The sequence below is a fragment of the Nuphar pumila genome, chromosome 2 (genome assembly GCF_984573655.1).
Source record: "Nuphar pumila chromosome 2, dmNupPumi1.hap1.1, whole genome shotgun sequence".
Lineage (NCBI taxonomy): Eukaryota > Viridiplantae > Streptophyta > Magnoliopsida > Nymphaeales > Nymphaeaceae > Nuphar > Nuphar pumila.
Window position 1 is genome coordinate 60450549 of NC_143250.1, and position 72089 is coordinate 60522637.

Sequence of the window (72089 nt, forward strand, 5' to 3'; positions counted from 1 at the left end):
AACTCTAATTTTTTATGATTTTCAAAAACTAAACTACTACAATTATGTCAAACACTAAAATAGGCATTAAAATGTAAAATAAAACTATTTTTCATGCATTTTCTATTTTTAAATCATTTTCGCACATTTACTCGAAACTAACATAAAATTGGGTTTTTAAATCATTTTCTCATGAAATCATGCATATTTTTATATGAAAAATCCATAAAATATATGCATGATCAAATACCCCCATGCTTATGTTTTGCTAGTCCTCGAGCAAACTAGAAAAATGCACGAAATCAAACTATCACCTAACTCACTTTCGTAGGAATCACGGTTGCATTTAGCTCATGCAACAAGCCCTTTCAACCCCTGGGTTACCCCAGTGGACGAGTAAGGTCTCGTGAGGGTTTGCAGTGATGCTACCCACAAACATCTCTGTCATGTATGCAAAATATTACACATCCTCATAAGCAGTAGGTAATCAAAGACTTTATTTTCACAAATATTTCCTGTTATTTCAAAATCACAATATAATTAGAATCTTTTATATACCACCACAGAAAAAGAATTTCTTTCACTTTTCTAAATATCACAATTATTTATGTTTTATTCTTAGAAAATCCAATAAAAACATATTATTATTTACTTATCCTCACTCATATGTTTTCTGCACAGGTTTTCTTAATCACACTTCTAAGCATTGAACTTTTCTTTCTTTTTAAGCTCTTTTCTCTTTCTTTTTTTTTCCTTTCACTCTTTTTCTTTTTGCGCATTCATTCCTCTCTTATAGCTTGCGTGTGGTCTGCTTTTATGCCTTGTGCAATGTCAATATCTTCTATACTTTTTCAATACATACCAAAAGATATCAACTAAGACATAAAAGTGACTTCCTTCATTCACCCTTATAACATGAGAGTCAAACATTTCAACTTGTATCTGTTCTCAGTTACTTAGGATCACGAAATTTTCCACTCTCCTTTTCGAAAATGGAATTAAAAGTTTCAACTTACATCGAAGTTCCATCTACTAAGGATTGTGGAATTATCCAAACAACCTAACGCAAGCTATATTTATTTATTTTTTTCTTTTGAGCTCATTTTTACGCTTTTGTTCATTTGTTTAGTTTTTCAAAAATAGCATTGTGCATATTCATATTTATGATTCAAAATAAATTTTAACATGTATCTATCATCATTTCTTTGAAATCCGCATAAACAACCATAATTTTTAGATCTATGTCAGAAAAATTTTTCGTGGGGGCTTAAAAATCCTCTAAAAACATCAGATTTGAAATAACATTCATATAAGTTCAAACTCTTTCTTTAAAAATCTACTTTTCATGAGAGATGTGTAAACATGTGCAAGAACGTAAACAGAAATATCAAGGTGTGCAAACTACACCCTCTCCCATGCTTGAATGACACTGTCCCAGTGACACTCCCCCATGCTTATATGAAACTAAGTGAATGCACATGAGAGTAAATAAATGAGGGAAAAGAGTAGAATAACCTGACATGAATTAAAAATACACGTTCTATGAATGTAATAAATGCAATGTATACATGACAAAACATGAAACTCATACAAAAAGATAGAAAACAAAAAATAAAACCAAATGAAATCTACAAATCCTAACAACAAATATAAAACTGTACAGAATATGGGTTGCCTCCCATAAAGCGCTAAGTTTCACGTCCCCAGCCAGACGGATCCCTGGAAAAACCTTCATCGTCCATGAGATCAATGTACATGAAGTCAGACTCAACCGGGCTCTATATAGAAAAGAGTGTCATCTGTGACACTACGCACTGTGTTTCCATCCCGCCTACCTCCAAATGTAGTATCATGACTCTCTTGACATGAAGAACTGAGATTAGTCTCATGTGAGAGTCTGGTCAGGAAATGAGAGTCTAGGACCGACCGAGTATCAATGAATGCTACTTCAGACAAGTGGTGAATATGATCTGGCTTGACTTGGTGAAGCACCTTCTGCATCTGTACCTCTTGCTTACTGAAAACATTCGGTGATCCTAAAGGCCGAGAAAATGGGGCTTTATGTGATAAAAATGTATACTGTGACTAAGGCCCCTTCTGTTGAGGTATCATGGAGATCGACTCGTCAGCAGAAATGATATGAGGTTCATGAGTCGATTCCTGAGTGGAGTGACACGCCTTCCCATACTGAAGGGATGTAACAGATTTGACTGGCTCATGATGTGAAGTAGGTTGCAAGTCAAATAACATGGAATCCTCTCCCTTGGATGTGACAACAGACTGACTAGATGGGTTCCCCTCGCTTTGCCTACTGAAGGTCTCAACCAATTGTCCCATTTGAGTCTCTAGCATCGCTATTGACTGCGTATGGGAGCTCAAAACTTGTAATATCCTATCTTGGAAGGATTGACTAAATGAAGGCTCATGAGGATGGGGTTGAGTATAAGCATGTTGGGCTGGGGGATGAACCTGTGGAAAAATGGGGTGCGAGTAACCTTGTGAAGGGTTACTGGGTCTATACTGTGTCTGGGAGGGCTGATGGGATGAAAAAATAGACTGGTTTCGCCAACCTGGGTTATATGAAGATGTAAATGAATCAAGTATGGGTTTAGCGAAACCTTGGGCAACATTCACCTGCTCCTGAACAAATTCAGGATATAATGGCGCTGCCGGACAATCTGAAACACATTGTGCAGGGCTAGCACATAGCTCGCACACTCTTTCTACTTGAATTCTCGAAGAATTGGCTAGGAATTGATCTAACTTCCTAGTCAACTGGTCAACCTTGGTACGCAATTCTAATTCAGACCCAACTTCGGAAATCCCAACCTTCCTTGGACCAGTAGACAAAGATGTAGTCCTATCGAGCCGTGAAGACAAGTTATGATGCATCGTGTTTTCACTCAAGGTCTCGAATAGAGACCACGCCTCGTCCTCACTTTTGAGCATAAAAGTGCCCCCACAAGACGAATCAACCATTTGACGGTGCTTTTCAGTAAGCCCATCATACAAATACTGCACCAACTGCCAACGAGGCACCTGGTGATGGGGACACTTGCGAAGAAGATCTTTCAATCTCTCCCAAGACTCGTGAAACTGTTCTCCCTCAATTTGAGAAAAACTGGTTATAGCTTTACGAAACTGGTTCGTCTTACCAATTGGGAAATATTTTTTTAAAAATTCTCTTTGCATTCCTTCCAAAGTAGTAATACGAACCGTCTCAAGAGATTTTAGCCAGTGCTTGGCTTTATCTTTGAGAGAGAACGGAAACAAAGTCAGCCTCATAGCGTCGTCTCCAAAGTTATTGATTCGCACAGTCGAGCAAATCTCAAGGAATTCGTCGAGATGACGATATGGGTCCTCATTGCTAAGGCCATAAAACGAAGGTAACATTTGAATCACACTAGCCTTAATCTCAAAATGGCTCGCTCCTACATCAGGTCTCGTGATGCAGGAGGTGGGAGTATACGTATTTGGCATGAAGTACTCCCTCAAAGGACGGATCAATTGATGATCGTCAGCCATTGCGTACACCTTGGAGTAGACCGGTGTAGCACACGTCCTAACTTTGGGTTTTCTACCTAACTAACTCACTAAGCGGCCAAACCACGCAAACCACAAAGCGAGTGAACTAAAAACAACAAAAACTAAACAAACACCACGCAGTTACACATAACCAAGATTATGCATAAGAAATATGAAATCTATGTGTACGGTACCAATCGTATACAGTCACCTCTAAGGGAATTCTAATAGGTGGGCTGTGCAGAAAAGTAAGCTCGTCTCTAAGATATGCACATACGTGGTTCTAAACCTAAATACACACAAACACTAGGCAATAAAGTGAATACTAATATTACGCCGTTCCCCGGCAACGGCGCCAAAAATTTGATGTCTTCTTTTAAATCGTTGTAATTTTGAAAAGATTTTTATATGAAAAACATGTGAAAACCAGACATCAAATAATAAAAACCGGTTCTCACTAGTGGATGAGACCTGGTCGAACTCAGGGAACGGGAATATATCGTATTCAAACACACAAATCTAAACTAATCTTTATGGCTGAATTATTTGAATTGTAAAATGTTCAGAAAAGGTAAAAACAACTAACTATTACAACAAATGAATACCCTTCGCAGAGGGCGTAAAGTGCAATATTTACAAACCCAATTAAATTCCTAATTCTAAAAATAAAAGCAAAAATCTCTACTCGTGTGCTTCCTCGTGTCACGTAATCTCTTCAGCTCCACTTCTGTGCTATCCTGCACAATTCAAAGAACACGAGCAGCAAAAGAGAGAACTGTAGAAACTAAAATTATACTAAACTAGCTAAATGCTAATTAAAAAATCTAAATAACAATGCTAATTATTTCAAATGAACTAAGTACCTAAGAATGAAACAGTAATTAAATCTAATATCAAAATACTCAAGTCATCTAATTATAAAGATGCTAATTAAATCTAACTACTAAGTAACTAAACCATTTAATTATAATGCAAATCACCACTAACTAACTGCTAAGCTAATATCTAACAGCTTACTAAACTAACAGCATTACATCAAGTTCATTGTTACGCAAGTTCAGTGGGTAATGCACCAATTTCAAACAGAACATTCAGCAACCTTGAAATCCTATAGAGCTTCAGCAAATTAATCTCTTGTATGATGCAAATTAACACTCAATTGATCAGCAAATTTTAATCATCCAATATGATCCATCAAACAATTAATACAATTCTTTGTATTAAAAGATTCACAGAAAATAGCAGCAAAAATCAAATATAGCCTTCAACCGGTTATCAGGAACCACTCCCCTTACTTGAAATCAATGAAAATAAACTGCTTTGATCTCATTGCTTTTATCAGAAACTTTATGTTAGTGATAAAAAAAATTCAGTGGCTATCAATATTTACACCAGATTCAGCCATCGGGTTGAATATATTTTTTTTAAAATCAATACTGGAATTTCAAAGAACAACAGATATCCACTGAAACTTTCAAACATCTGTTGGAATAACCAGAACTCAGAAATCTAAACACTCAACAGAAAAAAACTCAAACATTCGATCGATCTTCAAATTATCCCTTGATAAAATTTCAACACTTAGTCACTGAAAACAATAAAATCAAAGTTATTCACGAGTTCAATCCTTGATCGGAAATATTAAACCGTGAACTGTATTTCACGGTGGTTCAAGAATGAAATGCTTATTTCCATCTTTGCGTGCAGTGAATGAGGAGATTCTCATCGGCTGGACTTTATCCAGCTATCTGATGGATGCCAGGAACCTATTTTGAATTATTTTGAACACCTTAATAGCTGGAGTCTTAGTTCAAAAAGATACAGAGCATCGCCGGAAAATTCATACCGGCAGAAATTCAGTCATTGAACGTCAGACAATCAATCGTATGATTGATTACAAAAACTTCCATCTCAATTCAATTGGATCAAAACCTTATAGGATTGAAATCGATCTACATCTCTGCTAGATGCTAAAAATCATTTTTCGATCTGCACAAATACTTGTCGGAAATCTAAACGGCATCAATGATAAACGAGATTCGATTGAGTTAAATTTTCCGATCAATTAAAATCAGAGACTAATTATTAATGCTCAATCGATCAGCAATTAAAAACAATCACTCATTCTAAGTTTAAACAAATTAAAAAAAACATGAATCCATGGGCTCTAATCACTCCAGACATCATGTGATAAAAAAAAACTTCACCGGTATATATTTGATACATTACATTCAACTATTCAACTTTCAGCAATCGATCAGATGATCGATTATATAATTTTTTTTTATCAGATAATCTTGATTATGCTGGATTATCTAAAATGATCTTCTGATTTCAAAATAGAAAATTTCTGCTAATGTTGATGCTTTTGCAAGAAGAACCACAGTGATGATGTTGCTAATTTGCAATTGCTGTAAACTAATTAAGCTACTGTACTATAACTAAGCAAACTACAAGAATTAAAATGTGATGCATAGATCTAAAATGGAAAATTAACAAATCCTTACCTATTTGAGATCAAAGGAAAGAATGATATGCAAAGAAGAAGAAGAAGAAGATAAGAAGAAGAACTCACCGTAACTGGAGGGATTAGAAGAGAGGTGGAATCCTCTCTCTTGCTTCAGCCGTTTGTTGGAATTCTCCACCGGAAAGAGGATGAGAAAAAGAGGAGAAAATAGGGAGAAGGAGAAGAAGAGGTAAGAAGAGGTGGAGAAGAAGGGGAAGAAGAGAGGGCTTGGGCAAAAGAGAGAAGACAAGCCTCTCTTCCCCCTACGTATGGTATTTATAATTTTGAACTTTTCTCCATAAGTCCCTCTTCTTTGTAAAATTACATTTCAAAAACCTCTCTTCAAAAAGTTATTTACAAAACAACTCAAAATGACTATGTTTTAGAAAATACAAAACTAAGTCTATTTTAACTCTAATTTTTTATGATTTTCAAAAACTAAACTACTACAATTATGTCAAACACTAAAATAGGCATTAAAATGTAAAATAAAACTATTTTTCATGCATTTTCTATTTTTAAATAATTTTCGCACATTTACTCGAAACTAACATAAAATTGGGTTTTTAAATCATTTTTTCATGAAATCATGCATATTTTTATATGAAAAATCCATAAAATATATGCATGATCAGTTCTTATTGCGATTTTTCTTGCTCTTCTTTCTGCCAGAACTACTGCTGTTGTCTGAGAAATCTGTGGAATAAGCAACATGAGCCTTTTTCTTCTGCTCAGGGTTTCCTCGGATGAAAGGGTAACCCTCATATAGGCCATTATCCAAGCCGGTCTCGAGCCATTCGGCTCTCTCAATCAGTTTGATGAATGATTTGGCGGGCGAAGTGGAAATGAGGTTCCTCAGAGGCTAGGCAAAGTTATTCAGAATAATCTGCAGGGCGTGCTCCTCTGGGATGGGAACCTTCATTCTGTTACAGGTGCTTCTCCACCTGTGGATGAATTCGCTGGCTTTCTCATTCTCCATCTGTTTTAAATTGTATAGATGATTGAGGGTTGGTGAGGCTTCGACATTAAACATGAAGCGCTCAATAAACAAGTTCACGACCTTATCAAATTCTCTTAGTTCGATAGGATTAATGTGGTCTGCATACCACCTGGCCGCTACCCCTTCTAAGCTGCGAGGAAAGCAAATGAATAACGCCCGATTGTCTTTCCTGAAACGGCCGCATTCGGCATAAAAGGTGGCCAAATGAGCCTTAGGGTTGCTAGTTCCGTCAAACTTAAGGAATTTGCGAGGGAGATTTTCCAAATTGTCATCCCCGTCCAGACCATGATAAAAATCTTCGCCAGAATAGGTCTGTTTGCCCTTGCTTTTGGCCTGGATATCCTTGATGGCCCGATTCATTTCTTTCATCTGCTCTTGCATTGGGTCATTAGCCGGAACGGGCTTGTTTATCGATTCGGGCTCTGCAGCGGTCTTTACAAACTGCGGTGGAGGATTCTGATAAACAAACTGCTCTTCCTCTTCTGATTCTTCAACTGATTCCGTTTCTTCAAAGGTGGTGTCAGGCTGTACTTTCTTTCTAATAATTCTGACTGGTTTCTTCACAGCCTTCTTCTTTGGCTTGCTTTTTGGAGCAACTTCTTTCTGACTGGCCTCCGCCTGTTCTGACATTATTTTGGTCATCATTCTTTTGAACAGATTATACATGGCAGGATATATATCATCTGCTTGATTCTGATTCTGTCCCCTAACCGATTTGGGAGAATCCATCCCTTCGGCCTCACTGTCGCTGTGTTGAGGAACTGTTTCTTTTCCTGCCCTTGTTACAACCATTTTGCCAATGCCAGTGATTTCCTGTGAAGGTGAAAGGAATGGTTAGAGCACGGGAGATCTTTTTGTAAACACGACTTTTGAGACAAAGACGTGAATGAAGGGACTTTGATAGACAATTAAACAGATTATCCCATCACCAGGGATCGGGTCATCACACAGCTTGCGATAATTGTGTTACCATTCTGTGATAACGAGAAAAAATGCGCCTTATTACCTAGGCGAGGTCGTCCATCATGATAAGGGATACTTACAGAAGAAACAGAAAGAAATGTCTCATCATTAGGGATGAGATTGTCACGGGAATCGTGACCATTCACAACATAAAAGAATCATTTTGCAAAAAAAAAAGAGTTTTTTCGACAGAACAAAAGTCGCATTTTATTGATGAAGAATTCAAATACAAAGAGAAGGTGGGCACACAATTTTCCACCATTCCCGATATTCGGAAGATACATTGGGTCCAGGAAATATAGACAAAGGAATGAAGGAATCCCAAGTGTATTTGGCGACGTGGTATGCTCCAGACCACTGATCTGACCGTAGATCGAACTCTGGCATGTTGCCGGTTGGGAAGCGAACGTTGGCTCGAACCTGCCGCTGCGAGAACTGTTTGAGGCATCTCTCTAGCTGATAGTCGACACAGAAGAATGGACCAAGCAATCTGTAGCACTTGTTAAGAGCATAAATGTAGCGAGGAACCGACTCTCGCCTGTCGAAGTAATCCCAAAGGATCTCCTCCTGGTGCAGATTCTCAATCGAAGCTCGATATTGAATGACGGACTTCGGCTTCTTGCTGTTGAACCTGAAAGAGCTGGCTTTTGACGGCACATGTCGCAGGAACCAAGACTGCAAGGCATAAGTGCATCCTTCCACCAAAATGGTTTCTCCGAAGGCGAAATGAGCTAAACCTCTGTAGAGAAAGGCTAGAGCTGCCATAGATACTGAAAGCTGATGGGTCTGCTTGCTTTTCCATCTTCAAAAAAGTTGGGCGACTCTGACATCGATGAAATTCTGACCATCCTGAAAGAATGCCAGCCCCACTGTGCATAGGACCATGGCATGCTGAATTCTTTCTTTCGCTGCTCGAGATAAGGTATCAACTTCTTCGTAGGCCCCATACTTGTGATAGAGTTCGAACAGATCGATGAACTGACTTCTGTTGATCTCTGTGAGAGGCCAGGATCTGCTCCCTGTAGCTCTGGCCAATGCTTCTCGAACATCTATCCCTTTGACATTGATCAAGAATTGCTGCTCGACCGGGTCATCTGGCTGACCAGCTGGTTCTGGCAATCCCATGATGTCACTGAACTCATCCATTAGCAAAGTCATCTCTCCCCATGGAAACCAAAACGTGCAGGTATGCGGATTCCACCGCTCTGCCATAGCTTGAATCAGACTGCCGTTGATGGTTCGCTTGCCAACTGCCGATGCCATCTCCAATCCACAATCATCCAAGTGGTCTGGGAACATACGCGAGAAGGCGGTGAACCAAGAATAGTACCACCGAGGGAAGAAGGTACGAGACTGGATGACCCGATGATCTGGGGTTCCATCCCTTATTTGATAAAAGACATGATCCCAAGGAAAAATAGCATCGAGAGATTCGGATGCCATCGGACTGATACTGAGGCAAAAGAGGAAGAGAATTAGGATGCAGGACTTATGGCTTATGGATAGAATTTTGATGAGAGAAAAGGGATAGACATAGTTTCCTGGAAATTTTGTAAAAAGATCAAGGGATTTTGAAGAAAGAATTTCCAAGGTTTTTAAAGAAAGATTGACATAAAAGAGAAAAGAACGTAGGTAAAGGAGGAATATACACCCGGGGTTTTTGAAAATAGAGGAAGTTTTGAACAGTACACCCAGGGTTTTGAAAGAGGTTCGATATATAAGAGAACACAAGGAAAACATCGCATAATCATATCTGCACCAACAAGGATGCGCACACAGCACTCCCTAAAGGCGGACTCTAAATGCAATATTTGAAATGGCTTGTAGGACCTTAATCCTAACTCTAAGATTTAGATCATCTGATTCCAATCAAGGTATGCCGATATACTCAAGCCGAAGCTCAAAGTACGTGGCATATAAGACATTTCTCCGGTTCTAAGGTAATGGCTTCCCAACATCCTTGAGCACCTACCGATATACCTCGGACTATGGCCCTTAGGTACGTGGTAGGGGGGCGCGAACCCAAATAAGTGGTCTAGTTGTGAGGCTCTCTCCCGAACTATGGTTCAGTGAGATAGCCCAACAACGTGAAGACCGGGACAATATAGGTAGGGATGTTTTAAAAATATGATCAACATGCAATAAAATCAGAAGGCTCTAATGCAAGTCCTAAAGAGATAGATTTAAAATAAAAAGAAGCATACACTTGCATACATTGTTTTGCATTCAATCCCTAAAATTGAGGAGAGTTGTATTTCAACCTAAATCTAATGTGAACATGGATATAATCTCCTCAATATGGTCCTACCAAACCATACTTAGATCCTATATGCAAATAATGTCAGCTTAGGACAGAGTCTAGGCTCCTAAGGTTTGCATGGAAATGTAGCTGACATATGTTAGAATAAAGACTTAGATTATATGAAAGCAAAGTAAAGGCATAGATCCAACCAGACGAAGACGGGTCCCATCACGGTCGCCAAACCTGTGATCATCGCATAATTTTTCCTCTCTCTTGTGGTTTCTCTCTCTTCTTTCTCTTTTCCTTTTCTAACCTCTATTTTCCTCCTTTTTGAAGGGAGGAAAAATAAAATAAAGAAAAGAAAGAGAGAAGAGAAAAGAAAGAAAGAGACAGTGAAGAATTATTTTGCGCGGTCTCACTTGACCTAAATTTGAAAATATTTAGCAAATAACTCACCTCCGTTTTGAAAATTTGCGGGAAAATGGAGAGACGGGATTCGCTCGTCGGTACGAGGTTCGACCGTTCCTGGCGCCTTTACCAGGGGTAATCGAACCAAGGATCGAATCTATGCCTTTTGTCTTGCCTAAATATAATCTAAGGATTTATTCTAACTCTAAATGCACAAAGAATCAGGCTTGTGCAATGCAAGGATGTATGTTCTTTTTTAAAGATGTTTTGGAAATTTCCAAGTATTCTGAGATGAACTTGATAAGGAAGTGAAGAAATGATTGAATCTAACTTTAGAACTTGAGATAGATCAGAGGAGTTCTAAGTTTTTGAAGTAAATAAGGATTGGAAGAATAAATGAGAAAGAATGACTTGAAGCTTTGAAATGAAAGGAAATGAAGTTTCAAAGTCAAAAATGGACTTTGAATTTGAATTTGAATTTAGGAAAGGAAATGAATACCTGAGATGGAATTGAATTTGGATTTTTAAGTTTGGAATGGATCTGAGATAATCAAATGGTATTTAAGAATAGAAATGGATTTAGGGAGTTTTGGATGAGATCCGAAAATGGAGTTGGATTTGAAATATAGAATTGGGAATGGAATTGGATCTAGAGATGGATTTAAAATCTGAAATCTGAGATCCGATAAAAATTGGGTTCTGGATCCTAAGATGGATTTGGATCTGAAGTCTGAGATCCAATGTAGAGTTGGATTCTGGATCCTAACATGGATTTGGATCTGAAGTTTGAGATCCGAAGTAAAATTGGAGTCTAGATCCTAAAGGAGAATTGGATCTGAAGTTTGAGATCCAAAAGTGGAATTGGACTCTGGATCCTAAAGAGGATTTGGATCTGAAGTCTGAGATCCAATATGAGTGTTGAATCCTGGATCCTAAAGAGGAATTGGAGTTAAATTCAGAAGATGAATCAAGAACTTCCAAGTTTAATTTGAACTTGGAAAATGAATTTTAGAAATTGAATTTTTGAATACACAAATGAATTTCAAAGTCAAATTAGACCTTGAATTTGAAATTTAGAAGATGAGTAAAGAATCTCAAAGTTAAATTGAACTTGGAGATTGGATTGGAGTTTTGAATGAATTTTGGAATGTCAAAGTCAAATTTGATTTTTGAAATCTTATTTTGAATCTGAATATGAAATCTCAAAGTTAAATTGAATTTTGAGATTGAAAATAGAATTTTGAAAAATGAAAGGATGAATCGAATTTGATAAGGATTGAGGATAGATTGAGATATTTATATTTACTTGGAGTTTTTGAAAAAGGAATTTAAAAACATGATGCAATTCTATCCTAAATGATGAATGAATTTAAAGAATTTGAAATTGGATTTTGAAAAGCTATCCCATTCTTTAAATGAATTAAAACAAGATTGAAGATATAAAACATCCTTGACTATGGTCATTGAATGTATTATATAATAATCTATATTTAAACTCAGGTGAAGAATGAGACACATTTGGTGCTTTTATAGAATTTAAAATGAAATTAACTCTCAATATACCCTGACTATGGTCATTGGTATATATTTTGAATTAATTTTAGGTTAAATTCTGATAAAAGAAGGAAATATTTAAGGAAAATATGATGAATTTTGAAAACGGATCCAGTGTGGATCCAGTATTATTTTGTAAAAGATAAAAATACTAAGTTTTGTCCACACCCTGACTATGGCCATTGATGTGGATCATCAACTTAGTATCAATTACCTCTTACGAAATGGTGCACGTGCCATTCGTGTTTTACCATTTGTGAGTTTTTAGGAAAACGAAGGAAAATAATGGAACAAATGTTACTCACATGCTTATCCATTCTAATCTAAGACTGGAAATGTAAAATTTTCATTAATATCTAGCTTATTACAATGTTAGAGTTGAAAAACATTGAAAATTTTCTAACTTCAAGCTTCCCTCATATTCCGGTAAGATAGAATTTGCAAAAAAGGATATTAAAAGTGTGAGTATAAATGACTATCAAAAAGAAATTTTACACATGACGCTTTACTCATATTTGAATGAGAAAGGCATTTGTCCTACCCTGCACTTGTTAGCAAATGTGCATACACATGTATACAATGCCGTAATTTAAATGATCATCTTCATATAATGAATGAAGGCAAGGGCCAGGATGGTCCAAGGAGGACCATCGTGAAATGTAGTAGTCATAGCAACTCATGATGGAGGATCCGAGTGGCTTATTGGGAAACCCAAAAAAAATGTTGATTATAACTATAGTAGTTCTTGCTGAACTACCATAGTGAAGAAAGGCCATGATGATTCTGTGTGAACCATTAGGAAGTAGAAAATGAATTACAGCTATAGTAGTTCTCAATGAACTACTATAGCAAAGAAGGGCCACAATGGTTCTGTGTGAACCATTGTGAAGAGGAAAAAAAAAGAATTACAGCTATAGTAGTTCTTAATGAACTACTATAGCAAAGAAGGGCCACAATGGTTCTGTGTGAACCATTGTGAAGAAGAAAAAGAATTGCAGCTATAGTAGTTCTTAATGAACTACTATAGCAAAAAAGGGCCACAATGGTTCTGTGTGAACCATTGTGAAGAGGAAAAAAAGAATTACAGCTATAGTAGTTCTTAATGAACTACTATAGCAAAGAAGGGCCACAATGGTTTTGTGTGAACCATTGTGAAGAAGAAAAAGAATTGCAGTTATAGTAGTTCTTAATGAACTACTATAGCAAAGAAGGGCCACAATGGTTCTATGTGAACCATTGTGAAGAGGAAAAAAGAATTACAGCTATAGTAGTTCTTAATGAACTACTATAGCAAAGAAGGGCCACAATGGTTCTGTGTGAACCATTGTGAAGAAGAAAAAGAATTGCAGCTATAGTAGTTCTTAATGAACTACTATAGCAAAGAAGGGCCACAATGGTTCTGTGTGAACCATTGTGAAGAGGAAAAAAAGAATTATGCAGCAGGTTCTGAGCATAAAAAAAAATTGGAAACACATATATACTGAAAAGGATATGTATTGAAAAACTGGGCATTCACATAAGCCCCCACCGATTTCCCAGGTTTAGTTTCTTGATTTTCTTTTTTTAGCTAGTAGAGAGTATGCACTGGGTATGATCGGATCACAAGACTAAAATAGTTATTTGCCAATTATTCTTCCTGTAATACTGGCACTAGACACTTATCTCTGAGCATTTAACTGTTAAACTAGTCCACCGTCAGTATTTTCAAACCATGATAGCACATGCTGTTTATAACAAACATCATTAATGCGACTCACCATAAGACTAACTTTGCCATGTTTGAATTATTAATATCACAAATAGTCATAGTATCACATTCAATTAATGATTGCACTCCCAGGATTTATTCTACACCATGAACTGATTAGATGATAGCTCAAGCCGATAAACAGGAAAAAAAGAAAAAGGTCACCAGAATTTGGATTTTGCATGCATATCCATCTCATTTAACTGACACCTTTATACTCAGGACTTCAATGAACTAGAAAATACATGACCTCTACAGATTATAAGCCGTCCAGTTAATCACCACTATTCATTAATGACAAAGATAGTACTTTATACCTTTCGATTGTATAGATTCTATTGGCAATGAACCTGTTCTTAGGTGCCAATGTACTAAATGATCCACGCCTGCAGCTTTTTGAAATAATTTAAAATGTTGTGGAAGACCTGCAGAAAAGGTAAGGATATAAATAACCTAGCCAACTTAGCAGCACCAAGGCATCAGATACCCGCAATATGCAGTCCATATTGTATATTGGACGTTGATAATAAGATGCTATCTTTCAATGGTAATGGCCGACTGTAGGGTATATACAATGGGAAGCAATATGCAGGAATTATAATGCACTCAAAAAGTTATATGCAGACGATATAGTTAAATGATTTCTGTGTCAACAGTGATGGTTTTGGAAATATAACTATCAAACATGAGAAAGAAAAGAGAAAAAAGAAAAAAAAATGATGGTTTATATAAAGAAAAAATGATTATGGCCATCTTGAGTGGGACACTAGATGATCAAAGATTTCAGAATGTGCACAGTACAGATGACTCGTAACAACATAATATATGGATGCTATTTTAGACAAAAGAAAAAAAATCAAACAATGAGCACCTATTGCTGGTAATTTTATGCTACAAGAAGAACATCATACCTTTGATCAGAGTTTCGGAATTAGAGTAAATTGCAGGAAATATAGGCAGTAGGGAAGCCGAGTACTTGCATCAGGGCCTCATTGCCTTGATCTTCTATGGAGTAAAATGGGTCAACCAGACTGGATCGAACTTGATTTTACTCAATCTATTTTATACCTTGCTAAATAAAAATTTCTCCCGACCACACGAGCTTTTAGATAGGCCTAGTACACTTCAAAACTGAAATGGCTAACCGACTCAGGTGACCATTTGATTCCCCACCAGCGTGGACTTCCCACATTTCCTCACCACTAAACTGCTTAGGAACACTTTATTATGGCAATGTGGTTGGTGCCACACACTACAACAGAGCAGTAGATTAGCGACGACCACCTTCCGTCGCTAATCCGTCGCTAACCATGTTAGCGACGGATTAGCGACAACGCGGCGACAGTATGCTTACGTCGCGAATATTTCGACGCTAACTGGCGACGGAATAATTCCATCGCCAAGTCCGTCGCTAATTGCGACGGAATAACGAGCGTTATATTCTGTCGCCAATCCGCCGGTACTAAACGGCGACCACGGCGTGGCGACGGATTTAATTCCGTCGCTAAGCCGTCGCTAGATTAATATGAATAGCGACGGAATCATCCGTCGCTAATCCGTCGCAAAAACGAAAAAAAATCAAAAAAAATTTATTTAAAAATTAATTACGGAGAACTGTACAATTTATATTTCCTGTACAATTTATATTTCCTGTAAATAAAAAACAAACCACACAAAAAAATTCATATAACAAGTATCTATAATAATTAATCGTTCCACCTTAAAACTAAGAAGTTTAATTATTTACAATTCAACAATTACAATTAGGAAAAATAAAAAAAATAGAACTTCTTCAACACAGTTCTCTAATCATCGCCAAGATTTTGTGCGTCTTCTTGTTCATTGTCTTTATCTGTCCCTTCAGCTCCACTACCCTGATTATCGCTAGCAGCCTACACAAGAAAAGAACAGTCAGTATTGATAAACAAAATATAATGAAATAAATTACACACTATATGTGATTCTATCATGTGCTCATGTGTGATCTAAGGCAATAAAAAAACTCTATATGTGATTCTATCATGCTCATATGTGTGCTAAGGCAGTCAAAAAATTGAATATGTGATTATAGCATGTTCATATGTGTTCTAAGGCATATAAAAAAACTCTATATGTGATTCTACCATGCTCAGATGTGCTTTAAGGCAGGCAAAAAACTATATATGTGATTCGATCATGCTCGTATGTGTGCTAAGGCAGTAAAAAAATTGAATATGTGAATATAGCATGCTCATATGTGCTCTAAGGCAGGCAAAGCCAAAAATTTTATATGTGATTCTATCATAAATGATATATAACATGTTCATATGTGTTCTAAGGCAGTTAAAAAACTCTATATGTTATTATAGCATGTTCATATGTGTGCTAAGGCAGTCAAAAAACAGAATATGTGATTATAATATGCTCATATGTGTTCTTAGGCAGTAAAAAAACTGAATATGTGATTATAGCATGCTTATGTGTTCTAATGCAATCAAAAAAACTTTATATGTGCTCTAAGACAGACAAAAAGTTAAATATATATATATGTAATTCTATCATGCTCATATGTGTGCTAAGGCAGTAAAAAAATTGAATATGTGATTATAGCATGTTCATATGTGTTCTAAGGCATCTAGAAAAACTCTATATGTGATTCTACCATGCTCAGATGTGCTTTAAGATAGTCAAAAAAACTATATATGTGATTATACCTGAGAGGGACCTGGAATCGAAGATCCCCTATCCTGAACAGCGGCCTTGATCTCATTTCGGAGAAAGGGGGCGACGGTGTATTGGAAGTAGTTATTCAGTGATTCATTAATGATCTCGCGTACATCATCACCGAAAAGAATAGTCGGCTGCTTGGAGCTTATGTCGGCGCAAGAAGTTGGTGAGCCGTAACTGGAAGAACCAATAACTGGTGAAGTGTTCATATTACTCCCAAACCCGAACACGCGACCTTTTTTGGGTTCACCTGCTGAGTAGCGTCTTCACCATATCGCTCTACCATTTGTTGCTCATATGCCTTTTACAAAATAATGTTTAAAGTATTCATTAATAATTAATGATAACATTATGATGACTTGCATATATATTGCAATGATTATTAATAGAATTAATACATACCGTTGTCGTTCTCGCCTTCTCTGATACGAAGACTCCCGTGGTCTTCCGTTTATGTGTTTCTACAAACACATCCTTATATGGTACACTGCCTCCTTTTTCTGCTTCCTGCGAAGTTAAATGACAAAAGATTTAGTACACAAATTTGCAACTATACTTATAAAATTAATATTATATATTGATGAGTTACCATTTTCTTTAGGTGGCTCCCAAATGTCTTAGATCCACCTGTGTGTAGATGGGCTTCGGGCATCTTCGATCGATTTTGTGAAGCCTTCGCAGAGCGATTTTTAAATGCATCTCCCGCCCACATATCGCACATTTCATCCCAGTAATCTCTCCTGATAGTAATAGGACCATGGCCCTTCCACAGTAATGGATCATCTACTACGCCAGATGCTTTTTTTGCTGCAGTCTTCATAGTGTGCAGCATGTCTGCAAATCGATTGGCAGCCACCTTCTGCCACACCTTCCTTGCATCATTTTCTTCCACCGTAGTTGCAAAGCGATTCGAAGCCTACAAATATTTTCAGAAAGTTAGTAGACATTGCTTAAATAAATTAAATATGAAACACATTAACTATGAGGAACAACTGTATACCATGAATGAGGACCACAATCTGTCTAATACCTCCTTTGGGTACTCTTTCCATTGAGCAACTGGTCCTGGTAGATGTTGAAGAAGTGAATTCCTAATCTCCCGTACTACTTCTTGTGGCTCAAACCTCGTGCTGCACATGAATTGTTACACAGTAAATATCAATATAAAATATTTAAAAGATATGCAATAATTGAAAACAAAATACTTACGGTCGATTATCGATATACACTATTCGAATGAGTCTTCTTGTGCCAGCCTGTGAAGACCCTGTTTCCTGTGTTGGCTGTTGACTTGTGCGATCAACTGGTGTAGGTGGGTCGTGTACAGGCGCAACATCATCTGTAAAAAAATACACACCAAGTTCTCAGAATGTGCATTTGAACTAATCAAGCATCTAATTAGTTATATGATATACCTATCATAGGAGTCCGTGAAGATGAAGGTTGAGCCTGGCTACTACTGGATGAGCGACCACTATAACCTCCACGAACCATATTCTAACAAATAACATATGTCATACAATACATTCAAATAATTCACATCAAGTATTACAATGCATTCAAGTCATTCACATCAAGCATTGCAATGCATTCAAATAATTCAAATCATTGACATCAAGTATTGCACTAATTCAAATCATTCGTTAATTGCATAAATTATAATACATTCAGATAAATTACAATGCATTCGAATCATTCGTATCAAGTATTACAATACATTGAAATAAAATTTTTAATCATTCACACCAAGTATTGCAATACAACTCACATCAAGTATTACAATGCATTTAAATAGAGGTTTGTAGTATAAGATTTTTTTCACTAGCTTGAGAATTCTTCCTCGTCACTAGTTTGACTTTCTTCTTCTTCTTCTTCTTCTTCTTCTTCTTCTTCTTCTTCTTCTTCTTCTTCATTGTTTGCCCATCCACTTGGTACATCATTTGGATCACATTCCTCTATGAATGTTTCATCAGCCAATGGAGATATGACATGCATATCATGCGCAACATCGTGACCATAAGCGAAGTCACAGACATCATCTGATTGATAGTAATCACTGTCTTCAGCTAACTCATCTTCTTGTAACTGATCATACTCGGGGTATAGTTTGGATTTCACCTTGCAAACTGCCCACCATTCATTTCTATCTGACTTTTTTATACTCGGATATGAAGTATAATAAACTTGTTGAGCTTGCGAGGCTAATATGAATGGTTCATATGTTCCAAACCTGGATTTAAAAGCCAACCTCCATGCAGTACGGACAAGCCAACCTCCCATGTGTGCTCCAACCAGATAACATACCATATGCAGGGAAGTCACTGATTGTCCATAGAACAGCGGCCTTCATGTTGAAATTTTGTTTTTTGTGGGCATCATACGTGGTAACACCGTCATCCCACAGTACTTTTAATTCATCAATCAATGGCCTTAGATATACATCAAGATTTTGGCCAGGTGAGGTCGGACCAGGGATCAACAGAGACAAGAAAAGATTTGGACGTTTCATACACAAGCTTGGTGGAAGGTTGTATGGAGTTACAAATACTGGCCAGCATGAGTATGGAGTTGATCTACCCCCAAATGGATTAAATCCATCTGTACATAGACCGAGTCTAACATTTCGCACTTCCATTGCGAAGTTCTGATGAGTACGATCAAAGTGCTTCCAAGCTTCAGCGTCAACAGGATGCGTGATCTTGTTTTCATCGTGTCGAACTTTATTTGCATGCCATCTCATGTGTTTAGCTGTCTTTGAAGACATATACAATCGCTGCAATCTAGGAGTGATAGGAAAGTAGCGGAGCGACTTGTATGAAACTTTCTTTGATCTCGTGCTACCATTGCCTCTTGTCTTTGGCTTGAACCGAGGATGCCCACATGACGGGCATGATATGTCGTTTTCCTGCTAGTTGAAATACAACATGCAGTGATTTGGACAAGCATCAATCTTTTTGTAACCCATACCTAGAGCGTTGACCATAACTTTCGCACGATAGAAATTTTGTGGCAATTTCTCATCTTTAGGCAACATACTCTTCACAATCATGCACAAACGGTCAAAACATGATTGACTCAAATTATACTCGGACTTCAAATTCATTAGTTGAAGAACTGCAGACAAGATAGTGTGACTCTCACAACCGTTCCAAAGTGGCTCATCAGCATCTTTAAGTAAATCATAAAATCTACTAGCTGCATCGTTTGGTGATTCTTCATCTATGACAGTTCTTACATCACTAGAACTCATAGCAGAACCCAGTTCTGTTCCTGCAGCATCAAATATCAAATTCGTATATGGATTATCGTGCACCACATTCACCCGTGCATCAAAATCGTTTCTAAATTCTTCTCCATGAAACGCCCAGTTCTGATAATCACTCACAAAACCCTTCCTGTATAGGTGATGTCTAACGCCATGAGGTTCTACAAATCGATTATTCTTACAAATCTTGCAGGGACACCAAATCCGACCTGTGGGATCTACCGTACTGACACTCGCCGTTGCAAATTCAATAAAACTATCGACACCATCCATATATTCATGCGATAACTCATTGTCCACTATCCTACGGTACATCCATTCACGGTTTGCAGTCATTCTGTCGTATGATGTTACGAATAGTATCCTAACGAATTAAGAAAAAAACAATCAGAATGCGACGATGAAGAAAATATCAAATTTATCATGCAATATACTATGTCAAACAATAACAAGAATTTTGATGCATGCATTGATAACTTAATATTTTCATGTGCAAACTATTAATGACATGATACAATCATTTGAAGCATGCTTTTATTATAAAATTTCACATGGAAGTCAAAATCAAATTGAAAGTAACTACATGCAAGCATGGATACAATTACATCAAACATTGCAATACATCATAATCATTCATATCAAATAAATGGCAAACATGTACCTGCAGCAAACACACTTCAATATCTCACTAACTACTACCATGCTTAGCATGGACTCCGTACTCCAAAAATAAGAACACTTCCATATTTCTACATTAAAATCATGCTCAGCATGATCTCCGAACTCCAACAAAGCAGTCCTAGATATCAACAACTAAGTGAGTGTGTGAACAATAAAGTGCTGCATTCAATAAATTAAATAACATGTGATACGTTTGCATCACTTACTCACCACGGGTATTTACCCGATTTGCATTGTTTTTGTCATTTACTTACCACAGGTGGCCGAGCACGAGTTGGTTCCGTTGAAAAATCTGCACAAAAACAAAACAAATTAAGTAACAAACTAACTAATCATGAAACAAGATGAAACACTAACTAAAAAAATTAAAACAAATTAAAACAACTCTAACTAATTGAAAGAAGAGAAAAGAAAAATAGTATATATGTTAAGCCAAATCTAACTAGAAGATGCTAATTTAACAAACCAGCTATAACATGTTGAACCAGTCGACTAACATAAAGTCATAGACAATTTCTAATCTGAACTACTTAGCAAAGGAATAGTAAATCAATCAATTAGTTTACTAGAAAAGATGTGAACTCCGTTTAACCACCACTATCATAAAGAATTCAAATAGCCCTAATCTAACTAACTGATTGTGAGAACATTAAATACCAATCTATCTAAGAAAAATATAATTATAAAAGACCAATAGATTGAAATACTCTAACTAACCAGATTTCAAGAAAACAAATTGAAGTAAAACTAACTACCAGTAGACATTAACAAACTAACAAATTGAACAACATGGACAACTTGTATATATACATTACAAAAAAAAATTCAACTTAAAATCCATATGGACAACATATATGCAAACTACACTTAAAACCATATGGACATCTTATATACACATATTACAATTTTTTTTTCAAGCTAATCACATGGACAACATAGGGATCACATAATAACTTTTTTTTTTTTTAAAAAGAGATCACATGGGCAGCATAGGTATCCATAACAAAAATTCTTTTCAAAACAGATCACATAGGCAACGTAGGTATCTCATAACAAATTTTTTTTCTAAAAACAAACACATAGGCAACATAGTATTCCTACTAAAGATTTTTTTTTCAAACTGATTTACATAGGCAGCATATGCATTAAAAAACAGATTTTTTTGAAACCAATTCACATAGACAGCATAATATATCTCATAACAGATTGTTTTTTTCAAAAGCAATACACATCGGCAGCATGTTATTCCTACTACAGATTTTATTTTTCAAACGATTCATATAGGCAGCATAGGCATTCAAAAACAGAATTTTTTTTTTGACAAGTCACTTAGGCAGCATAACGCAGGGGGTCGACCCCCCCTGCCGGAAAGCACGGCAGGGGGTTAAACCCCCTGCCTTTCCGGCAGGGAAGGGGGTTAAACCCCCTGCCGGAAAGGCAGTTTCGGCATGGGGGGTTGACCCTCTGTCGTGCCTTTACGGCAGGGGGGTCGACCCCCCATGCGTTTCCGGCAGGGGGTCGACCCCCCATGCGTTTCCGGCAGGGGGTCGACCCCCCATGCCTTTCCGACAGGGGGTCGACCCCCCTTGCCGGAAATGCAGGGGGTCGACCCCCCCTGCCGGAAAGCACGGCAGGGGGTTAAACCCCCTCCGTTTCCGGCAGGGAAGGGGCGTACCCCCTGCGTTTAGGAGAAGAAGAAGAAGAAGAAGAAGAAGAAGAAGAATATTACCTGCGCTTCGCCGGACGGTGGCGGAAGGTTGACGGGGAGCGGCAGCTGGCGAGCGCCGGCTGGCGAGCGGTGGACGGGGAGCGGCGGCTGGCGAGCGGCGGTGGCCGGACGGTGGCGAGAGCCGACGGGCGGCGGGAGGGAGCAATACAGCGAAACAGGGAAAAGAGAAAGAGGGATGGGATTAGGGATTTACGCGACATTTAGCGACGGCTTAGCGACGGAAAAATTCCGTCGCGAAGCCGTCGCGAAACCCAAATACCAAAAAAGCGACGGAATATATTCTGTCGCTACTCCGTCGCTAATTAGCGACGGATTAGCGACGACAGAGTTCCCTCTCTAAATCCGTCGCTAAAATGGTGTTCTTGTAATCAAAAGTAGCGACAAAAACATGCAGTCGCTAATCCGTCGCTAAGTAGCGACAGATTAGCGATAAAAGTCGTTTCCTCGCTAATCCGTCGCAAATTAGCGACAGATTCTATCTCTAGCTAATCTGTCGCTAAGTAGCGACGGGAAAAATCCATCGCTAATTTCCGTCGCTAATTAACAATTTTCTTGTAGTGACAGCGGGATAGAATCTGACTTACCTTAACAACATGTGCCCCCAATTATGTATAGACAAGGCCCAGAGCACTAGAAATAGAATCAAGTCCAGAGTATTAACAACCACAGAGCATATAAAAACAATGTAATAACACAAAGAAATTCTGCTGCACAACTTCCTATAAGGAATCTGGTTTATCAGAAAATACAGATAAATTGCAGAAGGTATAGATTTATGTTCCAGCCATAGTAATAAACGAAATGAATAGCCTAGGGGAAGCCCATAGAGACTCTATGCCATAATGAGAGGTCAAAGAGTATGGAGGTGCGGTCATACATAGGCCTGACACTCGGTCTTTCTTCTGCTTCATCCTCCCAATCCCATCTTAATTTCGATCCCTGCCATCAGCTGAATGGACCTTCAGTTCGCCAACAGTGATCGAGACTGGGTAATCTGATTCAGGTAAAACTATTTCGAACTCCTGACCTCTCATGCCATTGTGACGTCCTTGTCTTCTGAGTTTACCGAAAGAATAGGAAAAAAAAAATCCACATTCCACCAACTGTAAGCCCCACTATTTTTTTTCTGAAGAATTTTAAATGATATATACTTCATTGTTGGAAAATTCCTTGTTCGGCACAAGCATTGCCCATGAATCTGGCAAATTATCGCCTTTTGAGGCTCTGAATCGCGTAGATTCGCTCTACGAGGCGATTCGGGGCAAACCGCGAGGAATCAAACCCCAATATTTGTAGATTTGACTTATATTATATTCATTTGGGTTCGCTCCAAATTTGGAGCCTAAACGAGAAAAATTTCTCGTTATTTCTTTGAAATTGCTGAAAAAGGGTATATCGGTAATTTTGAGTTATACCGAGGCCCAATTTCATTGAAATTGGGAAATTAAACATACTTTATTATAATTTAAACTTTAATTCATGAGATGTAATTTAAAATTTTGGTTTTTAAATTAATTTAATCATGTTCATTTAAATAATGAAGTGAATTGGGTTTTTCATAAAGCGAATTGCAATTTTCGTAAAATCTAAAAGTATATTGTAAAACATAAAAGTGGGTTTTCAAAATATTTTGTATGGAGGATTGTCTTGGGCATTTTTAAAAGTGGTTGGCATGGGCTCCACCTCAGCCCATGCCATTTTGAGGAGTTATGAAAATAAATTTACAAAAAAAAAACTCCTTTTAATAGGCAATTTTGAAAAGTTTGTAAAAAACCAAAAGTTGAGGCCTTGTTTTGGGATTTCAAAAAGTGGGTGGGCATAGGCCCACGACTTTTTGGGCTGGAATCCCCCTAGGGGGTAGCCCCTAACCCCTCCCCCCCCCCCCCCATTTATTTAAAAAAAAAAAAAAAGTTTTGAATTTGAAAAAAACGTATATTTTGGCTTGAGGGTTGGCTTTGAAAAGTCAAAGCCAACCACTCCCCTTGATTCAAGGGGAGTGGTTGGGAGTGGTTGGGGGCCAGCCCCTTGACCCTCCCATTTGACCCCATAGGATCTAGAGAGGGTATTATGGAGGACCCTCCATCCCCCTTTTTCCTCTCCCCACCCTCCATCTCTACCTACCCCACCCTCTTTCTATTTAACCAAGAGAAAGAGAGGAGAGAGAAAGAGCTGACCCCTTTCTCTTTCCCTCTCTCTTTCTTCCCTTCCTCTCTTCTCCCTTCCTCCCTCACGTAGCAGACTGGTGGCTCCCCTCCAGCTGAGAAGCAGCTCCTCCTTCCCAAGGTGAGTAAAAAACTTTACTCTTTACATTTCGTTTCTAATTGTTTGAGCATGGGTTACATGCCCTTGGACGAACCGGGATGCACTTGCAAAGTGCATACCGGATCGTCATGGCTTTGAGCCATTGTATGTTCGACAGAAAAGCACGAGTTTCCATGTTTCTATTTGATGTTATACACGTTCTATTAGGCCTGAATTACATTTTGTTGCAAAAAAAAAAAAACGCTACTTGTTCTCGTTTTTTTTGGGTTGACAGGGAACCCTCCGGTAAAACGAGCATATCTCCCTGGATATGCGTAGGATCGGAAAGTTCTTGGGCATTTCGGAAAGCTCAGACAAAGCTGCACCACTTTGTAGTTGTCTACTTTGGATGATTCGGCATGGAGGGCTGACGAAAAACCTCGTCTTTAGCTGACAGGTTTCTGCGTCAGCAACCCAGGAACGTCCCGAGGGATGCCTGGTTCTTCGGCGATATCTCCTGGACCGTATATCGGAACGGGGATATCTTGGTTGATATTGAGAGCTGACAAAACTCTCTATGAGTTCCGTGTTTAGCATTTTGGCCGGAGCAGCCTGTAGACTGCCGGAAACCGGCAGCCTTTCGGCTGCACATTTTGGAATATATATAGTTATATATATATATAAGTATATATTTTGGGGTGTTCGGGTTGCGTGGGAAGGGCTACAGCCCTGGTTCGAATCTTTACAAGACTCGAACCAGGGGGCTGCGTAGCCCGTTCTTTCCCCCTTCCTTGGTCCGCCAAATGGCAGCACGGAACTGGGTGCCCTTGGCACCCGGGTTTTTTTTTTCTCCTTGGCGCACCCACTTGGTGGGGTGCCGGCCAATGTATGGCCTGGTCTGGACCCACGGTAGGGTCAGACCAGGAGCCACAGACCTTAGGTCTGTGGCTGGCCATTAGTCTGTGGCCTTGTACAGTCTGGACCTGCATGGTCCAGACCATGAAGGCTGGTCGGCACCGACCTGCAGGGTGACAGCACCATTGGCGCACCTTTGGGTGCGGGTGCAGCCTGGTCTGGACTCTTCTAGGAGACCAACCAAGAGCCTGGGCTCAGCACACGCCCAGTGTGCTGCCCTGCCCCTTCTTGGGTTCGGTAGGGACTGGTCCCATAGGGCCCAGACCCCGCCCCCTTGTTGGCCCGCCTAGTCGGGTGTTCTAGGCTAGGCCACACCCCACGCGGGTGTGGGCTTAGCCCAGCACCCTGGTCCGAACCCCCTGGGTTCAAACCAGGGGCCCTCCTGTTAACCTAGCTGGGTCTGGTCCTTGTTGGACTAGACCTACAGGGTGGACTAGGCCCAGCCCTTTTGGGCCTAGCATCGCCGGAGCCACTGTGGGACTCCCTTGTTGTTTCGCCGGGTGCGGGAGCACCCGGGTGAGCTCAGTACCTGCGAAACCAGTGCCGCAGCCCAGCAGCACTTGGTCTGCACGTAGGGTGCAGACCAAGATGGTTGTGGGCCCAGTGGCCCATCAGTGGCAGGCCCTACATAGGCCTTGCCTCTTTTTCCCTTGGCGCCAAGACCGGCGTCAAGCGCTAAGGCAATCGGTAGCTTCGCTACCTTTGGGCAGCCTTGAGCTGGACCCGGGCTCCTGTTCGGAGTTGTTAGCAGACTCGGTATGGGTGCCCGTGTCACCCATGAAGTTCCCGCGAAGGTCCGATGGCAGCACCCGTTTCTCGCGTCGCCGCCAAGCGAAACTAGTTTGTTAAGGGGATAATGTTTATTGTCGTGGCGGTCGCATGCTTCGCATGCTCACACCCCACTGACAACCTTGGCAGTAAGGTGTTTGCGTCGTGACTTATGTCACTGTACACGTTTGTGTGTACTTCGCTTGTTCTCTTCGGACGCTTGCGATGATTGGGCTTTGTGCTCCGGTTGCGCGGGCAGAGCGCGACTATACTCCGATAGCGGCGATGTATTTTCCATCCGGATGGGATTGTTTTGACCTCGCTCTCGACACGCTTGGGTGTCGATTTTTGTGATGATTCTACGCCGATGGCCTCTCTACGTGGGTTTGGCCGCAGTGTGAGGGATGAAATATGCGTATTGGGAAAATACGTATTTCAAGCCCTGATCGCTCCTCGATCATACAGAGAGCGTCGAATATGCATTTTGAGCCTTGTGCCGCTCAAAATTTGTAGTTAGGGGTACGTTACCTGCCTGTCAACGTATCGTTGCTCACAGCACGATACTCAAGCAGAGTTCTACCTTTGGGGGTTCTTCTTGTTTTGAACATGCAAGATGGCACGTCCTAACACGTGTGGCACTAGCTCAGTTGTCGAGTGTCTTCTTGTTTGTTTCCCATTCGTATATCGATGGATATACGCTGCACCAGGGGCGTGCTTTACACTCGACATGACATACACTTGGAAGGAACAGAACACACTATAGGGTTCGACACTTTTGACCTTTCGAGGTTTTGCGACTCGGTTGGAGTCTACGGGCAATGGCCCGGGTTCGTGAGAAGGTGCTCACATATTCGTGTCACCCCAGGCATAAAATAAAATGGTATATTATCGTCTTCACAGGCGGTGTGCTCGTGGTGGCCGTGTAAGGCTGAGCACGTGAATGGGCAGGCCAAGTCCTTGTTTGCGTACCCCGCGGGGACCACGAGGCACGACTACCTCGAGAGGAGGTATGACTTGAAGTGTGAGCCTAAATAAGATAAACCTGTCGCGCCCCATTCACAATTTGGTCACCCAGGGAGAGGGTGAATGGTACAGCCCCGAGTGACGTGTCGTTACTACGACTTGTTCTTTTGAGGAGCCGATGTGCCCTCTGACCTCCAGTCACTCGGAGTTAGGGAGGTCAAGGTCGCCCTCTACAGGGACCTCTACTACTGCAGTAGTACGGATTGCAATCCTTTGCCCCTGCGAAAGGTTTCTCCTGGCTGCGTGTCGCCCGCAGGTGGTTTTCTCGTTTTGTAGCATCCCCGGTTACCACATTAGAAATTAAATAACAGACGCCGGGTGCATGTCTCACAGAACTTGAGGGTTTTCCTTCGCGTACCCGAAGGAGGTTAAAAGATGAACATAAAGACTAACGAAACAGACTGACTTACTGTAGTTTCTACTTTAGAGCCGTATTCTGTTCAGTTGCTACCCTCTGTTGGTTGGTTCCTACTCTGTTACTTTAGCTGCTACTTCTGTTGTTCAGTTTCTGTTTTGTTACTTTAGTAGTTGCACTGTTACTTACTTGTAGTTGTACAGTCTTGTGGCACGTGCACCTACCTGACACGCACTGGTACTTTTATTCAAGTGCTTCTAACTGTTCCATCATGCTAGTTATAGTCTTGTACTTAGCACACTTGTAGCATGTTGCTTACCTTCTGCTTTTCCTTAAAAATGATAATGTATGGATGGTTTGTCTCACCAACTCGCAAGAGTACTGACCCCGTTTTATGGGGATACAGGTGACGAGTAGATGCAGCGCGATGCGACGGCGCACAGCAGGAGCCTTGAGACCCACACTTCGCAGCAGATTCTGGCTTCTTCTGGTTTTGGGGTTTGAGGGGTTGTACCTCTCCTTTTTGTGAGACTGTCCCTTTTTGTACCCAGTCTCGTTTTTGTATCATTGTGATTATTGTGGAAATAAAGAATACTTTACTTGTCTACTATGGTTTGGTTTTCTCACTGTGGCTCGCTCAGACTTGCGACTCTTGCTTTACCCCTGTTTCCCTCCTTTACTTCCGCTAGTTGTTTTTCACTCTGTATATCCTTCAAAAAAAAAAAATCCTCAAAAACCAAAGGTTTTTATAAGGTCGGGGTTTGGGGCGTCACACCAACTGTCAAGATGATGAAAAAGCCAGAAATATGCACCATATGTGGATATCATAAGAGAGATAAAGTTTGGGAATATGTTATTGGAAAGTTGTTTCCCTTGGAATAGGCACTTCTCCATTTCCAACATTAAGAACTATTATATACACATTTTTTTTTATGCTTCTGATTCAACATTCAGCAGATTAATCAGCTATTTCTGATGCCTCTTAAGTGATAACACTCTATGAAAAGCCAAAACTGCAACAATGATATTAACATCTAATTCATCATGTAATCGTCACAATCCCCTTTCCTTTCAGCATTTTTGCAAGGAAACATCACAAACAACAAACGAGAAAACATATTGATCAAATAAAGCATAACGAAATGCAATGGCAGTAGATCTTAGCACAGATCTGGAACCAGTGAGCTTATAGATCGGTAGTTTGATCAAATCCTAATAATGGATGCGAAGGATGCAGAGATCGATCCATAAGGAAATCGTAACTAACAAATATCCTAAATCCAACCTTCGCAGGCCAATACAGGATGGAATATCCTATCATGGAGGCCATGGGTAGAGAAATAACAGAGCATATTGGAAATCCAGGCACAAACAAGCAATCAAATATATAAAAAAAAAAGAAAAAAAAAGAAGAAAACAAAAGAGAAAGAAGAGGAAAAAAATTTGTAGGAATTCGACCATTCCGTTGATATAGCATTATGAAGACCGATGTTGCTATATGCAAATCAGGTTTTCAATGTATGCTTTAATGGATTTTAAAACAAGAAAAGAAAAAAAAAGGGTATAAACACGACAGAGAGAGAAGGGGTTTTACCGTGATCGAAGGTTCAGGGTCGACTGGACTTTGAATCGTTGCTATAACCTTCGTCCCTTTCAGTCGTCTCAATGTCTTGAAGTGGAGAATAGATGCTGGAGGAGTGTTACTGCCTTGGTTTGCAGAGATTCTGAAGAGAAAAAGCGCTTCCGTATGACGCTTAAAGGGGGGTGTTGCGAGAGACTGATGGAAATCGATGGCTCTGGAGGAACGAAGCGGGTATCAATGATCGTCCCCCTTTCTTCTTTTTGAGTACCCTTTTTATAGGGGAAGAGGAGGCTTCTGGAAGGTGGGGATGACGGTTGTGCATCAAGGGCTGAGAGGAGGCGATCCTTGATCGCAGGGATGGAAAATGAAGAGGGGTTAATGGCTATGATGGGCCGAAGGAGGAGATCGGGTGGTTGAGGATGGTGAAGAAGGTTTTGAGGGTTTTCCATCGGGAACCTTCCAGAGGAAAGTCCTGCGAGAGGGGGGGCCGTTGGATATGGACGAAAGGGAGATCGCCCATGGGGAAGGTCGGTGGGTTTGCTGAAGATGGGCAGTGATGGAGAGAGATTGCACATGGGGGCGGGGGGCGGCCATGGAGGGAGAGAGAGGCGAGAAAACTCGAGAGGGTCCTCTCCCAAAAAAAAAAAAAACCTAACTCGACTCAAGGGTTTTATATTTTCCAAAAGAGGTCTTCTATAAAAAGATTTTGTTCCAAAACGAGTTTTTTTTTTCTGAATTTTTTTTGTTCTTTTCTCAATATTTTTACTTTTTACTTTTTTGTATTTTTGGAATGAAAATCTAAGATTTCACGAGAAAACAAAGATTAAACACTAATTTTTTTTTGTATTTTTCTGAGAAATATTTACAAAAGTATTTTTCTGAGAATTTCGGACCATTTCGGGGAAATTTCTTCAAAAGAATGGGTTTTGGAACCATGTTTTAAGACAATGTTCGAGTTTTGACACTCGAATCGAAGAATACAACGTGATGGATCCAAACGGATGTCGAGTGGACTGTCCGAGCTATTCAAAAAGTTATTTTGGAAATTTTGAGAATTTGATTTAAAAATTGGACAACAAAGCTCAGATTTTGATCTTGACAATGGATTCGGATCCGAAATTGAGTCAGATATGTAGAATGAATTTAATTTCAACAAAATTTGAGAAATAAAATGGAATTTAGATTAAAACTGACTCAATTACCCAAAAAAAAATGGGGTCAGGGGCAGAAAGGGAATATTTACAATATTTTGAAAAATTTGGGGTGTTCACACATCTCCTTCTAGGCCGTCATAAAAATCTGCACCGGTGTAGATCTTTTTGCCTTTGTCCTGGGTTTGTAAGTCTTTGATTGCACGAGTCATTTCCCTCATTTGCTCCTGTATCGGATTTTCTGTTGTGATCTGAAACTTGGTTTTGCTTGCTGACTCATGCTCCTCATTGACTTTCTTGGATCGATACAAGGGGTTGTGAAAATATGTCGGTTGTTCTTTCCTCCTCTGCTGACTCTGAAGTGCTGTCATACTCAACTTGCTTCTTGCTGACTTTTCCCTTGGCTTTGCTTTTAAAAGATATTTTCTAAGGGTTTTCCTCAGCCTGTTCAGACATCATTTTTGCCATCACTTTCTGAAACAACTTGTATGTAGCTGAATCAACATTGCTTCCGCTTCTTGGCCCTGCTGCTTGGATGACTTGATGGAGTTCATTTCTTTTCCTTCACTGTCGCATTGCTGTGGGACTGTTTCCTTTCTAGTCCTTGTCCGAACCATGATGAGATATCAATGTTCTCTCTATAGGATAAAATGGGGTATTTAGGAAATTTTTGGAGGAAAATTATGATAAAGGAAGAAATCAAAGTCTGATGATGAAAATATCCCATTACGAGGGATCGGGTTGTCACTGAAAATTTATGACAACCGCATTGTTTATCTGTGAAAAAGGATAAAAATATGAACAAATATTTATTTTTGAAAGGGACATATCCCGAAAAAATTTTATCTCAAAAGAGAGTAAGGAATAAAAAGGAATTTTGAAAGAGGATATAAAAGAAAAAAAAATTGAAGAATCTACAAGCAGGATCAAAGAATTTGAAGAAATCAGAAGAATAAAGGAAAAATACACCTGGGTTTTAAAAACAAAAGAGGAAATTTTGAATAATATATACCCAGGGTTTTGGAATATATAAGGAAGATATAAAATATCATACAATCACAGATATACAAACAAAAGATGTACAAACAGAAGTCCCTAAGGCTGACTCTACAGGCAATTTTTTTTTTTTTTGAAATGGCTGATAGGACCTTAATCCTAACTCTAAGATTTAGATCATCTGATTTCAATCAAGGTACGCCGATATACTCAAGCCGAAACCCGAAGTACGTGGCATATAAGATATCCCTCCGATTCTAAGGTAAAGGCTTCTCAACATCCTTGGGCACCTACCGATATACCTCGGACTATGGCCCTTAGGTACGTGGTAGGGGGGCGCGAACCCAAATAAGTGGCCTAGTTGTGAGGCTCTCTCCCGAACTATGGTTCAGTGAGACAGCCCAACAACGTGAAGACCGGGACAACATAGGTAGGGATGTTTTCAAAACATGATCAACATGCAAAAAAATCAGAAGGTTCTAATGCAAGTCCTAAAGAGATAGATTTAAATAAAGAGAAGCATATACTTGCATACATTGTCTTGCATTCAATCCCTAGAATTGAGGAGAGTTGTATTTCAGACCTAGATCTAATGTGAACATGGAATAATCTCCTCAATATGGTCCTACCAAACCATATTTAGATCTTATATGCAATGATGTCAGCTTAGGACAGAGTCTAGGCTCCTAAGGTTTGCATGAAAATGTAGCTGACATGGGAGAATAAAGACTTAAAAAATATTAAAGCAAATCAAAGGCATAATTCGACCAGACGGGGACGAGTCCCATCACGGTCGCCAAAACTGTGATCATCGCAAAAATTTTCCTCTCTGGTGGTTTCTCTCTCTTCCTTCTCTTTTCCTTTTTCAACCTCTATTTTCCTCCTTTTTGAAGGGAGGAAAAATAAAAGACAGAAAAGAAAGAGAGAAGAGAAAAGAAAGAGAGAGAGGAACTCTTTTGCGGGGTCTCACTTGACCTTAATTTGAAAATATTTAAAAATTTAACTCGCCTCCATTTTTGAAATGTTTGCGGGAAAAATGGAGAGACGGGATTCGCTCGTCGGTACGAGATTCGACCGTTCCTGGCACCTTTACCAGGGGTAATCAAACCAAGGATCAAATCTAATGCCTTTTTGCTTTGCCTAAATATAATCTAAGAATTTATTCTAACTCTAAATGCACACAGAATCATGCTTGTGCAATGCAAGGATGTATGCTCTTCTTGAAAGATGTTTTGAAAATTTCCAAGTATTCTGAGATGAACTTCGTAAAAAAGTGAAAAAGATGATTGATTTTGACTTAGAACTTGAGATAGATTAGAGAATTTTTAAGTCTTTGAAGAAAATCAGAGTTGGAAGAATAAATCTTTGACTTGGAGAAAGAATGATTTAAAGCTTTGAAATGATAGGAAAATGAAGTTTCAAAGTCAGAAATGGACTTTGAATTTGATCATGGATTTAGGAGAAGAAGGTGAAATTGAAATTCCACTAGAGGGGGTGAATAGTGAAATATGATAATGATCGATAAAATAAAATAATTAAGCAATAAGGCACAACACATAAAACACAGAAGTTATACTGGTTCGGTCAATATCCAGACCTACATCCAGTCCCCAAGCAAACCACTTGAGATTCCACTATAACATCCGAGTTACCGGATAAATAGTACAACACCCTCTTCCCAAGAGGTCTTCTTCTCTCAACAGAGAAGGGCAACACCCTCTTCCCAAGAGGTCTTCTTCTCTCAACAGAGAAGGGCAACACCCTCTTTCACAGAGGTCTACTTCTTTAAACAAAGAAGGAGTACAGTGAATAAACAGAGTTACAATACTTTCTATAGAACCTTCAGAATGATATGAATGCACGAATGAAGGATTCTAAGAATGTTCTGTTTGTCACTCAGAGGATACTCTTTGTCAAAGAGCTGGACTTGACTTTTTCTCTTTTCTTTCTTTTTCTTTTTCTCTTTCTTTTTCAAGGCTCTCTTTTCAAATCACGAATAGAATATTTTTCTCTTTGTAAGCTCACACGTCTATTTCATTCCTCTTGTTTGAATAGTTTATGTGTGTGTGTTTATATAGCTTATAAAAAGTAGTCGTTACATTTTGGAATTGTAACTTTTTGAAATATGAAATGTTATGTCTTTTCAAAAATATCTTTTAGAGAAGATCGAGAATGCCTTTTTCCAGAAGAGTAAGATAGAGGGTACACTAGTCGTTGTAGTGTTTTAGGTAATATATATTTTATGTAAAAAGTCTATTTCTTACAATAGTACATTTGAACGTTGGGTTGTAGTTTTGTCTTTATTCTAATTAATGATTTGAGGTACATTAGTACTTCTTTACTTTAAATGAGTGTAAGTACTATGAGTGCTTTGAGATATTTATTTGTACATAGTCATGTCAGATGTATTCTTTATGTAGTGTATTTCAAAGTCTCTAGAGAGAATGAGGACAAAAAAGAAGGTCGACATTCTTTGGGAAGGATATTTAGAAAGGATTTGTTACAGAAGGCATTTAATGCTTTGTAGAGAGAATGATGACTTCAAGTAAGTCGACATTCTATGGTTATGAGAAAAAGTAACTATAGTTCTTTTAAAACCATATTTTATTTGTTTTTCTTATGTAGTCGATATTATGTTTTTGTCTTCTTCTTATATTAAAAAAAATATTTCATTAAAGAAGATAACTAAAGTCTTTTCAAAAACATATTTTATTTGTTTTCTCCATGTAGTCGATGTTATGTTTTTGTCTTTTTCCTACATTCCTTTTTTTTTTATGTTGTCTTGTATATAGTGTAAGGTACAATGATTATATGACAAAAAGTCTTTTTCATAAAAGGTTGTAAGAAGGTACAATTATTATATGACAAAATATCTTTTTCATAAAAGGTTGTAAGAAGGTACACTTATTGGTTTTCAAAAAAAAAAAAGGCTTTTTGAAACTATCGTATACTTTTATGATATAGTATGTATGAATGAGTATGTAATATGCAAAATGCAAGTTCCTGAAGGTTCTGTTACATATGACTCTAAAAAAGAAAAAAATCTTCAACTTGAGGTAGCCGATTTCTTCATTTGAACTTTAGGAAAGCATGGCTCATCAAGCTTTTTCTTCAAGGAGTATGTTTGCACCATAGTTGTACTTGAACAGGAAGTCTTCATCCTTATTGGGTGAGATATCCTTGCATCAAATACTCGTTAGATTTAAGGCAAAACATATTCAGTCATAAGATAACATTATTTCAAGAGAACATATTATCATATCATACAAAATCAAATAAGACAGTGTATCATATTATGTGACATCAAAACCGAATTTCTCAACATTCTCCCCCTTTTTGATGATGACAAAATATGCTCCCCCTGTCAAAAAGACATTATGCATAGAAATAATAATATGATAAAAATGTGAGATAATGTTTAAAGAGAGAATGTTTCTCCAATAATGGAGACAGGTTTTCTCCCCCTTTGTCATGGACAAAAAGGAGGGATCAGAGTAAAAAAGTTATTACAGACCAAAAAATAATTTAAAAGTTATTACAGACTAAAAAAATGCGTCTATCTCGAAGGTGGAGAAGGTGAAGGCGTCCGGGTGGCACGATTCCGCTTGCGAGTCAGCTGCAACAGGGCTTGATTACGAAGGATTCGATCTTGAGTTTGCTCGATATCCATCATAGCAGAAAAGTAATTGAAGGAGGATATTGGATTTGCTTCATCAGAGCCGGGCATGTGCAGGGACCTTAGATTGAAGGTGGTAGCATCGAGGACGTGAGAGGGTCGGAGGATGACTTCGTTGTGAAGTGGTACTTGGAAGTAGTTGAAAATGAGAGTTATGAAACACCCAAAAAGAAGAGGCTCAAATTTCTGATAACGAATAAAGAGGTTGAAAATAATGGATGACCAATTTATCGGAAGAGAAGAAAGGATGGCGTAGATAAGAAGAGAGATTTTTCGAGGAACTAATCCTTGGCGGGGATGCTTGGGATAGAGGTTGTGGAAAAGAATCTGGGCAAGTAGCTGAGCTTGAGGTTGGAGATTCCTCATGTGCCACGGAAGTTGGTAGCAGTTGGTGCAGAGAAGTATTTTTCGAAGTACCGATCGGTCGATTGGTACTATGGCGTTAAGGTCGGTACCGGTGGAAGGTAGATTTAGAATTCTACCTAGGTCGGAAGCATTGAAAATCATCAGCTGTCCTCGGACTTTGCTGGTGATTGAGGTTTGTTCATGATCAGAAGAGAAGTTGGTATAAAACAGTCGAACTAGTTCAGGATAATAAGCGGCTGGGGATGAAGATCCTATGAGAGGTTTGAGTTCGGGGAGATAGGTGTCTAAGTCGAAGAACATGAAGTCGTCAAAGTTGATCAATTTTCCTTCATGAATGGGGCGAGAGCAGAGTGAGGTGTAGCTGTGAAACAAATCAGGATACCTTAGATCGGCGGAGGTGATCACATTGGTAGAAGAGGAAGCCATTTTCGAGTGTCTTGAAAATAAAGCACTAGGAGAGAAAGAAGCTAGAACCGAGAGAAAATTTGTATAAGGATAGAAAAGATCGAATGGAATGGTAGGAGATGAACCAATTGATTAAATAGAAGGAAGAAAATAATTGTTGATATGAAATGAGGAAATGCATGAGTTGTAAAATAAGAGACTTGTGAATGACAAATCAAATCAATTTTGGAAGAAAGTGTATTATATTAGCATAGATATTAAGAAGGACATAGTTTCGAAATAATTTTTCTATATATGTAACAAATTTACTATGAGAAATCTTGTTGGATAGTGAGAATAGTCATGAATTGAGTATGGAGTGTCATATTAAACGTAAGAGAAAGAATGATTCAAGAGTTTTTAAAGTTTTTCGTGAAGATCATGAAGAATAGAGAGTGAATAATGGCCTAATAAGAACAAACAACTTTTTTCAAGAATTTACTTTATGTGAAAGCATTCCAAAATCGTGAAGAGGGAGTTTGGAATAGGACAAACATGAGAGTATGAGGAAATGCAATAATTTCTTATTTAAGAGTGTATATTTTGATATACGTGAAAGGGGTGTGAATAGATATAAAGGAGGGTGATACGGATATGTAAAAGAAATGAGAGTGGTCATAAAGGACACCAATCACTTGAAGTTGGATAAAAATTGTATGACATAAAGTGGAGTGAAGGACAAGGTTTTAATGAATCTCGATTGGAGAGAGATATAAAATATATGAGAGAGTCATGGTCACGGATGAAAAGGAACTTCGTATAATGTAGAGAGAGAGATAAAATGGTGATACAAAACGTACTAATGAGTGGGGTACAAGTTTTTGAAAAGAGAATTTTACAGTACTTTTTCGTAAAAGATGTAAACCATGAAGAGATGATAATAGATTGTTCTTAGGCTATGATATAATAGATGATATAGTAAAAATTTATGTGAAATATAATAACTTAAAAGGTGGTACGAGAGGATAATCATTTGAATTTTTCATGAAGGGCATTAATGTCTTAGTGAAGTGTCGATAGGAGGAAAGGAAGATATGATAAAAATAGAGTGTACATACTATATGATATAACAAATGATATAGTAAAATTTATACGTAAAAACATAGCAACTAGATCTTTAGAAGAAGAAGGTAAAAAGAACCAAAAAAAAAAAAACATCATTCGATTTTGACTAAAATTTGAAAAGTAAGATTTCTCATAAAATAATATGTTATCATGTTGAAGGTGAATCAACTTATCGTAAGAGAAGTTTTCACAAAAGGACAATAAATAATAAAGGAGATATGAGATGAGTGATGTGAACAATGTCATGATAGCTTTTAATATAATTAGTTCTTATGGATATGAGTGAAAGGAGATAGGACAAGGAGTCATTATGGATGTGTACTTGAAAGATGACAAGTTGAAAGACATAAAGAATGTGTCTTATAAGAGTTTAGAGTATACGTGAATATGGAAACCTAGTTTGACTAACAAAAATCGATAAGAAGAAAAAGACTTTTAAAATAAGATTTTAACAAAACTTATAAGAAGTATTATATTAAGTGTGATTAATTTATAAGTCACTTAGTTTACATATTCCTAGTTCTCTTCTAATTCGTGTGAAGTCTTCATGTCTTAATGGTTTAGTGAATATGTCTGCTAACTGTTGATTAGTGGGTATGAATTCTAGTTTAATTATGTTGTTTAAGACTTGTTCTCTTAAGAAGTGGTGTCTTATTTGAATGTGCTTAGTTCGTGAGTGTAAAATAGGATTCTTAGATAGGTTTATAGCACTTGTATTATCACAAAAAATAGTTGTATTTTCAAAATTTAAACCAAAATCTTTTAATGTTTGTTTCATCCAGATAACTTGAGTACAAGCTAGGCTAGCAGCAATGTATTCGGCTTCAGTAGTTGATAATGATACACAATTCTGTTTCTTACTAAACCATGATACCAGTGAGTGCCCTAGCATGTGACATGTTCCACTTGTGCTTTTTCTGTCAGATTTACTTCCAGCAAAGTCAGCATCACTGTATGAGATTAGATCAAATGTAGAGGATTTTGAATAGAATAATCCAAAATCAACTGTGTCTTTTAAATATCTCATTATTCTTTTTACAGCTTTAAGATGTGATTCTTTTGGGTTTGACTGGAATCTAGCACACAAGCAAACACTAAACATTATATCTGGACGGCTAGCAGTTAAATAAAGAAGTGATCCTATCATACCTCGGTATACCTTTGTATCAACAGTCTTACCATCTTCATCTTTGTCCAACACAGTAGTAGTGCTCATAGGAGTGGATTTTGAAGCAGTTGAGTTCATGTTGAACCTCTTCAGAAGTTCATGAGCATACTTAGATTGGTTGATGAAAACTCCATCCTTGGTTTGCTTAATATGCAGTCCAAAAAAGTAGGTGAGTTCTCCCATCATACTCATTTCGAATTCCTTCTGCATGGACTTAGAAAAATCTTCACAGAGAGTGTTGTTAGAAGATCCAAAGATGATGTCGTCGACATAGATTTGAACAATTAGGGTATGATTATCCACTACTTTGACAAATAGTGTAGAATCTGCTTTGCCAACAGAAAAACCAGTTTTTAATAAAAAGGTTTTAAGTCTTTCGTACCAAGCACGAGGTGCTTGTTTTAAACCATACAAAGCACGTTTGAGTTTAAAAACATGATCTGGGTACTGTTCATTTTCAAATCCTGGAGGTTGTTTTACATAGACTTCTTCATTTATAAAACCATTTAAGAAAGCACTTTTAACATCCATTTGAAATAATTTGAAATCCATATAGCTTGCATATGCTAAGAGCATTCTAATAGATTCAAGTCTAGCAACAGGAGCAAATGTTTCATCAAAGTCAATACCTTCCTCCTGGTTGTATCCTTGAGCTACTAGTCTGGCCTTGTTTCTTATAACATTACCTGTTTCGTCTAGCTTGTTTCTGAAGATCCATCTTGTCCCAATGATTGGATGATCCTTTGGTCTCGGCACAAGATCCCAAACGTCATTTCTTTGGAATTGATTCAGTTCTTCAGTCATGGCTAGCATCCAGAACTCATCAATGATGGCTTCATCAATCTTCTTTGGTTCAAGTTGAGAAATGAATGCCATATTTGCAATCCGTTCTAGTTGAGCTCTAGTTTGAACCCCCTTTGTTAGTTCTCCCAAAATCTGCTTTTGAGGATGATCTTTGATATCGACAAAGGTTCTTTGGTGATCATCTTCATTAGACTTAGCTGTGTTATCTAAAAATAAATCTGTACTTTCAACATCATCATTAGTTTGTATATGAACATATTGATCAATAGATTCACAAAAACTAACATGCATAGATTCTTCAATAGTATTATGACACTTATTGAAAACTCTGTATGCTTTACTATGACTTGAATATCCTAAGAATATGCCTTCAACAGATTTAGCATCAAACTTATCTAGGCTATCTTTTGTGTTTAGGATAAAGCATTTACATCCAAAGACTTTGAAGTAGTCTATTCTTGGAGTTCTGTCATAGAATAGTTCATAGGGAGTTTTATTTAATAAGGGTCTAATGAGAACTCTATTTGTTATGTAGCATGCAGTATTAACAGCTTCTGCCCAAAAAGATTTTACAAGATTATTGTGTTGGAGCATAGTCCTGGCAGATTCCTGAAGGGTTCTATTCTTTCTTTCTACTACACCATTTTGAGGTGCAGCTCTAGGGAAGGCAAAGTTATGAGAAATACCATGCAAGTTACAAAAATTTTCAAAGAGTTCATTTTCAAATTCTCCTCCATGGTCACTACGGATTTTAACAATAGAACATGATTTTTCGTTTTGTAATTTTTTACATAAGATTTCAAACTGACAAAACGTGTCACTTTTGTTTTTCAAAAATATTACCCAAGTAAATCTTGAGTAATCATCTACAATGACAAAAACATATCTATTATGATTAAGGCTAGCTACCCTAGAAGGACCAAAAAGGTCCAGGTGGAGAAGCTCTAAAGGTCTTTTACTTGAGATGACATTTTTTGATTTGAAAGGAGATTTTGACAATTTTCCTAATTGACATGCATCACAAAAATAATCCTTTTTAAAAGATATGTTGGGTAACCCACGTACTAATTTATTTTTAGCTAGTTTGGACATGTATTTTGAATTGACATGGCCCATTCTCATGTGCCATAGATGTTGAGTGTCATTATTAGCTATAAGACAATGTTCTGTGATGTTTTCTAGGTATAGTTCGTATATATTATTCTTTCTTATACCTTTTAAGATGATGTTTTCATTTGTGTCAGCTATGAGGCATGCATCATGATTAAAGCTAACATTATAACCTGTGTCACACATTTGACTGATACTTAGTAGGTTATGTTTTAATCCTTTAACAAGGAGAACGTCTTTGATAAGAGGTTTGTCTATGTTACCAATATTTCCAATACCAATTATCAAACCTTTGTTGTTATCTCCAAAGGTGACGGTTCCTCCTTATTTATGATGAAGAACAGCAAAAAGGTCTGGATGTCCTGTCATGTGCTTTGAACATCCACTATCTAGTATCCATCTGTTCTTCTTTGGAGCTTGCAAAACATTAAGTAAATCTTCTTTTTGGTACCCAATCGGGTCCTTTTTTGTTAGACTTTGGAACCCATATCCATTTGGATTTGGGTTTGTCTATCTCTTTAGAGGAGTTAAAAAGATTATTAATATAATACTCCTTATTTGGTTCAGATGAACTTTTCACAAATGTGGTCTTTTGATTTATACAAGAAGGTTTTTTGAAATGAGAATAGCCAATCCCATTCTTGTAAAAGGAGACCTTCTGAGAGGATAAGAGTTTATCCAAGTTCTCTTTACCTTTAGTAAACTTGAAAACCGTTTTCATAAGGTTCTCAGTTTTACTTTTTAGCTCTAAAATTTCTACTTGCATATCTTTAGTTTTGGAGCTAGTAGAAGAAATTTCAGATATAAGCAAAAGATTTTTCTTTTTCAACTCAGAATTTTCACTGCTGAGTTTTTCATTCTCTTGAGAAAGCTCTAAATTTTCAGATTTTAAAGCTTTATTTTTGAAACTCAATTTTCTAGATTCTTCAAATAGTTCTTGAAAAGCATCTAGAAGTTCTTCAAAGGAAAAATCAGAGATTTCACTTACCGAACTTTCGTTTGCCATGAAGCACATATTTGCAGTTTCGGCTTCATCATCACTTGACTCTTCACTAGTGGATGGTTCTGAATCATCCCATTGAGCATGCAGAGCCTTTTTCTTGAAGAACCTCTTCTTTGGTTCCTCAGTCTTGGACTTTCTTTTGAGAAGGGGACAGTCACGTTTTAAGTGCCCTGGCTTATTACACTGAAAGCACATAGGATCTTCTTTAAGATCTTTTCTTTCCTTGTGCCTGTTTGGAAGCCGGTTCCTTCTCATGAAGCGCTGGAATTTTCTGGTAAGTAGCTCAATTTCTGATTCTTTATCTGAGTCTTCATTCTCAGATAGGGCTGAGAAAGCTAGAGTTTTCTTTACTGGTTGCTCTTCTTCCCTTCTTTCTTTCATGTAGACTTCATAGGCCATAAGATTTCCTATTAAGTCATCCAATGTAAGCTTAGATAAATCTTGAGCTTCTTCAATAGCAGTGGTCTTTCTCTCCCAATCAGTTGTGAGAGATCTCAAGATTTTCTTCACCTTTTCAGTCTGGGAATATGTTACACCCAGAGATTTCAGATCGTTGGTGATGTTGGTGAATCTGGTAAACATCTCTGTGATGGGTTCATCTTTGTTCATTTTGAACAACTCATATTTTCTAACAAGAGATGATATTTTGGCTTCTTTAACTTTGTTGGTTCCTTCATGAATCACCTCCAAAGAATGCCAAATGTCATATGCAGATTCACATATAGATATTCTGTTGAACTCATGTTGATCAATGGCACAATATAAGGCATTCATAGCCTTTGCATTTAAGTTTGCCATTTTCTTTTCTTCATCAGACCATAAGTTATAGTCTGCGGATGGAGATGTGTATGGATGCTCAACAATTTTCCATACAGCAAAGTCTATGGATTTGAGAAAGATAGCCATTCTGCACTTCCAATATCCATAGTTGGAGCCATTGAAGAAGGGGGGACGAGATGTGTGTTGACCTTCAATATCACGAGCATAAGAGGTAGATGCCATTTGTGCTGGAAGACTTGTTACGTCGAAACCAGCAAACCTGCTCTGATACCAAATGAAATTCCACTAGAGGGGGGGTGAATAGTGAAATATGATAATGATCGATAAAATAAAATAATTAAGCAATAAGGCACAACACATAAAACACAGAAGTTATACTGGTTCGGTCAATATCCAGACCTACATCCAGTCCCCAAGCAAACCACTTGAGATTCCACTATAACATCCGAGTTACCAGATAAATAGTACAACACCCTCTTCCCAAGAGGTCTTCTTCTCTCAACAGAGAAGGGCAACACCCTCTTCCCAAGAGGTCTTCTTCTCTCAACAGAGAAGGGCAACACCCTCTTTCACAGAGGTCTACTTCTTTAAACAAAGAAGGAGTACAGTGAATAAACAGAGTTACAATACTTCCTATAGAACCTTCAGAATGATATGAATGCACGAATGAAGGATTCTATGAATGTTTTGTTTGTCACTCAGAGGATACTCTTTGTCAAAGAGCTGGACTTGACTTTTTCTCTTTTCTTTCTTTTTCTTTTTCTCTTTCTTTTTCAAGGCTCTCTTTTCAAATCACGAATAGAATATTTTTCTCTTTGTAAGCTCACACGTCTATTTCATTCCTCTTGTTTGAATAGTTTATGTGTGTGTGTTTATATAGCTTATAAAAAGTAGTCGTTACATTTTGGAATTGTAACTTTTTGAAATATGAAATGTTATGTCTTTTCAAAAATATCTTTTAGAGAAGATCGAGAATGCCTTTTTCCAGAAGAGTAAGATAGAGGGTACACTAGTCGTTGTAGTGTTTTAGGTAATACATATTTTATGTAAAAAGTCTATTTCTTACAATAGTACATTTGAACGTTGGGTTGTAGTTTTGTCTTTATTCTAATTAATGATTTGAGGTACATTAGTACTTCTTTACTTTAAATGAGTGTAAGTACTATGAGTGCTTTGAGATATTTATTTGTACATAGTCATGTCAAGTGTATTCTTTATGTAGTGTATTTCAAAGTCTCCAGAGAGAATGAGGACAAAAAAGAAGGTCGACATTCTTTGGGAAGGATATTTAGAAAGGATTTGTTACAGAAGGCATTTAATGCTTTGTAGAGAGAATGATGACTTCAAGTAAGTCGACATTCTATGGTTATGAGAAAAAGTAACTATAGTTCTTTTAAAACCATATTTTATTTGTTTTTCTTATGTAGTCGATATTATGTTTTTGTCTTCTTCTTATATTAAAAAAAATATTTCATTAAAGAAGATAACTAAAGTCTTTTCAAAAACATATTTTATTTGTTTTCTCCATGTAGTCGATGTTATGTTTTTGTCTTTTTCCTACATTCATTTTTTTTTCATGTTGTCTTGTATATAGTGTAAGGTACAATGATTATATGACAAAAAGTCTTTTTCATAAAAGGTTGTAAGAAGGTACAATTATTATATGACAAAATATCTTTTTCATAAAAGGTTGTAAGAAGGTACACTTATTGGTTTTCAAAAAAAAAAAGGCTTTTTGAAACTGTTACATATGACTCTAAAGAAGAAAAAAATCTTCAACTTGAGGTAGCCGATTTCTTCATTTGAACTTTAGGAAAGCATGGCTCATCAAGCTTTTTCTTCAAGGAGTATGTTTGCACCATAGTTGTACTTGAACAGGAAGTCTTCATCCTTATTGGGTGAGATATCCTTGCATCAAATACTCGTTAGATTTAAGGCAAAACATATTCAGTCATAAGATAACATTATTTCAAGAGAACATATTATCATATCATACAAAATCAAATAAGACAGTGTATCATATTATGTGACATCAAAACCGAATTTCTCAACAAAATTTTGAAGTGATATTGAATTTGAATCTTAGAATGGATCTGAGAAAATCAAGTAGTATTTAAAAAATAGAAATGGATTTAGGGAGTTCAAATGAGATCTGGAAATGGACTTGGATTTGAATTTTAGCATTGGGAATAGAATTGGATCTTAAAATGGATTTAAGATCTGAGATCTGAGATCCGATGTAAAATTGGGTTCTGAATCCTAAGATGGATTTAGATTTGAAGTTTATGATCCGATGTAGAGTTGGACTCTCGACCCCAAGTAGGTTTTTTTGGATCTGAAGTCTGAGATCCAAAGTGAAATTGGATTCTGGACCCTGAAATGGATTTAGATCTGAAGTCTGAGATCCAAAGGTAGAATTGTATTTAGAAAACTGGATCCAAGTTGATCTAATTTTGGATTTGAGTTTTTGAAAGTCCAAAAATGGGACTTTTGAGTATGGATCTGGGTTTTGAAAACCTAGATTGAATTTAAAACTTAGAAAAGGCCAAGCTTTTGAGATTCAGGATCAATCTCAAACTTTGATTTTGAATTTGGAAGATGAACTTGGTTTTGAATTCGAAGATGAATCAGAAGTTTCAAAGTTAATTTGAACTTTGAAATTTCATTTAGATTTTGAATTTTGGATATACAAATGAATTTCAAAGTCAATTTGGACTTTGAATTTGAAGTTTAGAATTTGAATTTTGGATATATAAATGGATTTCAAAGTCAAATTGGACTTTGAATTTTGAAGTTAGAATTTGGGATCAGAAGATGAATCAGAATTTCCAATTGAATTTAGAAATTGAATCTTAAATATATAAATGAACTTCAAAGTCAAATTAGACCTTGAATTTGGGATATACAAATAAATTTCAAAGTCAAATTTGGACTTCGAATTTAATGTTAGAATCTGAAAATGATATCTGAATTTATGAGAGTTGAAAATTGATTTGAGAAGTGAAGAAGATATCTGAAGGAAATCACTTGGATTTATGAAAAAGAATTTTGAAAATGTGATGTAATTCTATCCTAAATGATGAATGAATTTAAAGATTTTTGAAATTGGATTTGAAAATCATATTTCATTCTTTACATGAATTGAAATAAGATTGAAAATATAATACATCCTTGACTATGGTCATTAAATGTATTATATAATAATCTATATTTAAATTCAGATTAAGAATAAAACATATTTTTATGCTTTTATAGAGTTTAAAATGAAATTAACTCTCAATATACCCTGACTATGGCCATTGGTATATATTTTGAGCCAATTTTAAGTTAAACTCTAATAAAAGAAGGAAACATTTGAAAATATGATGATTTTTGAAGAGGATCCAGTGTGGATCAGTGTTATTTTATAAAAGATAAAATCCTAAGTTTTGTTTACATTCTGACTATGGCCATTGATGTAAATCATCAACTTTGGATTAATTACCTTTTACGAAATGGTGCACGTGTCATTCGTGTTTCCATTCGTGAGATTTTTGAAAATAAAGGAGAAAGTATGAGAATATGTAATCCATGGAATTTATAATGCTCATTCATTTTGTCTAAAATGAGAAATGTAAATTCTCATTTAAAATCTAACTATTACAATACATGAAGTTGAATTTACAATTCCAAGTAATGATATTTTCCACATATTCCCTGCAAGACACTTTAGTTAGTATGAAAAATAGAAGAGAAATGGCACATATCACATGGATTTCAGAGACGAGATACTTACACTTAACTCCCAATGAAGTAACATAGATGATCCAAGATATAGGAAGATGACCAACTGTGTTTATATATATATATGTGTATAGATATGTGCATGTATATATATACATATATATATGTATATCTACATGTACATATGTATATATATATATATATAACATGAATGTATAGTGGCAGATGTATATGTAGATGATGGAAGGTGATGGAGTGGTGAGAGATGTGTGTATTGAAGAAGAATGAAGTGAGTAAGTTATGGTTGTAGGTGATATTGCAGAGATTGACAGCAAAGGAAGACAAAGGTGCTGGAGCTGGAAATGGGGTGCCGTTGTGGGTAAGAGATGCTGCTATAAGCGATGTGTGACAGCAGTGGTGACTGGGTTTCTGCAGGAAGAGTGGCAGGATGTGTATGTGTGTGAAGCAAAGGACAAACACACGCCTTTCACATATATCAGGCCCACATATCCTCTCCTGTATGCTTTTCATGGGTTATGGTGCTGAAACCATGACACATTAACTGCCCTCAGGCCCACATATCATCTCCTGTATGCTTTTCATGGGTTATGGTGCTGAAACCATGACACATTAACTGCCCTTGGTATTAAACTGTCATTGATCCACCAACAACTTTTCATTTTATGGGAAATGACCAACTAGTTATTCATTAGGGGCAGATGACGTAGTTCTTCTCTATAGCAGAACATGTGGGTATATGATCATGAGTTAGGGTGGAAACCATTCAAGATGATAGGTAAGTGGAGATAGTGATCCATGACAATTATAGATAGAGAGAGGAAACAAAGCAGTAAAACTTAAAGCAAAACGAGGAACTCAATATGTAAAATGTAAAAGCATTATTTAGCTATCACAGAAGCAGTGCTTTGTGGATCATAACTGTTGTGGATACATATGCTACATTATTTATGACAATAATCAAATCTATATCCGAGTTTGGTTATCCAAAAAGAAACTACAGCTATATGCATATAGTATAATAAGAAGCTCTATATGTATATGGTTTTAATTCAATTTGAAAAAGGTTGTATGCACAAGCTAAATAAGGAGAAACACAAAAATATCTGCATGTGCACGTGTGAATGGACTAGCATGAAGCCTACATACCTGCAACGCGAAATAAACTACTGCATATAATCTTACTGCAATCTTCCATTTGGACTCTTCTTATCTGCAGGATACAAGAAAATGCCCCCATAAAGCAATGTGCGATGCACATCAGCTACCATACTATACATTAATATCATATAACAACAAGTAAGAAATCTTTCTTCAACTAGCTTAAGAACAATTCAAATGACCAAGTTGATGTAAAATAACAAGAGAACAGCCTGTGGGGAGTTCCCACAACCATGCTGTTAGAGAATCAATATAAAGAGCAGCACATCAATTCTATCAAAGCCTGAATTATTTTTGGTTGTATTCATCTGCATTCACCAGAAAATACAAGATACCTAATTGCAGCCAAATTTGTGACAGTAAATATGAGACTCAAAAAGATGCACTCGAAAAAATGAGGAAAGCCCACAATAGGTTAGTTTCAAGAGTTTTGGGCAGATCAATGCTGTTATCATCGCAAAATTTTACTTTTGCAAATCAAACTGACCTTTAAAAAAGTTTTTTTTGAAAATAACTCGCCTCCGTTTTTAAAATGCGGGAAAATTCCGTAGAATGGGACTCGCCTGTCGGTACGAGGTTCAACCGTTCCTGCCACCTTTAACAGGGGTAATTGAACCAAGGATCAATCTTATGCTCTGCTCTATTCAACTTGTCTAAATCATATTCTAATTTCTAAATGCACATAGAATCAGGCATGTGCTATGAATTTTCAGAAAATGCACATTTTGAAAACATGATGTTTGCTTTGAATAATTGAAACACTTAGAATAGATATCACATGGAAAATCATGAATTGGGATTTGAAATGTACTTCTGAGAAAAGTAAAAATCGATTTCTGAAGAAATGTAAGGATTTTATGAAAATCGATTTTGAGAAATATGAAATAACTTTGGAAAATTTGATTTCTTTGAATTCAAACTTTGAAATTGAAAATATAACTTAGAAAATCGAATTTGGAACTTGGAAAATACTTGAAATATCATTGGCAAATCCATATTTTGAGAAAATCGATTTTTGATAAGACTTAGGAAAATTTGAAGAATTTGATTTCTTTGGCTTGGAATTTGAATTGGAATTGGCAAATGCATGAAATGAATGAATATGGATTTGAGGAATTGAGAAATACTTTTTGTATTTTTGAGAAATGCAGTGCATTTTGAAGTTAGCCTAAGAGTGTAGGCTGAATGTGGCTAATGTGAAGATCATAAATCTAGGTATCATTCGTATTCTGACTATGGCCATAAATACAAATTCCACCAAGTTTATAAACTTCATAAAAGCTAGTGCATGTGGCATTCGTGTAGACCATAGTGAGTTTGAATATGCATGAATCATCATCCATCACACATTAACATTATTTAAAAAAATAAACTATATGCAATGCAACCTAAGCTAAGCAGGAAATGTAAATTCTTATTCCAAAGTTTAATTACAAATTACATCACTATTGAAATTTAAATACATGAAAAATAAAGTCTTCAATGTAAATACAAAACTAGAAAACTTGGTTAATGAAAATATGTTGGCTTTTCTAGATTTATCCAGTAATATCTAGAAATTACTGGATTTTGCTAGATATAAGCCTTTTTGCCATGATTCCCTTAAATCAAAATTGATAAAGTATGAAATAAGATTGAATAAATAAGGAAGATAAGATATAAAATTTCGAAATTGGTGTCAAAATGACCAAAATACCCCTAATAACAAGACTATGGCCTTGAAATTAGGGTTTTTAGAAATATATTTGGTAAAGTGCAAGTTTTGAAATTCAAATGAAAATATACTAAACTAAATATGATGTGACATGCTTAAAAATATGAAAATTAGGGTTAGGGATTTCGAAATTGAGGTCAAATGACCAAATTGCCCCTGATAGCAAGACTATGGCCTTGAAATCAGGGTTTTTAGAAATAGATTTTGGTAAAAACTTAGGTTTTATGCCCTAAATGAAATCAAATGAGCACAAAATTAAACCTAAAGCATCCTAATTAGATTATGAACATGATTAAACCCTAAAAATATATGCTTATACACGAAAATCCAATAATATCACAAAAACTGTGATTTTAGCAGTGTTTTTGGATCTTTCAGGAACCCGGTTTTGCAATTTGCTTAATTCAGCCATCAAATGGATTCCAAAATCCATAAAAATTGGTACCTGCACTTGTTAGAACCCTAATGTCGAATTGGAATTATAAAAATAATTTTTTGACATTAAATTAATCCGAAAATTGCATTAAACCCTAAAAATATGCTATTTTTTAGCTAATTCACCAACCAGTTTCAATCCAAGACCTGAACCAGGAGTCAAATCTTCATGGAAATTTATGAAATTTTACAGAGACTAGCTAAGAAGAAAAACAGAGATTTCCCAATTTACAGATCGAAAAAATCATCTCTGGTTAGGGAGAAACCCTTCCGGCAATCTGAGCTAAAATATATCACTTTTAACAGGGATTAAAACGGCTACTTCAGATTGAAAATACAGGCATAAATAGCAATCCTAAACAAAAATCTCTGAAATTTTAGTGGTGAACAGTAGACAGAAAAAATAACAATACTCATTTTTTACAGATCTAAAATCGAATCTGTGGTTTGGGATTTATGACTAACACAAGTCTGATTAGGGTTTTGGTAAACCCTAACGAGTTTTAAATTAAAAAACAGATTCTCTGAAAGGGGAAAAATATAAACAATGATCAAAAAATCCGAAAATTTTACAGCATATAGATCTACTCAATGTAAATCCATAGCACTTTACAGATCTAAAATCGGATATAAGATGAGAGAAATATCATAACAGCAAGTTACCTTCTTGATTTTAACCACGATTTTAAAGCTTTAAAAACCCGATTTGATATCTGATTTTTTTGACAAGGTTTCCGAGGTCCAAAACCTCTGATTTTTCTATAGTAACTTAAAAACTCATTTATGCATCACATATAAAAAAATCATAAATAAACAATGAAAACTTCAATCCGAAATAACATTATCTTTACTGTTCTAAACCTAAAACACACAAAAATTTAAGAAACTTGAAAAACCATGCATTAACTAATGTAAATAAATAAAATAAACCATAAAACAGTAAATAAAACTTATTTCTATGCTATAGAACGTAAAACAAACATGAATAAACCATGAAAATAAAATAAAAACAGGGAATCAATGGCTGGAATTTGATATCACCTTTAAAACATAGATTTAACCCATTAAAAGGGTAAATCATATATTTTATTGGTTAATAATGTAAAGAATCATATTAAAATCAATTCTAATGGATTAAAATCCCTGTAAATCATCCAAAACAGGGTTAGATCACCTTCTTGGATCGTTCTTGCTGATTCTTGATGGTTCTTGAGGTTGAATCCATGGTTTAATCCATGAAGGTGATGGTGCCAATGGCTAAATCATGCTTAAAACAATGAAAAATATTAAATAAAAGCTAAAAATTAAAGAAAATAATTACCTTGAGGTTGCTGCAATGGAGGAAGGGCTGAAGAGGAGAGAGAATCTCCAAGAATCCAATAAGAGAGAGATGAGAAAAATCGACCCCCCTTATGCATCTATTTATAATAAAAAAATTAGGTTTAAATTTTAACACTTTTGAAAATCAAGGACTCTCTAAGGGGGGCGATTTTGGTGTGAGTTTACCTAACTAACCCTAGCCTAGATTATCCTAATTAAGTCCTAATTATCCCCTAGCTAAACCTAGAAAATCCCCAAATGTGGTGCCACTTGGCATTTTCTCACATTGGGTTTTTAAAACACCTTTAAAAACACTAGTTTTAAAAACTAACTTTTAAAAATGAGTTTTTCAAAATGGTTTTGACTCTTTTAAACCTCTAACACTAACCAAGACATCAACTAACCCTAGTCTAGCCCTGACTGACTCGAATATGACACCACCCCGAGTGGGCCCTACTTGAGTTTTTACAAAAAGCGATTTTAAAACTTGAAATTGAAGGAGTTTTCAAAAGGATTTTCAAAATCAATTTTAAAATTAGAATTTTTGAAATGGCATAGGGTTCTAACTGAATTAGAATTCCTCTGGATATGGTGCCAACTGAGTGGGCCCACATCGAGTTTTAGAAATTTTAAAATAAACACTGAAAATGGCTTTGAAAAGGGGTTAAAATCGATATTTGAAATTCAAGATCTTTGAAAATAGGGTCTCAAGCGAACTGGAACTCCGGGTTAGAGTCCTGAACTCTTAGGACTCTGAGATTTTAGATTTTAAAATCCAAATGAAAGAATTTTCAAAAGATTTTATCAAGAAATGATGAAATAAGTCAGAAAACACAGTCAGGGTTAGACTCCTAACTCAACCGAACTCTAAAATAGAATCCTGAACTAACTGGACTATGTAAAATGACCTAAATTTTGAAAATAATCGAAAAAGACTGAAAATGGAAGTAAAACAGACTTAAAAATCAGACTCCTGACCGGATTAGGACTCTGAGACAGAGTCCTGATCGGACTGAAACTTTCAAAGATTTGAGAAATTTGATGAATAGAGGAATTCAGAAGCGACACCACCTCAATGGGTCTCATCTGCGAATTAAAATCGATTAAAATTTGAATTTGAAATGAATCCAGATTGTTTCCTTGAGAAAATATTTCGAAATATAAAGTCCTGGGGTTGGAACATGACAGAGTATTGAATAAAAACCCAGGTTTTGAAATTGATTTTGAAATAAAAGCTTTAAAATTCAAATCTGGATTGAATGTTTTGGAATAGGAGTGCTGGATCTCGAAAATGAAATGCAATGACATGCAATGCTATGCAATGCGATGGAATGATATGCAGAATACATGCAATGATATGCAATGACACATGAAATGGACAAACACTGGATGAGTGTGAAAATTTGGGGTGTTTACAGATGCCCCTCTTTGCTGCTAAGCCGGTTAGAAGCCGAGCTTAGTGGCAAAGAAAACATAAAAAATTTGAACCATAAAAAAAATGCCCCACTTAGGTGAATCTGACTGGGTATGAAAGAATTAGTTCAAGTGATGATGGTAGACATGAAATGGAGAATAAGGAGAAAATTTTACTTCAAAAAGAAATGAGATTCAGGTTTTGCCCTTAACCTGGATGGGACGGGAAATACCTCGTATGGAATGAAGCTCAGGCTTAACCTTTAACCTGATTGGGAAATGAAATACCTCATCAAAGGAGGCTCAGGTTTGTACCCTTAACCTGATTGGGTGGGAAATGGAATACCTCACCAAAGGAGGCCCAGGTTTATACCCTTAACCTGATTGGGCAGAAAAATGGAATACCTCATCAAAGGAGGCTCAGGTTTATACCCTTAACCTGATTGGGCAGAAAATGGAATACCTCATCAAATGAGGCTCAAGTTTATACCCTTGACCTGATTGGGCAGAAAATGGAATACCTCATCAAAGGAGGCTCAGGTTTATACCCTTAACCTGATCGGGCAGAAAATGGAATACCTCATCAAATGAGGCTCAGGTTTATACCCTTGACCTGATTGGGTGGAAAATGGAATACCTCATCAAAGGAGGCTTAGGTTTATACCCTTAACCTGATCGGGCAGAAAATGGAATACCTCATCAAATGAGGCTCAGGTTTATACCCTTAACCTGATTGGGCAGAAAATGGATGGAATCCTCGAAAGAAGAGACCGTGATGGAACCTTCGGATTTCCGCACAATGAGTCCGATAGGGGTTTTGCAAAAGGAAGGAAATTTGGGTCCCTAATGTTGGAAAAGGGATTGATTTTGGGCGCCTCATTGCTGAGACTAATTAACTTTTGAAATTGCCTTTTGCTGAAATTGGTGGCTTAACCTCAAGCCGAAATTGGACTGTCTATGGTGGGACAATGGGGACATAGGGAAGTGTGCGAATCTGAGAGCCCGTGCGCTCAGATTATACCAAAGAAGGGAAGGAATCTTGAAAACTCCCGTTATCAAGTCCTAAAAGGGATAACAATTGATGTGAGGATGTGCCAAAGATGAACCTCAAGCTCTCGCTTCACGCCAGGATAGCTAGAAAATATTGTCAAAATGTTGAAAATTGTTGTTGATTCAAAATAATTGAAAATGATGCACTTTGTTTTGAAAGTATTCCCTCTTTTCTACCAGAAGTATTACCTCTGATTGGGTTTAACTCCGTAGAATCAAGATTCGAATTCAAATTGCTTGCGATTGGCTTTCTTTCAAGGAAGCCATCAATTTCCTTGATATGGACGGAAAAGAAAATATTCTTGATATTGCGAGAGCTATTGGTGAAAGAATATTGATAAAAGAATTTCACAAAATTAAAGAAGATTCTTGATAGATTTGAAAGTCTGATATCCTGGGATTCTTTTCTCATGATGATCTTTTTGCACTCTCTTTTTAGCAGATTGGAGCTCTCTTGGATTTTTTGGGAATTGCATCATCCTTCATTTTGGAGATGTCCTGACTTTTCTCTCTTTTTTTTTCTTTGGAAGGGTACGTCACAAACTCCTTCATCTCAGAGATGTTCCGATCCTTCTTTTCTCTCAGGGATTATCTTGATAGTTATTGACTCATTGGTTGGGAATCTCTTGATGATAGCTAAAATCAAATATCTTTTAGGGTTTGTCGGTAGGCTCATCACACTCGCCTTCATCTCGACGGTGATCTGAACTTTCCCTGGAAGGATCCGTCACAAACTCTGTCATCTTGGAGATGATCCAAATCTTCTTTGGCCCCGGGGGTCGACTCGCTTAATTCGCCTTCATCTTGACGACAATTGAGAGATCCCTTTTGCAGATATTTAATTGCAGCTTAGGTGATTGAGGAGATATGGAGCTTGAGTGGATTTTTTTGTATCACCCAGGATATTTCGACTGCTTTATTTTTCAAGAATGGTCTTTAAAAACGTGCCATTGACTGCGATCAATATCAATCACTTATGGCTTTGCAACAACATTGAATTTTCTTTACTGGCCATATCGCGGATTTATTCTTCATCCTTTTGGTTGGCCAATAGAAATATTTTGAACTTTGAATCCTTTTTCGAGAAAGCTTTGTCCTTTCAGAAATAATACTGAGGGTATTCTGAGGTAATAATTTTATGCAATAAAGATTTTTGAAATCAACAAATATTTAATGACAAATTGGCAAAATTTTCTTGAAATCCTTTTGTGAAATCGAGCATTTAAAGCACAACGCAACACATCCATGACAAAAATTCTCTTCTCCTTTCCCCAAAGGAGAAGATTCAGAAATTGGAATTTGGGAATTACTCCTCTCTTCCCTAAAGAGGAGGTGTTTGCAAAACGAACTTTCGAAGGGAAATTAAGCTTTCGTCAAAACTTCCTAACATTAGGCTTCTCTTACGGCAAGGGGGCCGGAATTGGTGAGGTTGGTAAATTGGTCATGAAGGAACGAGTTCATCACACTCTCCCTGAAAAGAGGGTCCTTCATGATGAAATGGCCTAGTCTGAAATTATGGTTACAAGGACAACGAACTTCCGTCGAAGCTCTCCCTGACCTAAGGGTTCCTTGTATGAAATTGGAATTTTGTTTTGCAAACGGTTCACAAAGGCACGAGTCCCTTCAAACTCTCCCTAAAAAGGGGCTAAGTGAACGAATTGGATAGCATGCGAAAAGAGCGAGCTCCCTCGAACTCTCCCTATACAAAGGGTCTCTCGCAAGAGGAATTTTTGGAATTGGTATTGAGTGACCAAAAGGTCGAAATTTGGAATTTTGAATTTTGAATTTTGAATTTTGAATTTTTGAAATTGGAATTTTGATATTTGAAATTAGAAATTGGAAGTTTGGAATTTGATATTTGATATTCGGAAATTGGAAATTGGAAATTGGAAATTGGAAATTTGGGAATTGATTGGCTAAAAAAGTCGAAATTGTGAATTGGTTTACTGAGAATGACATGGGTTCTATAGGGATTTAGCCTAATAACAACATTGGTTCAATTGAGAACGGCATTGGTTCACTGGGAACGACATGGGTTCTGTAGGGATTCGACCTACGAACTATCTATTCCATAGGGATTTAACCTAAGGATCATAGTTTAAGAAGGAATGATTCCAACTTGTGAGCTTTGAATGGACCAGGTGCTAAACTGGGTTTTTGAGGGAAGATTCGAATCGGAATTCAACTCTTCAAGGAAAACTAGATGAATTGGATTTTGAAAGAGAATTTGAGTCAGAACTCGAATCTTCTAGACCAGTTCTGAATTGGATTTAGAAGAAGATTCAAGTCGGGACTCAGATCTTCTAGACCAACTCTGAAGGAAAGGAAAACACGGATCAAAACCCAAATCTTTGAAGGAAAACTAGATCCATCGTAAAAGGAGAAGAAATTCGAGTCGGAACCCGAATCCCAAAGGCAAATTGGATCAACTAGAAGGATAGAAGATTCGAGTCGGAACTCGAATCTCGAAGGAAAACTAAACCGGTTAGAAGGAAAGGAAATTCGAGTCGGAACTCGAATTCCGGAGGAAAACTAGATTAACTAGAAGGAAAGAAGATTCGAGTCGGAACTCAAATCCCAAAGGCAAACTTAAACCGGTGTGGAAGGAAAGGAAATTCGAGTTGGAACTCGAATTCCGAAGGAAAACTAGGTTAACCAAAAGGAAAGAAGATTCGAGTCGGAACTCGAATCCCAAAGGCAAACTTAAACCGGTGTGGAAGGAAAGGAAATTCGAGTCGGAACTCGAATCTCAAAGGAAAACTAAACCAGTTAGAATGGAAAAGAAATTCGAGTCGGAACTCGAATTCCTGACGGAAAACTAGATCAATTATAAGGAAAGGAAATTCGAGTTGGAACTTGAATCCCAAAGGAAAACTAAATTTGTGGACACTAAATTTTAAAGTGTACCAGTGCAAACACCGGATTTTGAAAATGTGCCAATACAAGCATTATGTTTTGAAAAATTACCAGTACGAATACCGGGTTTTGGAAGATTACCAGTACGAGCGCTGGATTTTGGAAGGTTACCATTACGAGCACTAGATTTTAAAAGGTTACCAGTACGAGCGCTGGATTTTAAATGGTTACCAGTACGAGCACTGGGTTTTGGAAATTTACCAGCACGAACACTGGATTTTTGAAAAATTACCAGCACAACACTGGATTCTGAAGAATTACTAATTGATTTTGATGGAAAATTTTCAGTCTTCACCCTCACGACGACTTGGACAACTGTCGGGGTCTCAGGATTTATCCCTTATCCTGAATGGGTAATCGATGCAAATGCAAATTGATGCAGATGAATGCGAATGAATGCATGCAAATGCAAATGAATGTAAATGGGTGCACATGTGTGCAAAATGAGAGATTTGTTTGATCCTGCCTGCATACAGAAAGTTTTGAAGCCAATTTTCAAAATAATGCCCCAGTATAACCGGGGAGTGAGAGTTTGGATGAAAGGATAAGTAGTTGATATTTGATGAGAATTCTTTGAGGATAACGAGGTAGAAACTGACAATGAGCTTCTTGGTTGATCAGAGAGGCACTTTGAAAAAGGTTACCCCTTATAAGAAGACATTTAAACATTTGCAAATGAGGAATATAAAAGATGATGCCAGGCCATAAGAAAGATTGACAAATTTATTAATGCATTGAAGGAGGAAATAACAAATTGATAGAAGAACTGGGACTACATTGTCCCTTCAAAATGACAAAATGATGAAAGTGACATAGTCTCGACATTGTCAATTTTTAGAAAACTTGCTCAGGATGGTCGACTGGTATTTTCCTCATCTTTAATAAGGATATTCTTGTCGATGCAATCTTGAATGATATTTTTCAGGACGAAACAATTCTCAGTGTCATGCCCTACTACCCGATGAAGTTTGCAAAATCTTTCTTTGAATCTGCCCATGATTGTTGCGGGATCAGCTGCTTTAGGTAAACGGATCATATCTTTCGCGAGCATGTATTCCAAAACACTCTCTAGTGTCTGGTCCAAAGGGGTAAACTTTCGATCCGTACTCCAATCCTTGCGCTTTGGCTTTTCTTGATCTTTCTCTTTATGTTGAGGACTAGATTGAAGAGGCTTATCATTGTTGGAGAACTTTCCTTTTTGTCCCTTGGATCCCTCTGAAGGATGATCATAATCTTTCTTGTTGCTTTTGCTATCATTGGCAGAGAGAGTGAAATGAGACTTCAGAGATCCGACTGTATCTATTGTAAGCATGTATTTCAGAAAAGTATCAAATATTTGATCCAATGGGGCTATCTTGCGATCCTGGTTCGGATCATCACACTGCACCTCTTGTCGAGTGTTTGATTTCTGCTGAGACTTAGATAAGACAGTCGATTGGTATTCTTTCTTATTCTCAACGAAGAAATTCTTGTCGATATGATCTTGGACAATGTTCTTAAAGACGAAACAATGTTCAATATCGTGCCCCGTTGTTTGGTGGAATTTGCCGAAGCGGTCTTTCTATTTCCCTAGGGCGACCAGAGGATTAACAATTCTTGGAAGCGTAACCATTCCTTTGCTCAGCATGTATTCAAGGACCTCTTTGAGGGGCTGATCTAGAGGAGTGAATTCGCGATCGTAACCCCAACCGTCATGCTTTTTCTTCTCTTTCTGTTGACTCAATTTTTCACTCTGCTTTAAAGGTTTCTCTTTCTGACTTGTATAGCGCAAACGTTCCCAGATTCTTTGATATGATATCGAACGAGAATTATCTCAATTTTTTGAGCAATTTCAGCAGTTTAAACTTTAAACACACCCTTGTTCGATCATGGCCTGAGCAAGATTTATGAAAGCAGATATATTCCCACCATGAATCAGAGCCCTGAAACATGAAAGAGCGAATTATGAAAAATGAAGCAAAAATATCAGATGCAATTCTGGATTCTGGAATCATCAAAGCATGTTCATAAGTTTCGCCAGTCTGGCATTAGAGAGTGATTGATTACAATAGAAAGACCAGCTTTCATGTAGCAAACTTAATGCTCAACACTGATGTGTGCATGAGAAGGGACTACAAACTCAGTAGAAAACACATAACCCAAAATTGCAAGATTTTTCAGTTGGACAATATATATTTTGCCATGGTTTCATAAAAATAGGAAAAAGATTGCATCAACAGTAGGCAACTTAAGGAATGTACCAAAAAATTGCCTGTAAGGTTCTTAACCGATTTTTCCCAAAGTGCCGACAACAGAACAGGCTGAATTTGGTATTCACCAAGTTCTGATGTCCAGACTCCAAACCACAGTGCACCCTTTGTTATTTTTGCAATCACTGCGATTGGCATCAACGAAGAAGATGAGTTTTGTCTTCTTTTTTGAATCTTGATTATTCCTGACGGAGGTGATGCCATCATGGAAATCCTTGTTCCTGAAGACCTTCTTTCCCTTGTCATGAGCTTGCAAATCTTTAATCATCTTGGCCATTTCCTTCAGCTGTATTTGGACTGGATCATCCATTGCTTGATCTTTCGATTTATAGGCTGTCCCTTGTCTATGAGAGGATCTTTGAAGTGCTTGCCAGACTTCATACTCTTCATCAGTGCCAACTACTGATTCTGATTCATCAGATGTATCCTTGTGTTGGATATGTTTCTTGGATAGTTTTAAAACTTTCTTGGCTGACCGGCCTTTTGCCCTCTGCTTGACCTAGATCTTTTCTGTACTAGCTTCAGCTTGTTCTGTCGACATTTTGGTCATCATCTCTTTGAACATAGCATATATCTGGGGATCAACATCATCATTTGCTTGCTGACCCTGACTTTTAGTTGATCGAGGTGAGTCCATTTCCTCTTCTGAAATGATCGAGTATGCCACACCTTCGATTGATGAGGTTTTCTTTCCGGATCTTGTATAAACCATCGAGTATCACAAATGTTCTCCTGAACGTTGCTGATGCTCTCTGCAAGGTAGAACTGATGATTAGGCTTTTGAAGGAAATTTGGTTGGAGGAAAATATTCACTGAGAATTTTGGTAGACAATTGAAAGAGTATCCCATTACTAGGGATTGAGTCGTCGCTGGGATTACGACAATTGTGTTGTCATTCCTTTGCAAAATAAACAACTGAGAATATGCCTTGTTACCTAGGCGAGGTCGTCAAACCAAGGTGAAATGTAGAATAAAGGAATTTTATTGAGGGGAAAAACATGATTTTATCAATAATATACTTGACAAAGGGGATGGGGACAGACAATTTTCCACCACTCCGGATAATCAGATGACACTCGAGGGCCAGGAAAAATAGTAAGATTGACAAAGGAATCCCAGCCATGTCTGGTGGAATGGTATGCTCCGGACCACTGATCTGATGCGAGGTCGAATTCTGGCAGAACCCCTGCTAGTGGACGAATCTCTACGCGCTTCTGCCTCTGAGAGAACTGCCTGACGCACCGCTCTGGATGATAGTATGCGCAGAAGAACGGGCCAAGTAGCCTGAATCGCTTGTCGTATGCATAAGTGTATCTGAGAGGTGATTCCTGACGATCGAAGTAGTCCCATACGACTTCTTCCTCCTGAAGGTTATCGATCAAGAACCGGTATCGAGCAGCTGGAAGAAGCTTTTTACCATTGTATCTGAAAGAACTGGCTCGGGCTGGCATATGCCGGAGGAACCAAGACTGCAACGCGTAGGTGCACCCTTCGACTAGAATTGATTATTCGAGTGCGAAACGAGTCAACCCTCGGTATAGAAAGGCGAGTGCGGCCATGGCAATCGAGAGGCGGCTGGTCTGTCGACTTCCCCATCTCCTTAGAAGCTGAACTATTCTGATATCCATATGATTCTGTCCATCTGGAAAGAGAGCGAGTCCCACAGTGCATCGCATGCTGAATTCTTTCTCGAGTTGTTCGAGACAATGAGCTGACCTCTGCAAATGTTCCATACTGTTTGTAGATTTCGAGCAGGTCCACATATTCATTTTCATCTTCTTCAATCAAAGGCCAAGACTTGCGTCCCGTCATGCGAGCTAAGGCATCTTTTGGGTCCAGACCCTTGACATTAATCAAAAACTGTTTCTCCAATGGATCTCCAGGCTGACCGGCTGGCTCGGGCAATCCCATAATCTCTGAAAATTCATCCATCAGTATTGTCATCTCGCCCCACGAAAACCAGAAGGTAAAAGTGCTCGAATTCCACCGCTCTGCTAGTGCATGGATCAAGTTGTCGTTGACTGTCTGCTTTCCTACTGCGGACGCTAGTTCCAATCCACACTCGTCCAGATGGTCCGGAAATATACGAGAGAAGTTCTTGAACCATGAATAGTACCACCGGGGAAAGAAGGATCCGGTGCTGAGGACTCGATGTTCGGGGAGACTTTGTCGCACCTCGTAGGAGATGTGACCCTCAGGGAAGACTGAATCAAGTTGACTGGGTGCCATCGGACTGGAAGACATGGAAATTGGAATAAGACTTGGGAAAATACAGGAAATTTGAGAAAAATGCAGGCAGGATAAAAATAAAGCAGGAAATTCGAGATCCAGAAGAAAGGAAAGATGGGAAATCACCTGGAGTTTTAAAGGGAAATTTGGAAAATCGTCCAGGGTTTGATGAAATATGAAGAAATAAATGGAAAATGAAGTATTTGGAAAATCGTCCAAGGTTTAAAACATGGACAGTACATAGATTGGGGAATTTTGAGATAATCGTTCAGTATTTTAGAAAATTGGGAAAATATGGAAAATAAAAAGGAAATAACACATTCAATCACATTCTGCATAAACAAGTATGCACATACAACATTCCCTAAAAGCTGACTATAGATGCACAAATTTTGAAATGGCTGTAGGACCTTAATCCTAACTCTAAGGTTCAGATCATCTGTATCCAATCCAGTTATGCCTATATACTCAAGCCAAGGCTCAATGTACGTGGCATAAAATCAATTTCTCTGGTTCTAGGTTCAAGTTTTCCAACATCCTTGAGCACCTGCCGATATACGTTGGACTATGGCCCTTGGTACGTGGCAGAGGGGTTTTCACCCAAATAGGTGGCCCAGTTGTGAGGCTCTGTCCCGAACAATGGTTCTGGAAGAGAGCCCAGCAACGTGAAGACCGGGACAATATAGGTGGGGGTGATTTTTTAAAACATGAGCACATGCAAGAAAACAGAGGGCCCTAAGTCCTAAAGAGATAGAATTTTGAAATATTTGAAGAAGCAAACATTGTTTTCATACAATTCCTAAATTAAGGAGTGTTGTATTAGACCTAAGTCTATGTGAGCATAAATAATTCTCCTCAATATGGTCCTACCAAACCAAACCTAGTCTATATGCATTCCATGTCAGCTGGGTTCAAGTCTAGGCTCGTAGGTTCACATGATATCATAAAGCAAAGCTGACATTCCATGGAAATCGATTTTGACAATTTGAACTAAGTAGAGCATTAAATTGATCAGGAGAAGACAGGTCCCATCTCAATCGCCAAACCTGTTATCATCGCAAAAGTTTACTTTTACAAATCAAACTCACCTTTGAAAAAGTTTTTTTTGAAAATAACTCGCCTCCGTTTTTAAAATGCGGGAAAATTCCGTAGAATGGGACTCGCCTGTCGGTACGAGGTTCAACCGTTCCTGCCACCTTTAATAGGGGTAATTGAACCAAGGATCAATCTTATGCTCTGCTCTATTCAACTTGTCTAAATCATATTCTAATTTCTAAATGCAAATAGAATCAGGCATGTGCTATGAATTTTCAGAAAATGCACATTTTGAAAACATGATGTTTGCTTTGAATAATTGAAACACTTAGAATAGATATCACATGGAAAATCATGAATTGGGATTTGAAATGTACTTCTGAGAAAAGTAAAAATCGATTTCTGAAGAAATGTAAGGATTTTATGAAAATCGATTTTGAGAAATATGAAATAACTTTGGAAAATTTGATTTCTTTGAATTCAAACTTTGAAATTGAAAATATAACTTAGAAAATCGAATTTGGAACTTGGAAAATACTTGAAATATCATTGGCAAATCCATATTTTGAGAAAATCGATTTTTGATAAGACTTAGGAAAATTTGAAGAATTTGATTTCTTTGGCTTGGAATTTGAATTGGAATTGGCAAATGCATGAAATGAATGAATATGGATTTGAGGAATTGAGAAATACTTTTTGTATTTTTGAGAAATGCAGTGCATTTTGAAGTTAGCCTAAGAGTGTAGGCTGAATGTGGCTAATGTGAAGATCATAAATCTAGGTATCATTCGTATTCTGACTATGGCCATAAATACAAATTCCACCAAGTTTATAAACTTCATAAAAGCTAGTGCATGTGGCATTCGTGTAGACCATAGTGAGTTTGAATATGCATGAATCATCATCCATCACACATTAACATTATTTAAAAAAAGAAACTATATGCAATGCAACCTAAGCTAAGCAGGAAATGTAAATTCTTATTCCAAAGTTTAATTACAAATTACATCACTATTGAAATTTAAATACATGAAAAATAAAGTCTTCAATGTAAATACAAAACTAGAAAACTTGGTTAATGAAAATATGTTGGCTTTTCTAGATTTATCCAGTAATATCTAGAAATTACTGGATTTTGCTAGATATAAGCCTTTTTGCCATGATTCCCTTAAATCAAAATTGATAAAGTATGAAATAAGATTGAATAAATAAGGAAGATAAGATATAAAATTTCGAAATTGGTGTCAAAATGACCAAAATACCCCTAATAACAAGACTATGGCCTTGAAATTAGGGTTTTTAGAAATATATTTGGTAAAGTGCAAGTTTTGAAATTCAAATGAAAATATACTAAACTAAATATGATGTGACATGCTTAAAAATATGAAAATTAGGGTTAGGGATTTCGAAATTGAGGTCAAATGACCAAATTGCCCCTGATAGCAAGACTATGGCCTTGAAATCTGGGTTTTTAGAAATAGATTTTGGTAAAAACTTAGGTTTTATGCCCTAAATGAAATCAAATGAGCACAAAATTAAACCTAAAGCATCCTAATTAGATTATGAACATGATTAAACCCTAAAAATATATGCTTATACACGAAAATCCAATAATATCACAAAAACTGTGATTTTAGCAGTGTTTTTGGATCTTTCAGGAACCCGGTTTTGCAATTTGCTTAATTCAGCCATCAAATGGATTCCAAAATCCATAAAAATTGGTACCTGCACTTGTTATAACCCTAATGTCGAATTGGAATTATAAAAATAATTTTTTGACATTAAATTAATCCGAAAATTGCATTAAACCCTAAAAATACGCTATTTTTTACCTAATTCACCAACCAGTTTCAATCCAAGACCTAAACCAGGGATCAAATCTTCATGGAAATTTATGAAATTTTACAGAGACTAGCTAAGAAGAAAAACAGAGATTTTCCAATTTACAGATCGGAAAAATCATCTCAGGTTAGGGAGAAACCCTTCCGGCAATCTGAGCTAAAATATATCACTTTTAACAGGGATTAAAACGGCTACTTCAGATTGAAAATACAGGCATGAATAGCAATCCTAAACAAAAATCTCTGAAATTTTAGTGGTGAACAGTAGACAGAAAAATAACAATACTCACTTTTTACAGATCTAAAATCGGATCTTTGGTTTGGGATTTATGACTAACACAATTCTGATTAGGGTTTTGGTAAACCGTAACGAGTTTTAAATTTAAAAACAGATTCTCTGAAAAGGGAAAAATACTAAACAGTGATCAAAAAATCCAAACATTTCACCGCAGACAGATCTACTCAATGTGAATCCATAGCACTTTACAGATCTAAAATCGAATATAAGATGAGAGAAATATCATAACAGCAAGTTACCTTCTTGATTTTAACCACGATTTTAAAGCTTTAAAAACCCGATTTGATGTCTGATTTTTTTGACAGGGTTCCCGAGGTTCAAAACCTCTGATTTTTCTACAGTAACTCAATAACTCATGCATGAATCACATATAAAAAAATCAGAAATAAACAATGATAACTTCAATCCGAAATAACATTATCTTTACTGTTCTAAACCTAAAACACACAGAAATTTAAGAAACTTGAAAAACCATGCATTAACTAATGTAAATAAATAAAATAAACCATAAAACAGTAAATAAAACTTATTTCTATGCTATAGAACGTAAAACAAACATGAATAAACCATGAAAATAAAATAAAAACAGGGAATCAATGGCTGGAATTTGATATCACCTTTAAAACATAGATTTAACCCATTAAAAGGGTAAATCGTATATTTTATTGGTTAATAATGTAAAGAATCATATTAAAATCAATTCTAATGGATTAAAATCCCTGTAAATCATCCAAAACAGGGTTAGATCACCTTATTGGATTGTTCTTGCTGATTCTTGATGGTTCTTGAGGTTGAATCCATGGTTGAATCCATGAAGGTGATGGTGCCAATGGCTAAATCATGCTTAAAACAATGAAAAATATTAAATAAAAGCTAAAAATTAAAGAAAATAATTACCTTGAGGTTGCTGCAATGGAGGAAGGGCTGAAGAGGAGAGAGAATCTCCAAGAATCCAATAGGAGAGAGATGAGAAAAATCGACCCCCCTTATGCATCTATTTATAATAAAAAAATTAGGTTTAAATTTTAACACTTTTGAAAATCTTGGACTCTCTAAGGGGGGCAATTTTGGTGTGAGTTTACCTAACTAACCCTAGCCTAGATTATCCTAATTAAGTCCTAATTAGCCCCTAGCTAAACCTAGAAAATCCCCAAATGTGGTGCCACTTGGCATTTTCTCACATTGGGTTTTTAAAACACCTTTAAAAACCTTTAAAAACACTAGTTTTAAAAACTAACTTTTAAAAATGAGTTTTTCAAAATGGTTTTGACTCTTCTAAACCTCTAACACTAACCAAGACATCAACTAACCCTAGTCTAGCCCTGACTGACTCGAATATGGCACCATCCCGAGTGGACCCTACTTGAGTTTTTACAAAAAGCGATTTTAAAACTTGAAATTGAAGGAGTTTTCAAAAGGATTTTCTAAAGCAATTTTAAAATTAGAATTTTTGAAATGGCATAGGGTTCTAACTGAATTAGAATTCCTCTGGATATGGTGCCAACTGAGTGGGCCCACATCGAGTTTTAGAAATTTTGAAATAAACACTGAAAATGGCTTTGAAAAGGGGTTAAAATCGATATTTGAAATTCAAGATATTTGAAAATAGGGTCTCAAGCGAACTGAAACTCCGGGTTAGAGTCCTGAACTCTTAGGACTCTGAGATTTTAGATTTTAAAAGCCAAATGAAAGAATTTTCAAAAGATTTTATCAAGAAATGATGAAATAAGTCAGAAAACACAGTCAGGGTTAGACTCCTAACTCAACTGAACTCTAAAATAGAATCCTGAACTAACTGGACTATGTAAAATGACCTAAATTTTGAAAATAATCGAAAAAGACTGAAAATGGAAGTAAAATAGACTTAAAAACCAGACTCCTGACCGGATTAGGACTCTGAGACAGAGTCCTGATCGGACTGAAACTTTCAAAGATTTGAGAAATTTGATGAATAGAGGAATTCAGAAGCGACACCACCTCAATGGGTCTCATCTGCGAATTGAAATCGATTAAAATTTGAATTTGAAATGAATCCAGATTGTTTCCTTGAGAAAATATTTCGAAATATAAAGTCCTGGGGTTGGAACATGACAGAGTATTGAATAAAAACCCAGGTTTTGAAATTGATTTTGAAATAAAAGCTTTAAAATTCAAATCTGGATTGAATGTTTTGGAATAGGAGTGCTGGATCTCGAAAATGAAATGCAATGACATGCAATGCTATGCAATGCGATGGAATGATATGCAGAATACATGCAATGATATGCAATGACACATAAAATGGACAAACACTGGATGAGTGTGAAAATTTGGGGTGTTTACAGATGCCCCTCTTTGCTGCTAAGCCGGTTAGAAGCCGAGCTTAGTGGCAAAGAAAACATACCAAATTTGAACCATAAAAAAAATGCCCCAGTTAGATGAATCTGACTGGGTATGAAAGAATTAGTTCAAGTGATGATGGTAGATATGAAATGGAGAATAAGGAGAAAATTTTACTTCAAAAAGAAATGAGATTCAGGTTTTGCCCTTAACCTGGATGGGACGGGGAATACCTCGTATGGAATGAAGCTCAGGCTTAACCTTTAACCTGATTGGGAAATGAAATACCTCATCAAAGGAGGCTCAGGTTTGTACCCTTAACCTGATTGGGTGGGAAATGGAATACCTCACCAAAGGAGGCCCAGGTTTATACCCTTAACCTGATTGGGCAGAAAAATGGAATACCTCATCAAAGGAGGCTCAGGTTTATACCCTTAACCTGATTGGGCAGAAAATGGAATACCTCATCAAATGAGGCTCAGGTTTATACCCTTGACCTGATTGGGCAGAAAATGGAATACCTCATCAAAGGAGGCTCAGGTTTATACCCTTAACCTGATCGGGCAGAAAATGGAATACCTCATCAAATGAGGCTCAGGTTTATACCCTTGACCTGATTGGGTGGAAAATGGAATACCTTATCAAAGGTGGCTCAGGTTTATACCCTTAACCTGATCGGGCAGAAAATGGAATACCTCATCAAATGAGGCTCAGGTTTATACCCTTAACCTGATTGGGCAGAAAATGAACGGAATCCTCGAAAGAAGAGACCGTGATGGAACCTTCGGATTTCCACACAATGAGTCCGATAGGGGTTTTGCAAAAGGAAGGAAATTGGGGTCCCTAAAGTTTGAAAAGGGATTGATTTTGGGCGCCTCATTGCTGAGACTAATTAACTTTTGAAATTGCCTTTTGCTGAAATTGGTGGCTTAACCTCAAGCCGAAATTGGACTGTCTATGGTGGGACAGTGGGGACACAGGGAAGTGTGCGAATCTGAGAGCCCGTGTGCTCAGATTATACCAAAGAAGGGAAGGAATCTTGAAAACTCCCGTTATCAAGTCCTAAAAGGGATAACAACTGATGTCAGGATGTGCCAAAGATGAACCTCAAGCTCTCGCTTCACGCCAGGATAGCTAGAAAATATTGTCAAAATGTTGAAAATTGTTGTTGATTCAAAATAATTGAAAATGATGCACTTTGTTTTGAAAGTATTCCATCTTTTCTACCTGAAGTATTACCTCTGACTGGGTTTAACTCCGTAGAATCAAGATTCGAATTCAAATTGCTTGCGATTGGCTTTCTTTCAAGGAAGCTATCAATTTCCTTGATATGGACGGAAAAGAAAATATTCTTGATATTGCGAGAGCTATTGGTGAAAGAATATTGATAAAAGAATTTCACAAAATTAAAGAAGATTCTTGATAGATTTGGAAGTCTGATATCCTGGGATTCTTTTCTCATGATGATCTTTCTGCACTCTCTTTTTAGCAGATTGGAGCTCTCTTGGATTTTTCGGGAATTGCATCATCCTTCATTTTGGAGATGTCCTGACTTTTCTCTCTTTTTTTTTCTTGGGAAGGGTACGTCACAAACTCCTTCATCTCAGAGATGTTCCGATCCTTCTTTTCTCTCAGGGATTATCTTGATAGTTATTGACTCATTGGTTGGGAATCTCTTGATGATAGCTAAAATCAAATATCTTTTAGGGTTTGTCGGTAGGCTCATCACACTCGCCTTCATCTCGACGGTGATCTGAACTTTCCCTGGAAGGATCCTTCACAAACTCCGTCATCTTGTAGATGATCAAAATCTTCTTTGGCCCCGGGGGTCGACTCGCTTAATTCGCCTTCATCTTGACGACAATTGAGAGATCCCTTTTGCAGATATTTAATTGCAGCTTAGGTGATTGAGGAGATATGGAGCTTGAGTGGATTTTTTTGTATCACCCAGGATATTTCGACTGCTTTATTTTTCAAGAATGGTCTTTAAAAATGTGTCATTGACTGCGATCAATATCAATCACTCATGGCTTTGCAACAACATTGAATTTTCTTTACTGGCCATATCGCGGATTTATTCTTTATCCTTTTGGTTGGCCAATAGAAATATTTTGAACTTTGAATCCTTTTTCGAGAAAGCTTTGTCCTTTCGGAAGTAATACTGAGGGTATTCTGAGGTAATAATTTTGTGCAATAAAGATTTTTGAAATCAACAAATATTTAATGACAAATTGGCAAAATTTTCTTGAAATCCTTTTGTGAAATAGAGCATTTGAAGCACAACGCAACACATCCATGACAAAAATTCTCTTCTCCTTTCCCCAAAGGAGAAGATTCAGAAATTGGAATTTGGGAATTACTCCTCTCTTCCCTAAAGAGGAGGTGTTTGCAAAATGAACTTTCGAAGAGAAATTAAGCTTTTGTCAAAACTTCCTAACATTAGGCTTCTCTTATGGCAAAGGGGCCGGAATTGGTGAGGTTGGTAAATTGGTCATGAAGGAACGAGTTCATCACACTCTCCCTGAAAAGAGGGTCCTTCATGATGAAATGGCCTAGTCTGAAATTATGGTTACAAGGACAACGAACTTCCGTCGAAGCTCTCTCTGACCTAAGGGTTCTTTGTATGAAATTGGAATTTTGTTTTGCAAACGGTTCACAAAGGCACAAGTCCCTTCAAACTCTCCCTAAAAAGGGGCTAAGTGAACGAATTGGATAGCATGCGAAAAGAGCGAGCTCCCTCGAACTCTCCCTATACAAAGGGTCTCTCGCAAGAGGAATTTTTGGAATTGGTATTGAGTGACCAAAAGGTCAAAATTTGGAATTTTGAATTTTTGAAATTGGAATTTTGATATTTGAAATTAGAAATTGGAAGTTTGGAATTTGATATTTGATATTTGATATTCGGAAATTGGAAATTGGAAATTTGGGAATTGATTGGCTAAAAAAGTCGAAATTGTGAATTGGTTTACTGAGAATGACATGGGTTCTATAGGGATTTAGCCTAATAACGACATTGGTTCAATTGAGAACGGCATTGGTTCACTGGGAACGACATGGGTTCTGTAGGGATTCGACCTACGAACTATCTATTCCATAGGGATTTAACCTAAGGATCATAGTTTAAGAAGGAATGATTCCAACTTGTGAGCTTTGAATGGACCAGGTGCTAAACTGGGTTTTTGAGGGAAGATTCGAATCGGAATTCAACTCTTCAAGGAAAACTAGATGAATTGGATTTTGAAAGAGAATTCGAGTCGGAACTCGAATCTTCTAGACCAGTTCTGAATTGGATTTAGAAGAAGATTCAAGTCAGGACTCAGATCTTCTAGACCAACTCTGAAGGAAAGGAAAACTCGGATCGGAACCCGAATCTTTGAAGGAAAACTAGATCCATTGTGGAAGGAGAAGAAATTCGAGTCAGAACTCGAATCCTGAAGGAAAGGTAGATCAATTTGGAAGGAGAAGAAATTCGAGTCGGAACCCGAATCCCAAAGGCAAACTGGATCAACTAGAAGGAAAGAAGATTCGAGTCGAAACTCGAATCTCGAAGGAAAACTAAACCGGTTAGAAGGAAAGGAAATTCGAGTCGGAACTCGAATTCCGGAGGAAAACTAGATTAAGTAGAAGGAAAGAAGATTCGAGTCGGAACTCGAATCCCAAAGGCAAACTTAAACCGGTGTGGAAGGAAAGGAAATTCGAGTTGGAACTCGAATTCCGAAGGAAAACTAGGTTAACCAGAAGGAAAGAAGATTCGAGTCGGAACTCAAATCCCAAAGGCAAACTTAAACCGGTGTGGAAGGAAAGGAAATTCGAGTCGGAACTCGAATCTCAAAGGAAAACTAAACCGGTTAGAATGGAAAAGAAATTCGAGTCGGAACTCGAATTCCTGACGGAAAACTAGATCAATTATAAGGAAAGGAAATTCGAGTTGGAACTCGAATCCCAAAGGAAAACTAAATTAGTGGACACTGAATTTTAAAGTGTACCAGTGCAAACACCGGATTTTGAAAATGTGCCAATACAAGCATTATGTTTTGAAAAATTACCAGTACGAATACCGGGTTTTGGAAGATTACCAGTACGAGCGCTGGATTTTGGAAGGTTATCAGTACGAGCACTGGATTTTAAAAGGTTACCAGTACGAGCACTGGATTTTAAATGGTTACCAGTACGAGCACTGGGTTTTGGAAATTTACCAGCACGAACACTTGATTTTTGAAAAATTACCAGCACAACACTGGATTCTGAAGAATTACTAATTGATTTTGATGGAAAATTTTCAGTCTTCACCCTCACGATGACTTGGACAACTGTCGGGGTCTTAGGATTTATCCCTTATCCTGAATGGGTAATCGATGCAAATGCAAATTGATGCAGATGAATGCGAATGAATGCATGCAAATGCAAATGAATGTAAATGGGTGCACATGTGTGCAAAATGAGAGATTTGTTTGGTCCTGCCTGCATACAGAAAGTTTTGAAGCCAATTTTCAAAATAATGCCCCAGTATAACCGGGGAGTGAGAGTTTGGATGAAAGGATAAGTAGTTGATATTTGATGAGAATTCTTTGAGGATAACGAGGTAGAAACTAACAATGAGCTTCTTGGTTGATCAGAGAGGCACTTTGAAAAAGGTTACCCCTTATAAGAAGACATTTAAACATTTGCAAATGAGGAATATAAAAGATGATGCCAGGCCATAAGAAAGATTGACAAATTTATTAATGCATTGAAGGAGGAAATAACAAATTGATAGAAGAACTGGGACTACATTGTCCCTTCAAAATGACAAAATGATGAAAGTGACATAGTCTCGACATTGTCAATTTTTAGAAAACTTGCTCAAGATGGTCGACTGGTATTTTCCTCATCTTCAATAAGGATATTCTTGTCGATGCAATCTTGAATGATATTTTTCAGGACGAAACAATTCTCAGTGTCATGCCCTACTGCCCGATGAAGTTTGCAAAATCTTTCTTTGAATCTGCCCATGATTGTTGCGGGATCAGCTTATTTAGGTAAACGGATCATATCTTTCGCGAGCATGTATTCCAAAACACTCTCTAGTGTCTGGTCCAAAGGGGTAAACTTTTGATCCGTACTCCAATCCTTGCGCTTTGGCTTTTCTTGATCTTTCTCTTTATGCTGAGGACTAGATTGAAGAGGCTTATCATTGTTGGAGAACTTTCCTTTTTGGCCCTTGGATCCCTCTGAAGGATGATCATAATCTTTCTTGTTGCTTTTGCTATCATTGGCAGAGAGAGTGAAATGAGACTTCAGAGATCCGACTGTATCTTTTGTAAGCATGTATTTCAGAAAAGTATCAAATATTTGATCCAATGGGGCTATCTTGCGATCCTGGTTCAGATCATCACACTGCACCTCTTGTCGAGTGTTTGATTTCTGCTGAGACTTAGATAAGACAGTCGATTGGTATTCTTTCTTATTCTCAACGAAGAAATTCTTATCGATATGATCTTGGACAATGTTCTTAAAGACGAAACAATGTTCAATATCGTGCCCCGTTGTTTGGTGGAATTTGCCGAAGCGGTCTTTCTATTTCCCTAGGGCGACCAGAGGATTAACAATTCTTGGAAGCTTAACCATTCCTTTGCTCAGCATGTATTCAAGGACCTCTTTGAGGGGCTGATCTAGAGGAGTGAATTCGCGATCGTAACCCCAACCGTCATGCTTTTTCTTCTCTTTCTGTTGACTCAATTTTTCACTCTGCTTTAAAGGTTTCTCTTTCTGACTTGTATGATTGCCTTTGTTATTTTTGCAATCACTGCGATTGGCATCAACGAAGAAGATGAGTTTTGTCTTCTTTTCTAAATCTTGATTATTCCTGACGGAGGTGATGCCATCATGGAAATCTTTGTTCCTGAAGACCTTCTTTCCCTTGTCATGAGCTTGCAAATCTTTAATCATCTTGGTCATTTCCTTCAGCTGTATTTGGACTGGATCATCCATTGCTTGATCTTTCGATTTATAGGCTGTCCCTTGTCTATGAGAGGATCTTTGAAGTGCTTGCCAGACTTCATACTCTTCATCAGTGCCAACTACTGATTCTGATTCATCAGATGTATCCTCATGTTGGATATGTTTCTTGGATAGTTTTAAAACTTTCTTGGCTGACCGGCCTTTTGCCCTCTGCTTGACCTAGATCTTTTCTGTACTAGCTTCAGCTTGTTCTGTCGACATTTTGGTCATCATCTCTTTGAACATAGCATATATCTGGGGATCAACATCATCATTTGCTTGCTGACCCTGACTTCTAGTTGATCGAGGTGAGTCCATTTCCTCTTCTGAAGCGATCGAGTATGCCACACCTTCGATTGATGAGGTTTTCTTTCCGGATCTTGTATAAACCATCGAGTATCACAAATGTTCTCCTAAACGTTGCTGATGCTCTCTGCAAGGTAGAACTGATGATTAGGCTTTTGAAGGAAATTTGGTTGGAGGAAAATATTCACTGAGAATTTTGGTAGACAATTGAAAGAGTATCCCATTACTAGGGATTGAGTCGTCGCTGGGATTACGACAATTGTGTTGTCATTCCTTTGCAAAATAAACAACTGAGAATATGCCTTGTTACCTAGGCGAGGTCGTCAAACCA

At 37.3% G+C, this 72089-nt stretch overlaps 1 protein-coding gene across 1 annotated transcript; it reads right to left on the reverse strand.

The window, feature by feature from the left end:
* Positions 1 to 15533: 15533 nt before the first annotated feature.
* On the reverse strand, positions 15534 to 16843 carry LOC149845530 (uncharacterized). The gene is made up of 2 exons (XM_089997657.1): positions 16618 to 16843; positions 15534 to 15816 (listed from the first exon to the last, which is right to left on the reverse strand). The coding sequence occupies exons 1-2, from the start codon at positions 16837 to 16839 to the stop codon at positions 15730 to 15732; spliced, it is 309 nt and encodes a 102-aa protein (XP_089853783.1). The 5' UTR covers positions 16840 to 16843; the 3' UTR covers positions 15534 to 15729.
* Positions 16844 to 72089: the final 55246 nt, after the last annotated feature.

Excerpts from the sequence above, each read along its gene's own strand:
- LOC149845530 (XM_089997657.1), bottom strand. The coding sequence starts at position 16,839 with ATGAACACTTCACCAGTTATTGGTTCTTCCAGTTACGGCTCACCAACT. Across the intron at positions 15,817-16,617 it reads CGATTCCAGGTCCCTCTCAG|GCTGCTAGCGATAATCAGGG; the intron begins GTATAATCACAT and ends TTTCTTGTGTAG.